General features: G+C 45.4%; 1 protein-coding gene across 1 annotated transcript; it reads right to left on the bottom strand.

The window, feature by feature from the left end:
- Positions 1–32,515: 32,515 nt before the first annotated feature.
- On the bottom strand, positions 32,516–48,095 carry LOC142767754 (uncharacterized). The gene is made up of 6 exons (XM_075869984.1): positions 47,758–48,095; positions 47,453–47,628; positions 46,936–46,995; positions 46,805–46,864; positions 46,638–46,742; positions 32,516–32,550 (listed from the first exon to the last, which is right to left on the bottom strand). Exons 1-6 carry the CDS (start codon positions 47,871–47,873, stop codon positions 32,516–32,518), a joined length of 552 nt encoding a protein of 183 aa, XP_075726099.1. The 5' UTR covers positions 47,874–48,095.
- Between the last annotated feature and the right edge of the window lie 23,994 nt (positions 48,096–72,089).

The following is a 72,089-nucleotide window of genomic DNA, read 5'->3' as shown; positions in this document are numbered from 1 at the left end:
GTACAATCATAGTGTTATTGAAAGAGCGAAAAAAAATCAGGGAACCCTTAAGCTTCGCCTTTATAAGAGTTGAACGCGATTGCGAAATCCGGCCCCTAGTGCCCCTTTTAACTGCCATGTGCATACTTATTAATTTGTTTTGTTACATACACACACACGCACGCAAATACGAGTGCACACAGTAGATTGTACCAGCGCGCACGCTCTAATGGTGCATGCAGGTTTTTGATCTGAAGCAAGAGTCGCGTGGCCTCCAAGATACACGCCGCGCGCTTGCCGTCTCGGAGGCCATAAGCAGCCTTACAATGTCTCACAGATGGCAGCACAATATCTAGCGTTTGCTGTTTGCTTCACCAACGCCTTTGGAAAGGCATGATATGTTTTCCACTAGATGGACAAAGTTGTCTATTTTTAGAGCTGTTTGAAAGTTCCTGTGTGTTTTTAGCGGTGATAGCAGCACTATCCCGGCCGTTTCGGACGTAGTTTCAGGCTTGACAAATGCGCCTACAGATCGCCTAATGCGCTCGTTTTCGTCGTGATACCTGTCGAACAAAATGCGTTAAAGGGGCCCTGAAACACTTTTTCAAGTAACATTGGAAGGAGTTCACTAGAAGAACTTATTGCCTGACGATGTCAACGGCGCAAAAGCTTCGAGAATCTGTCCAGTGCGAGTGAAGTTAGAGAGGTTTGTCGCATACTGCAATTGCATTCTCTCTTCTCACGTCCCTACGAAAGCGCTGGAAGCTAAGCAGAGAGGGGTGGCAGGGGCAAAGAAACTGCCATACCCACGCCTCGTTACCTTGAGAACGTTTAAGGACGATAGTCTTTCTTGGAGACCTTCGACGCAAAAATTTCGGTCTGTCTGTCTGTACATTTGTCTGTTTGTCCACTTTTAACAGCATCGGGTATTTGAAACGGCCGACCCCATCCGCAGCACCCACTTATGTTGCTCAAAGTTGAGCGTTCATGCTTGTGCAATGGTCAATTAAAAAGCAATTATTGCATATGTCAGCGGCACCATAACAATACGTATATATTCTGTATGTGCGCGCCTTACTAGAAAAGGCATAGATAAGTAATTTTAAGGACTGTAGCACTTATCATACTGCGCTGACTATGCAACGCTTGCACGGAAAGCCGAGTGTTTCCAATCCTTCGCTTCAACGAGGTGGCATTTACCCGTCGCCTTGCGTTCTACGCCTTATCACCTCTGATATGGGCGCGCACACCCGCCTCAAATGTACGTGCTTTGTTTTCTAAGACTACTGCCAGATGGCGCTTATGTCTCACGTGTGACGTGACTTGATGTGCTCGTTCATCTCCGCTGCACGCTAGAAGCACTCTAACGCAGCGCCTCCAGAATACTATTCACCGATTGTCTTGCACAGAACATCACATGAATATCTTGTTCACTCTGTCTACAAGCAAGACTATCGTCTTTGGACGACATTTGCATATTGCATGCAGATACGGGGCAAATTTTTTTCCTTTGAATGCACGGCTTTTTTCAGTGTGATCGCGCATGCACGCGCGGACAAGTAGCGGATTCTCGCGGCGATCTCTGTAACGAGCTTTTCGCTCACGGACGATTTTTCGCTCAATACCAACGGGGCCGACACTGACAGCAGAATTCCTGCTACACGAGCTCTCTAATACTGTTGCCATAGAAAAGGAGCCCCACCGCGGTGGTCTAGTGGCTAGGGTACTCGGCTGCTGACCCGCAGGTCGCGGGTTCAAATCCCGGCTGCGGCGGCTGCATTTCCGATGGAGGCGGAAATGTTGTAGCCCCGTGTACTCAGATTTGGGTGCACGTTAAAGAACCCCAGGTGGTCGAAATTTCCGGAGCCCTCCACTACGGTGTCTCTCATAATCATATGGTGGTTTTGGGACGTTAAACCCCACATATCAATCATCAATCACGTGGAACAAATGGCGAAGACATCCGGACACGCCCACTGTTGACCTCCGCCGAGAACAAGGAATCTTCATCGCGTCGCTGGTAAGTGCGAAATGCAGAGGCAGACGTCTTGAGGACTTTGTCTGACTTGTGTTTTTCTTTCTTCTTCTTTTTCGTTTTTTGCAGTGAGCTCTAGTTCATGTTAGTTAAGTGGATGGCTTGTTTGATGGCTTTTCAAGTATGCGCTTGTGAGCGGAAAAGCACTTTTTCGTACAAAGACTTCAGGAGTTCAGGAGCTCTATAAAAAAAAAGGGGGGGGGGGGGTGGGGAGAGTGGGCATATTTTCTTTCATATGCCAAACGTCTAATTCGGCCTTGTCGTACATGACCCTGGTATTCGGAAGCAAAGGGTTTCATGTAGAATACTTTGAATTGCATAATCGACTTCTGCTGCCGGGTATGCAGTTTGAATTAAACTTGTCTAGAGCAGTCTAAAGCCCAGCTCTGGAGGCTGAGTTGTTTAGTTTTTCGTTGTTGCTGAGATTATCGCAGAAGGTCCAAGCATGTCGTGTGACTACCTTTAGAACCATAAAACCGCTCGATTATACTTATTTGTTGTTACAGTGTAAAGAACCAGGGCAAGAAAATAGTGTTTCCAGAAGAATGGTTCGGAATTGTTTGCACAACCGCTATATAGGAAAGCATAGCCGAATGCATTTTTCACGTTCATTTTCTCGCATTTGAAACACTTATCAAAAGATTTAGTACATGGCGCTTGTGTGGGTTGATATAAACAGTGCGTGTGAATTCAAACCCTTATTTATTCTCGCATTTATATATTTGTCTGATTTATTCGGAAAGCTTAATTCGCAGTAGCTATGTGACCATACCACAGCATCAAGGATAAACTTAAGGCTTTTTCAATGACGATTTTTTTTCACACACTGCGTGATTGTTCATTTGCATGCAGATGATACAGTGGTGCCAGAGAGCGTTATTTCACAGCCATAATTGATGTGCCGGCAATTAGGAAGGAGGAATTTATTGTCAAGAGATTGCGATGTAAGTTCGGCTGAATGGGGCCGAGTGAATCCGGCCTCTGTTGCCACACCCGCTGTGCTTGCAAGGTTGCCGGCGCGTGAAGACCATGAAATTGTGCAGAAACGAGTTAGCGAGGAGGGCTTTCGCGCCATTATTGGTAATTGAAGCCGGTTAAAGCGCGCACTTTACATTGGGCCGTAGGAAATTACCGGGATAATTAATTCGTGTGTTCGGGAATGTGACCGCACGCGTCCAAATGCACTGCCGTAAGAGGTTTTGGATGGACGTAGGAAAACTGACCGAATTTTAGATGAATTGAAGCTGAGGAAATGGTCCACGCTAATGGAACACGAGAGGAAACTATTTGGAATGACGTCCGCTGGATGGTTTTGCATTCATTGAAACTTTCAGTCAATAAATAAATAAAGAAACGATGAATGCTCTGTGTTTGTTTGTTAAAAAAACGCGGTGATGGCTTAGCCCGACTAGGTTCCATTGTGCAATTGAAAGGTAAACAATTATTGAAGGCAACAAAACTGAGTGACACCTGTGCAACCCTTCACTAACAACGTAAACTTTTTTTCTATTCTTAACCATTACACCACCTTGCGGGCGCGCACAACTCATTTGCAACCTTGCACGGTGTGTGTGGTGTAAAATATGAATCTACTTCTCTCTAGTTTACTCTTATTCCCCTCAACCCACTTGCAGGGTAGCAAGCTGTATGTAGCCTAGTTAACATCTCTACCTTTCTTATGTTCTCTCTCTCTTGTCATTCTTGTTTAGGCCTGTTTACCCTCGTAGCCGAAGCATAGTTTGCCAACTATACGATATTGCTAGTCGAACGCTGGTCCTCACTACGAGCCCGCACTACCGTCGTTTCCCCTGTTTCTACAGACGTCGCTGAAGTATAACGTGAGGTGACCATTTGTAGCTCTCGGAACTCGTCACTGTCTTTCTTCTGCGTCCTTGTCCTGATGCTGAGCTTACAGTAGTTTTCGTTCTTCTCTCGTTTCAGCATCCTACTTTGCGCTCTGGTAACACGTATTTGTCTTAACATGTAAGCAAGCCGAGCGACGTTCGAAAGATGGTCACGTGCAGTTTCTCGGTTTCACCTATGGAACCACACAGATAGCTTCAAATCCAATCAACAAGCGTCCTCGCTCCATTGGAGTTTTTTAATGCGAGTTTAAACTATCCAGGTGGGACTCTGGCACTGCTATCGTTAAAGCTACCGTGGGAGTGGCATGTACACAAATTTGCCTAGCATTAGTGCTTGTGGGCTTTCATGGCACTTGTGGCTTTTTTTTTTCATTGTGGTGTTTCGGTTTTCTGTCCAATAACATTACAAACCATTGTGAACTTGGTGACCTGATTTCAATCGGTGAGAAAGAATAAAGGTTTATTTATGAAAAATAATGCGTTGGCGCTAAAACAGCGCATCAGCGCGCGGTCAAGCCCCTATTTCTAGGCAACAATGGCTATTGCCGATCTTTAAGCCCTCCTGACTACCCTCAATTGATGCCTCAGTTGAAGCAACGTCCCAGTGCTGAAATCCTTGTTTGCCGAAAGGCTACTTTCCAGAAAAAAAGATGGTGGCAGGTGCCCCTAAAGGTCACTCTATTCGCGCCTTTTGCTAAAAACCAGGTGCGCATTCCTGATGTGCAGAAATGAGCATGCACTGAAATAGGCAATGAAAGAGCCACCCATATAACACGTATATGTGAGCGTCGTTATCCGGTACTTGATGTTCTCTCGTTCGTGCACGTGTAGGCGATCGGCTTCTGATACGCAATAATGATCATTTTATCGAGGTCAGATGTCTTTCTACGTTGCCGCACTTTAATACCATATTTCGTTGCTTTGTTTCATCGCTTCACGCACAGCCGTCGTTCTTGCCTGTAGCAATATAACTGTTGCGCTGCTCAGCATATTTGTGACGGTTCAGCTCAACGCTTGCAAGAAGGAAAAACCTGGGAGGAAGCATTACCCAATTTAACAGGAAGAACTATAAAGAATGAATGAAGACAATAAATAACTATATAGAAAGATATAGAAAAGAAGAAAAAATAAAGAAAGAATATGAAAGGAATGGAGAGGGAAAAAGAAGAGAAAGAAAGGAAGAAGGTGAAACAGAGATAAAGATACCAAAGAGAAAAAAGAGTAAAAGAAATTGAAAAGAAAAAAAAGATGGAATAAGGCAAGCAATCCCAAACCTTCGCTTGCCCCTAATTTTATCATAAGGAAAAAAATTTAATTGTTAAACTTTAATAGATGATCACCACTCGAAAAACGGCTTTTATTACGCCGGCTTGAACGCGGTACTGTCACTCGATTGAAAATGCGCTGTGGTTATTAAAACAAATTGCGGCTATGATTACTCGAATTGCCGTCGATGATCGCTCGTAAACCATCTCCAGTCGAGGTGGAGTGTTAGGCAGATTTACACTGCGGAATATAAAGGACCCCACGTGGTAAAAATTTCCGGAGCCCTCTACTACGGCGTCTCTCATAATCAAATGGTGGTTTTGGGACGTTAAACCCCGCATATCAATTACACTGCAGAATACCAAGGTGTAGTATAGAAAAAACGTCTCAGGGTACGCTCTTGGCTTACTGCTTTTTCTTGCCTTCATCTCATTGGCTCGTACCCAAACTGAAATTTCAATCGTTAGTGCACATATGGTTGGCAAAATATATTCGGCAGAAAGAGTCGAACGGGACTCAATAAAGGTCAGAGCGTGTATGTTTTGCAAACAAGTGCTGGAATAACCATCAGTTCAAAGTGAAAATTGAAGATCGCAGAGATAGACTTGAGCGTCACCGATCTAACTTGGATGTCTGAGTTTCAAAAGCACATCTTTGCGTTCTTTTTGCTTTTAGTTCAGTAGGGGCACGGAGTGGTAAAATATAGAGCATAAGGGCTAGTCAACAGACTCCGACTTTTTTTTACCCCCCCCCCTCCCCCCAAACAAGCTCACGCATCTTTCCTACGCGTGACCAACCTCCTTTCACGCGCAGTGACGGCAACATGGCGATCGGTGACGTAACGCGCCACGCAGCCCGTCGATTCGTCTAAACCAGATCTAAACAAACAGTAGTGAAATCGACGTCACTGATCGCCGAGATGACGTCACTACGCCTGAAAGGAGGTTGGTCAGGAGTACGAAAGATGCGCGAGCTTGTTTGGAGGCATAGAAAAAAACTTAAAGCTTGTTGATTGGTCCTTAAAGAATCCATTTAAACACAATCCTTCAGATGCGTAAAATAGCAGCAAAAAGGGCTCAAAATACTGAAAAAGAAGCTTCGAACTACCTGAAGTTGATCCGCGTGACACGGATTCTCGATGAATAAAAATAGACGCGTGCAGACAGGGACAGACAAAAGGAAATCGGAGCTGCAAAAACGCCGACGATTGAGTTCTCATATCTTCTCTTGTGAGCGCGTCTGCTCGACAACTTGTTTTATCGTGATGCTGTGGTGGTACAACTGCCTCCTTTAGTTTTATGTGCTCATTATACAAAGAAAAACATGACCTAGAAACTGGCTATGATATTTCCAATTGTTGTCAAGACTGCTGTTCTACGATGCAGCGGGTGATTACGATAACCCAATAGACCACACTTATTACCATTTTGCCCATTTACTTCTTTTATAATCATTACTTTTATGCGCGTCCTTGATTCTGCTTCCCCTCATGTTATACAACTGAAATATATTTCATTATGAATTGGCCTGAGGCGTCTCGAAGAATCAAATGATTTCATTCGCTTTCTTCCCGTTTGATTGTATTGATGTTATCTCCGATAACTAGTGTAAATTTCCTTTGCTTGATGCTGCTTGCAAAGATTTGCATTGCCTCCTCTATCCGTCCCCCTTTCACCAAGCAACGACGTTATCGTGCGACGTTTCATTTTCTCGCCTCTTAATGAGAACGTGATGTCACAAACTTTGGCAACGTGTGACGTCACTTGACGTTGCTTCGTGATTACTTATTCATTACTTGTGCCTATGCCGAGGGTTCGTTTTTACGTTTCTAGAGACATTTATAATTTGGCCTCAACATGTACTTTTACAGCCACAGTGCATTGGGAACACTCTAAAGCAACTGCTTGCGTCCTCGCAGGTAGCTACTTGTTGTTTCACGTGCAACGAATGAATGGCGACAGTTATTAAACGAAAAATCCTCGTTTCTGTTATACTGCAGCGGCAGATGTATCGTCAACTTGAAAATACAGCACGAGTGTGCTCAACAATATTAACAACAACAATTCAAAAGCCACATTGCACGAAACGTTGTGGAGCTTGTAGTCAAAGTTTCTTAATTACGGGGCGTGTTTTTCAGCGCATTACTATGTCTTGACCAATCGTAACTCAGCGCTCACTGACTACCACCCAAATAATGAAGGCTCCGCTGACAAGAACTGAATACAAAATCGATTCTACCAACAGTGAGACTGAGAAGTCGTTCGGCCATTCGCACTGCCTGCACTCGCAGCGTAAGTAGGTTATTGATTTGCCGTGATCGACTGCGAGCGCGACACAAATGAGGCGCGATGCGAAAGGCGCAGATAGGAGAAACAACCCATTTGCGCCGTTGCGGGAGCAATGAGAGTCGTTGTCGACGTGCACCGATCTCTGAACTTGAAGATATTTTTTTCGAGCGAATAAAATAGGCCTTTTTACGATCGTCCTTTTGTCCGTGCTCAAACCGAGATGTTTAACGCGATACTGTCGTTGCGAACTTTTATTGCATAGAGTAATATAACTTAGGAGCGGAGTTTTGTGTTTTTTTAGATTCGCGGATAGTGGCGCGAAGTGGAATTATGATCATCATTAGGAAGTACGAGCTCCCTTCATCTTCTTCAACTTCTGCTTCACTTTCGAAACGGGTGCGCCTATCGGCTAGAGTGGAATACAAAAAAGTATCACGTGTGAGTTCATCACGGGATTAAAAGTCACGTAGCATAGCGCCAAAACTAGCCAGGAGACTGAAAAACACGTCAATAAAAATTACGTAGCAAACATAAATATTTATGTAACTGGAAAGATTTAACGTCTCTTGACTTCGGGCATCCTGAACCATCCCCTAACAATTCGTGTCGTGACTGAATCGATGCAGCATCGCACGATATATAGTCAGGTGACATGTTCCCCCCGTCAACTACGGAACAGCCAGTCACGTCATGAACATCATATGACCTATCGGACACTTGACCTGTTTAGCCACGTCCAGCCATACTTAGCACTACTATCAAAAACTTGGCATATCTAGCAAAAGCTTGACATTATTAGCAATATTTATTTGTCTCCAACACTAGCTCTGCATATGGCTCGAGCTTGGCATCTTAAAAAAACTAGGCTAGCATATCTTAGTGTTAATATTGGGTTCAACTTGATGAAATTGACCACGGAAGCAAGCAGAAATGCTACGACAATTTTCGCACAAATCTCGAAAGAGATATAGGGTATAAGGCAGACCAGAAGATTCAGAAGTGAGATGGCGATATAGATTAAATCCAACTGTGTGTAGAAAGAATGGGTGGAAATGGTTCGGCAACCACTCAGCTTCGTCATGGGAGGATCCTCCAAGAGAGCGCGCCCGAAGTAATTATTGATTCCCGAATCAGTCACCCCATCATCTGCGCGAGCAATAACTCAGACGGTGAAATAAAAGACGCAATCACATTGTCTAGGTCATCCAAGTTCTTTGACCTAGTCTTCGCAGCACGCGGCTGTTGAAGAAAAAAAAACTGCAGCAACATATGAACGTTCACTCTTTGTTCCAATGTGATCTACTCTGTATTGAATCTATAGATTCAATAGAGGGTAGCTCTATAAAAAGAGAGGCTCTACAGAGCCTCTGTTCTTGTCAAGACCTCTTAGTAGGGCTTGTTTGTCCAAAACAAAACTCTTGCCCTCAGTATCAAGAATAGTAAATCAAAGGTCTGTGTTTACAACGTGTAGCATTCTCTGCAGAAATATTTGCTCTTTTTTTTGCTGCAGAAAGATTTGCCGCACAATAACGACACACGCTCATTTTTTTTACTTTTACCCAACGTCCAGACCATCCTGATCCTTTCCAGGTCACTTCCTCGCCCTCTAACGCTAGGGCGTAGCTTCAATGCCCACAAAATAACAGCGAAGGGTGATTGACCTTGCTCTTGAAGTATGGCAGTCGCTATTTCGCACTCGTTCTCTTTCTAATTGTGCGTTCGGCTGGTGCGTCCTTCGAGTTTAAAGTGCCTGTTTTAAGTGTCGAGCTGTGACAGTTGTTGGTTTGCTCTAGTCCTGTGTTTGTTCTTTTCATGCATCCTTTCTGCTTGAGGTTTGTACTGAAATTTCGAGCTTTTGCTGTTTTTTTTTTAAGTGAGTGTACGATTAGTTGCCATAACATTCACTCATTTATTCTCCTTTGTGGTGAAGTAGTGCACAATAAACACTCAACTACATCAGTGTAAAGACAGGTTTCCCTTACGTGTTATACCAGTTCTGTTGAAAGCAAGGTTAGCTTTGTTTTTTTTTATTTCTTGAGCTTTCTCTCTGTGATCTCCGCGACTTTGTTTGGTGATCCAGTGTCGAACCATAACTTGAGGCTATGACCCTTTAACGCAGGACACTTCCTGTTTACTTTATGTTTTTATCACCTTGGCTTGTCAACAATTCTATCTGAAGCAGAGAATTATGACTTTAGACATATGGTATTACTGAGAAAACTGATACAAAGCACAGAATCACGACAACTCTGCGGCATAGGTTAGTAATATCTGGGGTTTTACGTCCCAAATCCGCAATATGACTATGACAGGTGCTGTAGTGGAAGGCTCTGGAAGTTTTGACCATCTAGTGTTCTTTAACGTGCGCTGAAATTACAAAGCACACTCAACCATTTCGGCTCCACTGAAACGCGATCACCGCGTTACGGATGGAAACCGCGAACTTTGGGTCAGCAGCAGAGCACCGCAGACACTGATCCACCATGGTGGGTCTTGAAACATGCGGCAACAGTACAGTAAGAGACGAATGTATATATGGCCAATACAAAGTTATTCTCATCACCGGTGGGGATAGAGTATAGAGATCGCGTGGATAAAGTGTGCTTAGGTAGGGGTGACGTTATCTGATAGGTAAATTCATAACCTAGTGTTTCGTTTCCTTTTTTGTGCGAAATACACAGTGTACTTGGCCATTTTTGCAGTGGAGCCTCAGCAAGTTCAAAAAGACCTCAAGCAAAAGTAGTGCCGTGAGTGACGTTAGTGTTTGGCCAATAAATTCATTCTGTATAAGCTCTGTAGAGTATGAGCGAGTGAGTATTTAGTTGAGGAAAAATTTTTAAAGTCAATTTCACCGCATTTTTATTGTGCTTATGAACTATTTAGACAATCCTACACAGAATATAAAAGAAATCACTGAATATTCCTACTTGAGAATGACCGAAGTTCACTTATGGTATTGGGATTGCAGGAAACGTCGTGAAGATGGCGGTGCAGTACACCTGAGCATTATACAGCTACTGGAGACGATGGGAAAATGGCGTGGAGGCTGGAAGCTGAAAGCAGACAGTGCCCAGATGCCTCCGCTGTTGGTGGCTCACTGAGTGGTTCCTGAGCAGCTGATGCATGCGCCCGCTTTCAGAACAGCGATGGTATGCAAACAAGGATGAACCGAAAGAAGTGAACAGACAAGACAGACAAGAAAAACAAGAAAAGAGTAGTGGTTTTCACCATAGGAATGCTTTCTGGAAAGATCTTTCTAGTTCGTTGACGTGAATATCTTAGAAGCGTGAAAATAAGGCCCGCAAGGTGCATTCTTTTTGAAAAAGTAAGCTCTTACTCTAATGCTTCGCCGCCTCCCCCCAAAAAAAGACTATAAAGTAAGAAGAGATTGAAACGAAAACCTGTGGAGGCGAAAAGAAAAGTTATGAGACAGCTCCAATGCATTTATTCACTTTATTTTTCGCGTAATCTAAATTTTCTTAGTAGAAGTATTTGCTACCACTGTCTATTATTTCACACGCCACGAAAGTAAAGTAGAACGAGAGTTCAGAAACCTTTATACTATAAAAACATGATGGCTTCTCTGTTGTCGCTAGGCAACAATATGAAAATGAACTAACTTGTACTCAGTGAAATTTAACCTGAGACATTCAGTTCACCGCAAATGGAACGTCGTACAATGTGATGTGTCTAATGTGCATTTTATACCCTAATAACAGCAAGAGAAAAGGTATCACATAAAACAATCATAGATTGTGTGAGCGGCGTACTTCTGGGAATTTCAAGTTTCGTAGACTTGCTCTTAATTCTTCCATCCTCTTATATAACTTGTGGATTCCCTTCCCGCCTTTGAAACAATTACCGCTTTTAACTTCTGGTTTATGATTCCGCAATACAATGTGGCAACGTTGGACGGACTGTGAAATGAAACGAAAAATTAAGTCTTATGATAAAATGTTCAAATATAAATTTACGCTAGCGAGTTATCCTTTCAAGCCAGCTTCGTCGCCTTGAACCATGCGCTAAGTGGCTCCGTTTTCAACTTCACTCAATGGCATGACATCACTCACCTCAGTCTGGGTGTTCTCAACTCGAGCTTTGATTCTGCGTTCTGACTTCTCTGCCCTCTATCAATGAAGCTCTCTCCTTCTCTCTTGATTTCGCGATACTTATAATCACGCAGTCGAATGACGCTTCTTCTTTAGAAGGCGTACAAAAGCGCGACGAGTAAAATGCAAATGAAGGCTCTGCTTTCCCACCTATTCTCTTCAACGAAGCAAAAATAAAGCTCGCGAGCACTGCTTTTCAACACATCTCTACCGTAATGAAAAAGTTCACTTTCGAAAAAGCAAAAAAAAGAATTGAAAAAACGGGGCTCTGGTTTCGAAACAACTTCTATGCGACCAAAAAAAAAAGTTAATGAGAAGAAAACTTAGAATCACACAAAACGTTAAGAGGGAAGCAAAGGCTGGGTGGCAAAGTTTATAAATTTATTCTTTCCTTAGCGTACTTGTTAGCACATCTCTTTCTTTCTTTCTACCTTTTATTGTTTTTTTATTCGTTTGTTTGTTTTTTCTTGGTGGCCCGTTCGTAGCATGTGACGCGCAGTGCCTTACACGTGTCCCGAAGAGAAATCAGCCTGTATGCGACTGGAGCACTGAAGTTTTGCGTGCGTGGCACTCTTTCTACAGAAAGGCGCAGCTGGCATCCTAGGCGGGAGAGTCAGGAATCGCAGATTTTTGCAAATTTCTTCTTTGTTCAGCTTTGGCGACAAAAGTGGCTTTGTGTACTTGTTAGTACACAAAGGGAATCTGGGCGTGAATGGTGGTTGATGGCAGCGGTGCCTTCGATTTAGCAAGACATCCTCAAAAACTGCATGTCTTCTTTTTTGCTAGAGTTCGGTGACCAGAAAAGCAAGAATTCACGAGAAAAACGTGATGAAGGATGCGCTTTGACTTCTTAGCACAGCGGGTGTAAGAAAGGATGCCAGTGTGTCACTCACTCGGCCGTCTGGGTGCATGAGAAAACTTATACATAAAAAAGAGAACTTTTTCCAGCTATACCGCAATAAAGCTTGATAACTTAGAGAGTACTGAAAATTAAAAAATTAACACAAATGTTTATTTGTTTATTTTATCCTAGCACTTTCGTCTGCTGGTCGAGCCTTCTTCAGAGGCTTTCCCTTCCGTCCTCCGAAGAAGGCTTGGGCTTGACCGCAGCGTGAACTGTGCGGATGAAATAAATGAATGTGTTGTTTCCTAAGTTGAAGTATATATATATATATATATATATATATATATATATATATATATATATATATACAATCACCTCAATATAGGTGATCCATATGTTAAGCACTGTGATGAATGCACTATAGGAGTCACACATCACAGCCTTGGTATTCTGTATCTATTTAGGCCCCCTCAGAAGGTTGTAGAGAAGCGCACCCCTTATTTCCGCTTTTTCTTCAATAATGCCGTTTTCGAAATGCCACATCTTCCAGATAATCTCTACACTCATGCATAAAATGGAATCATTTTTAATGTGACGAAGACCAGCTCTTAGCCTCGCGAATCTTGGAAGCCTCCCAGAAACTCTTAGGCTGTGATCTTGCTAGCTCTCGAATTAGGTTTAACACAGCCTCCCGTTTAATGCGCTTGCGTGATTATACATCATCGTTTCCCGTTCTTGCAGCAAGTGCATTCGCTGGTCTTGTAACGCGAGACAGATAAGGACGTGCTGACTGGATGAGAAGTTGCAGGAGAATTCGCCGAGTTTTAAAACGGCCCAACATCAACGTTGGAATATACGAACAAGAAAAAGTTGAGTTCATGTTTAATAGACGCCTTTATTGCTAGCAGACAAGCAACAAGTTCAGGTTTTGCAGAGAGCTCGTAGTGGTGTTTTCGGTCTTAAAAAAACTTGACCAAAAAACTGCAAGTGCTCACTTTGTTATTGTTACTAACAACATATACTCAACTTATCTTCGAACCCCACTGTTCACGCCTCGAAAAGCTCTACGCGGGTGCCCGTTGCTGAAAGCGGGGCCACGTGTGAACGGTCCTAACCTTGTCGAGACTGGAACTCATCAGCTGGAGCTCAGGGGCCTTGATAGTGGCAGAGGTTGCGAGGCCCGGAAGTATGCCGGAGTATCAATTTCTCATAGCAGGAGTTGACGATGGGTGGCCTGGAGGACGATGACCTATATTTAGTGACGTCCCACGCGTAGTAGCACTGGGGAGGGTTCATTGTCCGTCAGATCACAGGAGCACGAAGAAGCTCCATCTCTATTCGAGGGAACAAAGTTTCACTGCGGCATCCCCACCATCTGCCACTCTACCTTTGAGGGCCTTATGGCCCGAATGCTGAGATAACGACGAGGAACAAGAGGTGAGCTTCAGGGAGAAGGGTCGTGCTTTGCGCTGTTTCTTAGGTGTTTCGCGTTTTTTTTAAAACACGTAAAACACCTCAAGAACATTTGTGGCTTAGTTGCAAGGAATAAAGACTGTCCAGTCTATTCAGGAAAAGCAAGCGTCAGCAGCCTGTGAGCCGCCAGCGCACCCCTGAGTAGCTTTATGTGGCCCCCGCTAAAATACAAGAATGTCCCCCCCCCCCCTTTCCTTTTCAGTTCCTTTCTGAAGGGTGACATAGTAGTATAATGCTCCAGTTTCGCTTTTTTCAGAATCTGTGTTTGTAAATAGCGACCATATGGCATAACCATGTGGCACCAACATGCTTTTTTCTTGCGATTAGATCATTTTCAATTCGCACAACTCTTTGTTTTTTTCCTGCAGAGAGAAGGAACTGTCGCCTCCTCCATTCAACTGGCGATCCAGCCTCCAGCTGTGTGGGCTGTTTGCAAACTTCTCCCACCCCCAAAAAAATGTGGCCGACGCTTGAGTCAAAGGCAGCTAGCCTTTGATGAAAGTAACATTGGAGGACATTTCATGTAACCTTTCATGTAAAAGCCTTGATGCAATCAATTAGACATACTTTCAGGTTTTATATAATGTTTCTACCTTACGGTAATTGCCACTCGCTGCGCTAACTGACATTCTCACGCAGGATACACATAATGCCGCTGCTCTAGATAAGTTAAAGGAATATCAGACGCGTTGTTTGAGGCTCGCTTGTTTTCTTCCCTAGAACCAGGAGCAAGTGATCTTTTGGTACACTTTTCTTTCTTCACATTCACGTTTTAAATCAGCGGTTATAACGCCCCTGATCCTATTCAGTTCAAAGATTAAGATTTCTGTTAAATTCATGCCAAACTACTGTAGGTTTAGAATAAAAGAAGGCCCCATAGCTGCATTGTCTCACTGCAAAAGTCGTCGAAAGACGATAGTCTTCCGTGTGGACAGAGTGAATGAAACAATTCTTTTTTGATTTACGCGAGGAAATTGGTGAATGAGATTCTGGAGGTGACGATGATTATGATGCTTGTGGGCGTCCCATTTGTATCGAGGGACTGGAGCAAAAAAAAATGAAACGAATTATCTCAAAATTACTACACATCATAAAGTTACATAAGGTCCATGAACTATATAACTGTTCACTGCCCCCCTGACCACCCCAAAAACCGCACCTCCCCAAAGGGCATCGTGAGGAAATGTGAATGCACACATGTCAGGATCTTCGACTCGTCGATTGAGTTTCACGGTGGCTTGCGGAGCATGGAGTTCCACATCGGTGACTCGCTTTAAGTGCATGCGTTCGGCATTACGCGCTCTTCACCTCGCAGCAGTGTCTTCTTCTCCAACCGATGACGACGTTGAAGCAACTGGAGTGACGCCAGCACCAGGGAGAGGCTATATGCTCGAGTTGCATTGTGTTACACTTCACCCCAGTGGTATCGTTGCAGCGAGAGAATTCGCTGACTTCCATACAATCAAGAAACCAAAGCGAGAGCTATGTGCATGATATGTGTAGGTCCGAGTGCGAAGAAGAGAAGCGCCCGAGCTCTGTCTCCGCCGAGCGAGGTGAAAACTTCGGGTTTAGCTTGTTTTTGCGTAGTTTTAGCGTTTTTTTTTTGCTAGCTGCGACCGCTTGTGTTCCGATGTTTTATGCGGATAAAATTATTCCTGTGAAGCACTGGTAACTCGAGTACAGCTGTGCCAAGCGACGATGCAGTCTACATGCCTGAAATAATTTTATATTCTAGTCAAAAAGTTCTGTTTTCCGACCGATGACGATATAAAAAGAGCGCCTGCTCCGCAGCGATCACGCGAGAAAAATGGAGTACCGCCAAGAGACCATAGATTTGTTGTGTTCACTTTATCAAAGGCAATGTAAAGCTCGGCACAGCATAATGACACAGAGACGATACTCCGACGTTAGACTATAGTCGAAGGCCCCCGGTTACCGTGAACACATCTGTCGCTGTCATCTTCCACCCATGGCAGATAAGTGTACTGGCGCCTAAACAAGGTAGCAAAACGTGAAAGATAAAACTGATAATTCATCCCGAAGGCGTTCATTTTATAGTTTGAGCGATATCACTGAAGTGTACTGCTGGAAACAACACGAGAATCAAAGTAGCCACGCTTAACGTGAATCACCGCACAGCGTACGACGCGGTGTGCAGGTTTCATTGTCGTAGTATTTAATTTTTCTCGAAATCAACGTTGGCGAGTGGGCTCTCATCTGTGCCGAAAAATTACTCATCGCATGTCTTTCTACCGCTAATTTAAATGGCCGCAGTGAAGCTTATCTATCTTTTGGGTATTAACGTGGACTGTAGGTTTAGGTAGGGTCAGCTTGAAAGTGTGATTCATAAATAGCTCATTCACGAATAAACCATAATAGTTCGCTTCACCCTGCAGCCACAGTTGACGTCGTCACATCAGTAGATTTTATGATTTCTCAGTCGCACAAATACTTCAGATTACGAGTGATTCTCATCGCCGCTGATCTCTTTAGAATGTGCGGTGTGACACAGGTGCAGAAATATGCGCTTTATCCTAGGTTCCTAGGTAATGTGCTAGACAAAATCACAAATATGTTCGGGGTTCAACAGGAGGCAGGTTTGCAGTTCTGGTCGACAAGCTGAATTGAAAAAAAAAATTGGCAGCATATCCACGGAGTGAATGATGAAGAGTGGGGTGAAGCATTCGTCCGTCCATTCGTTCTTGCTTCCGTCCGTCCAGGCGTCCGTCTATGTGACCGTCCATGCGTTCATCCGCCCGTCCGTGCGTGCGTCTGTTCGTGCGTCCGTCCCTGCGTTCGTCCATGCATCCGCCCCTGCGTCCGTTCATGCGTCCACCCATGCATCTGTCTGTGTGTCCGTTCGTCCATCTATTCAACACTCCAAGTACCACCATCTCGCATCTTTTCATCATATATTCCCTATATAGAAGCACCGCTATCCAGCGGACATTTTAAGGACTAAACGAGAGGTGGCACGCGCACACTTTCTTACGGCTTGCGCTTCGGGTCTACTTCCCGCCTTTAACTACCTCGAGTTCATGGTATATACTAGTTCACTGTATTCATGACACTGCGGCCCAACGCTCGCTAAACCTTCCTAAAACCAAACAGGTTACGCCCAGCGAGTATAACGTAGCAACCTTTTCTTGTCAGATAGTGTTCAATGTACATGCCAATGGCTGCTAATGGTGATCGCAGCGTGCGCGTTAACTAAAAGCAGAATGCTCCTGTCTCTCATTCCCCATTAGCAACCATTGGCATGTACATTGAGCACTTTTTATTGTTCAACAACGCACGGAAGAAATCTCTCACCGGCATCACCTTGTAGGTCAAAATGTTATACTTGTTACATACTACAACGGCTACGAGGAATGAACGGGTGCCGCTATAAGGAGCTTTGCCCCTAAATCAAGACCGCTGATTTGATTTGAGCATGTGCGGCGTTACCCACGTTACGGCTCAATGCTCTCCCATTGCAGAGTACTTAGTACTCTGAATCGTTAACTACTTTTTCTAACCTCACCCACGGGACGGCTTTATGCTCTCCCATAGTAGAGTACAGGGTACTCTAAATTGATACCCTTTTTTTCTAAACAAATAGACCAAACCTTACGTTTCTGCATTGCCTACCGGAACCTCAACACCGTCACCGAACGGGATGTTTATCCTCTTCCAAGAATTGATGACACTCTGAATAGGCAGCGAAATGCCAGGTATTTTTCCTCATTGGATCTTAAAAGTGGATATTGGCAGATAGAAGTTGACGAAAGAGATCACGAAGAAGAACATAAACTTTATTTGTTGAATCCAGATGATTCGAGTCCGGCGTTGTTTAGTGGGCCTGGGCACCCACCGCGGATGCGGTTCCGAGACCTTGTCTCGAAGCGGCTTCCTCGGCACGCTGGACAGCCCAGAGTTGTGGTGTCAGGTTCGAGCTGAGCAGTGCGCCCTTCCAACACAAGCGGAGGCTGGTGGTGCAAGAGTGAGATGAATTGGCGCTGTTCGAATTTTTTATTAGGCTCTGACACTCCCACAGCATGGGACTAAGGGTGGCAACCTCGCCAGATGATGTGCATCTGTTTGTATTGTATATGTCTGAATACATGGCGTGCATTAGTCTATGGTTTCTGTATGAATCTGTTTGTAATTGTCTGAAGTGCACCGCTTGCGTTCTATTTAGCCTTTCGTGAGGAGATGGGTATATGCTTCTTTGTAACTGGTAGTGTGTGGTGATGTCGTGAAACCTGGTCATATGATCCTCCCATGCCCAGATGTCTGCAGTTCCCCGCAGGGGCTCGTCGTCCTCCGGCGATGCTCGGTGAGTGAGGCCTCGAGCAACGCGGTGAGCCGCTTTGTTGGGGGTGCTCAGTCCGGTATGTGCCGGGATCCTAACAGGTGCCTTGGGTTATCGAAGTCGACCTCTCCTGCATGTATGGGATGTCGTTGGAGTATGTGAAACGCCTCTCGCGACATACGTCCGTTGGCAAAATTGCGGATTGCTGTTTGTGAATCACTAATCACGTATGTGGCATTGGTCTGTGTGAGGGCCAGTGCTATAGCCGCTTCCTCTGCCGCTTCAGCATGTGCCGTGTTCACAGTGAGGCTTGTGATGTATTTGCCACGATGGCCGGCAACTACCGCCACGAAACTCTTCTTATTGGTATAACGCACGGCATCAGTGAAAACCGCTTCAGTGTCATTGAAGTAGCTTTGAGTAATGCGTTGTACCCTGGCTTTACGCCGTCCCGTATGGTGTTGGGGGGCATGTTGCGAGGATATGAGAGTACGTATACTTGCTCGCGTACCGATCCTGGAATTTCGACTTTGATGCCGTGCTGCGTATGGTACGTGATGCCAAGTTTTTCGAGTAGGTGTCGGCCTGGACGGGTCTTGGGTAGGCGCTCGAGCTGAGAAACATGTTGCGCCTCCACCAGTTCCTCAAGGGTGTTGTGCAACCCTAGCTCTAAAAGTTTGCTGGTGCTAACTTCGGGCGCCAGTCCAAACGCGAACTTGTACGTCTTGCGTATCAGGGCGTTAAGCTTGTCTTTTTCCGCAACTGTCCATTTGTGAAACGGTGCTATGTACATTAGTTGTGAAATAACAAAGGCTTGTATGAGTCGTATGCCCGCATGTTTGTTCGTGATGCGTCGGATGAGTTGCATTGAGCTGGTGGCCTTTGCCATTATCTTGCGCAGTGCTTCATCATTGCCGCCGTTCTGCTCAATCATCATCCCCAGTACCCGGATCTTCTTTACCATTGGGATTCGTGAGCCGTTTGATGATGTTAGTTCGATTTCTTGTTTTTTTGAAGGTACGTAGTCTTTGGGCGGGCGTCCCCTTTTCACCGGTCTATATAGCGGTAATTCGGATTTTTCGGCCGAGCAGGTGAGTCCCGTGCCTACGAAGTAATGTTCCACGCATTCTATGGCCGCCGGCAAGTGATCCTCGATCTCTCCGTCACTGCCAGTTGTCGTCCAGATCGTAATATCATCCGCGTATAGCACGTGTGGTGCAGTCCATCAATTTGATGTAATCGCTCGGGTAACCCCAGCAGGACGAGGTTGAAGAGCATCGGCGAGACCCCCAAGCCCTGCAGTGTACCCGAGCTTCCAATGTTGATTTGATTTGATTCTAGTTGTCCCACTCGCATGCGTGCGGTTCTTACCGTAAAGAAGTCTCGGACGTAGTTGTACACTCGCATTCCGAGGTTCATTCTGTCAATTTGTCGCAATATGGCGTCGTGACGAACGTTATCGAAGGCCTTCTTCAGGTGCAGGCCAAGGATGGCTCTCGTTGAGCACCCAGGATTTTCTATGATTCGATGTTTTAGTTGCAGAAAAGCATCCTGTGTGGAGAGATGTCTTCTGAACCCAATCAATGTGTGTGGTCATAGGTTGTTGTGCTTGAGGTAATCTGTTAGCTTATTGAGGAACGCATGCTCCGTCAGTTTAGCTACACAAGATGTTAGGGAGATAGGGCACAGGTTCTGCAGCTGTAATTTCTCGCCGGGTTTCGGTATAAGTATGATCTGCGCTTCTTTCAATGGCTGGGGTAACTTTCCACGCACCCAACACTCGTTAATATAATCTGAGTTTCTCTAGCGATCTGTAATCGAGGTTGCGCAGTGCCCTGTTCAATATTCAATCTAGGCCTGGGGCTGACTTGGTATTGAGCTTGACGAGGGCCGCCTCGATTTCAGAAATTGAGAATTCTGCGTCTAGAATGGCGTTGCCTTCTCCCCTGTAGTCCGGATGTACTTGCGGAGACGTTTGGGATATGTAATGGAGTTCTGCTTCCCGTAGAAAATCTTGCTCCGTCCCACCGTAAGCGTGTATGATTTTGCATATGCCTTGCCTCTGTGAGGTCTTTGTGTTCGCGGGATCAATGAGGTACTGCAGTATCTGCCATGTGCGACTCGTAGTGAGCTGACCATCATCTGCGCGCATTTCTCTTCCCATTGCTGTTGTTGCAGGTCAAGTGCGTGCTTTTCTATTTGTTTGTTGAGCTGTGCTATTCGTTTTCGCAGTCTCCTATTATGCCGTTGTCTTTTCCAACGGCGATGCAGTTGGATCTCGGCTTGCCATATGTGCAGTAACCGGGTGTCTATTCTATCAAGCCCAGCTGCTGACGACATCATTAGCGTCGCCCTCTCGATGTCGCGCCGAAGTTGTCCGGTCCTTTGCTCAATGTCTTTGATGTCGTCAATCTGTTGCTTGTGTCGATTTTTCCGTAGTACTTCCCAATTCGTGATCTTCATTTGGCGACCGGCATTGTGTTCCTGTGGGCCGCCTTCTGCTTCTATAGAGATAATGTAGTGGTCACTGCCCAAGTCTTGCATGGTGTTTCTCCAAGTCGCCTTTCGTGATTTGCACGTAAAGGTAAGGTCTAGCGTGGTCTCAGTGCTGACGCTGTTGCCCTGCCTAGTTGGTGCCGTTGGTTCAGTGACCAGCTCAAGGCCGGCGAGTTGCGCTGTTTCCCACAAATGCCTGCCTTTCGGCTGATCGTGTTTGTAACCCCACGCCGTATGCACCGCGTTGAAGTCGCCTCCAATGAAGAGTTGTTGCCCCTGGGCGATATCGAGTGCTCGTTTGAAGAGGACGTGAAAGCGGAGTTTGCGGCATCTCGGACTGCTATAGACGTTGAGTACGAAGATGCTGTCGGGCGTCTTACGTGGTGGAATTAGCTCTACGAGGAAATTTTCAATATCCTTGACTTGGGTGTCGCGTTCGATAACCGTGAGTTCTCGCTTGACCAGTGTGGTGACGTTTGGATTTTCCTCCTTGCCTGTTATAGACTGGTACCCTGAAAGTTTGGCGGGGCCGTTTGTTTCCAGATGTATGATGATGTCTGGGTGTTCAGGGATCGTTTTCAGGTATTGTTGTAGGTGCGCCATTTTGTTTTTGTAACTTCTGCAGTTCCACTGCCATATTGTAAGTTTTTGTTTCGAAGGGTGTCTTGCCATGGCTATGTGGTACTACATGTGTGGCGCCGCTTCGCTATGCGACCTCACCAGCGCGCTGTTGGCAGCTTCTAATATCGACAATCTGAGATAAATGCTCTCCAAGCTCTGTTGAATCGTACGCATGATAGTCGCGGTGATAGTTTTCTCGAGATTGCTCACGTGAGCCTCAAGTGCTTTCACTCGGGTGTCGCCTGTTGCTGCGCGCGTACGCTTGGAACGTACTGACTTTTTAAGAAAGATAGCCGGCCCGCGTTTAGTATCAGGGCCTTCGATCTCAACGTCCTCTACGAGTTCTTCTTGTGTTTCGTGCATTGCCTGTTGATCAGTCTCGCTGTGAGCGGCAGACTGGAGCTTTTGTATGAGTTCGTTCTTTGCGTGAATCTGTGCCTGCATGCATTCCATTTGCTTTTGCATAGTTTGTATCGTCTGTGTTAACTGAGCTATCTCCGCCTCAATCTTAGTGTGTGTTTGCCGCCAGCCTCCGCGTTTGTTGCACGTTTTCCTTTGACCGCATCTGCAAAGCTCACGAGTCAGTTGCCTTCGCGTCCCTCGTTGAGGTCCGTCTAGGTGTTCGGCTGCGAGCTCGGCGTTGCTGCTGCTTTCGGGGTCCCGGTGTGCGGCTACAAGATCGGAAGTGGCTTTGACTGCGTGTCCAGGATCTTGAGCGGGCCTTGCTTGTGGAATAGTTGGTGGCAGTGGCCTCTGCCTCCTCGTTGGCCTTGCGTCGTTCCCATTGTCTCTTCGTGACGATGTAGGGCGGTTTGTACCTTGCACGGCAGTTGCGGTCCGCCGTCATGTGTGTGCCCCCGCACAGCTTGCAATGGGGGGACCACTGATGATTGGCGCCTGGGTTAGGGGCGTCACAACCACAACACTATTTGTCCTTGGGCTTTGGGCACATGTCCATGCGGTGACCAAGTCTCCCGCAGAAGTGACACATGTCGATTTGCTTGCGATACAAGGTGCAGCGAAGGAGAGCGCCGCCGTACCTGACATAAGTGGGCACTCGCGGTCCTTCAAACGCCACTATTGCGGTCGTGGTGTTACTGAGCCGTTGGGCTGCCAGGGCGTAAGGGATACGTGCGTGAACGATGCTGGTATGAATGAACATGGCGTCTTCTTCCAACGGGATGCCCTTGATAATTCCCTTCACCGTGTTGTCGGGGGCCGTCTCGTACGCACTAACCTCGTGGTGGCGATCGCCGATGGTGATGTCTTGAAGCTGTCTGCACTTATCGGCGTGAGAGGCATAGGGTGTGCTCACGACGATGATGTTTTGATGGTTGTTGGAACACACCGTGTCCTCCCCTGCTTCATGAGGCGGTACGTCGGCCGCGCGGTAAATCACCGATGCGAGGCGCACGATTTCACTGGTGACCACGTCGAGGCCTCCTCGTGTTCGTATCACGATCTTGAAATCGCTCTGTGGGAGTAGTGACATTTTGCTCTTTCTAATGACTTGCTGCTTGATGTTACGCGGTTGTCGACGCGAATGCTGTCGGTTGCAGCCCGCTCCCTTGCCGGTGCAGGAGGGGGCTCCGTTCTAGGTGTTGCTCTGCGCGTTTGCACGGTTAACTTCGGTCTTAGATCTGATGGTGCACCAATCCGTGCCCTCCAAAAACTTTTCGGGGGAGATATCCTCCCCGTTCACTTGGACTTCCATCGTTGATGGGCGAAGAAAGCGCCCGCGTCAAAGGAGACGCTCAGCGCGTCTCGTCGGGTGGCCGGCTTTCGTGAGCGTCGGGCCAAAGAGGCGCTGGTTGAAAACCTCTCCAATCCGACAAAAAGTCCTTTCCAACCTTCAATTTTGGTGTCAGTGGAATCCTGGTCACTTTCCGCAAGCGTTGTTGTAAAATTCATGGGCTGAATGAGCGAAAACCACTGGCAAATAGTTCTTGGAAGACGGAGCCAACGTGATGCGCGTCCGCTCTCTTCGGCGACCAGCGCGCCCTCCCAGATCACTAAGAAACAACGTTTGTAACAATAGACGGTTTTTACAAGTTCGATGTACTCCCTTTTGGCCTTTGTTCAGCATCCACCACATTCCAACGGATGATGAAAACAGTGCTTCGTGGTCTGAAATGGCAGTTGTGCCTGGTTTATTTCGACGATGTTGTAGTCTTCTCTGCTACCTTCGAGCAACATTTGGAAAGGCTCAGAGCCGTGCTCACTGCGATAAAGTCAGCGGACTTGACGATAAAACCGCAAAAATGTCATTTCGGCTTCCGTGAGCTCTATTTTCTTGGACATGTCATCAGTGCAGAAGGTGTCCTTCAGACCCTGCAAAAACTGAGGCCCTATCAAAATTTCCGAAGCTAGCAGCCAGCAAAAAGGCTGTATGCGATTTTTTATGTCTCTGAGCCTATTATCGATGGTTTTTAAAAAAAATTTCACGAATTGCTGAACCACTGGCGTGGCGGACAAAAGAGGAAATGCCTTTCGTATGGCTTGCCCAACAAGATGATGCCTTCAATGAACTACGAAAGTGTCTTCAAAGCCATGCTGTTCTGGCGCATTTTGACGAGGAAGCAGAAACCGATATCCACATGGATGTAAGCAATTTAGGTCTTGAGGCCGTGCTCATCCAATAGCGAAACGGACAAGAACGAATCATTGCGTATGCCAGTCGCACTCTTTCGAAAGCTGAGGTGAACTACTCAGCGACCGAGAAAGAATGCCTTGCCGTGGTATGGGTGTCTTGAACTTGGCCTTGCAGAGTTTGTTGGCCATGGGATGATCCTTGCCGCACAGCTGTTATCGTGGCTGACAGTGGTGGTCCTCGCTCGGTTCAGGCGTTCCACAGCCCGCACATAGCTTGTTGTTTGGCCTCCAACACACGTCGCTCCTGTACCCAAGTCTGAGCACTGTTTGCAAAAGTCAACTTGTTTTCTGTATAGTGAACAGCGTGTGAGCACTCCTCTGTACATGACGTGCGTCGGGACTCTGCTGCCGTCAAAAAGGACTATAACTGTTGATGTGTTGCCAAGACGTTTGGCTGCTATCGCCGTAGGATTTCGGGCAGTAATAATTGCTGCGGTGATGTCCCGTTGGGTTTCGTTGAAGGGAACTCCTTTGATTACACCTTTGTCAGTGAGTTTCGGGGCCGTATTGTATACTCCCACCTCATACAACTTGTCGTTGGCTTTGATGTGCTTGATACCTTGGTATTTCCCTGCATGGTCTTGGTTTGGGGTGCTGACGACCCAGATGTTGTGGAAATTATTCGGACAAATCGTGTCCGTCTCTCTTTCTTCATATGGGATCTCGGCTGATTCGTACACAGCTTCGTCTAGCTCCATTAAGCTGAGCTTGGGTAGCTGCAGTCCTCCTCTTGGCCTTATAACTATCTTGTAGTCGCCTGTCGGCAGTCTTGTCATTTAGCTGGCTCTGGTTACCCGAGATATCAGGTTTGCACCGCGCGTTCGAGGCGTTCGGGTAGGGCTAGGGCTACCACGGCGTTGCTGGCTACCTTTCTTAGCACGTTTTCTGTTTCGAACTTCTGTCCAGCCGTTGCCTGTGTCATCTTCCCGTTGGGTGACATCTTCGCCTTCCCGTTGGGTGGCGTCTTCATTCTGCCACTATACTTCCATTATTGATGATTACGGCCTGAATGGCACGAACACCGAGGCCTGGCAATCGTGAGGCCGCCCCAGTCGACGCGGAGCGCCGGTTCTAGGAATAGTAGACGTTTCTTGGTGGGGGCTGCTTTTTGGTAGTAATATCTCAAAAATTATCACCCACCTTAGAATATGGTCTCTTCGGATTCTCGGTGACGAGAAGAATCAGATGGTATATAAATCCGGGCGGTGCCTGGCTGTATTCGCTGCAAAATCCGTGGTATGGTCTATCAGCAAGTTTCGACCATATTTATATGATAGGCCTTTTCGAGCTATAAGCTACCATCATTCACTATGCTGGCTGGCTAATCTCAAGGACCCACGTAGACGGCTTGCACGATGGCGCTTGCGATTACAGGAGTATGATATCACGCTTGTGTATAAGTCAGGTTGCAAGCACAGTGATGCGGACTGCTTATCACGTGCTCCGATTCAACCTGCTGATTCTGCTTCCACCGAGGACAGTGTAGATTTTGTTTTCTTCGGAGCCGTGACACCGTCAAAAATGGCACATCATCAGGGATCCGACCCTAGCTACTCCTCTTGATCAAGTACCTGCAAGGACAGTCTGTCGGTTTTCCACGACCTTTTTTCCACGGCTTGTCAGCAGTAGTCCTACGAAACAACATCCTGTATAAAGGGAACTTTGACAACAATACAGCGACATTCCTGCTTGTCGTTCCTTCCCTTCTGCGACCAGAGATTTTAGAGGCTTGCCACGACGATCCATCAGCTGGACATTTAGGAGTAAGTAGAACATTAGCACACATCCGCACTAAATACTACTGACCAAAGTTGCTTAGCTCTGTACGACACTATGTAAGAATCTGCTGGGACTGCCAAAGACGTAAAACCCACCGTTAAAACCAGCAGGTCTTCTTCAACCAATAGAACAACCGGAGTCCCCATTCACACAAGTGGGAATGGACTTACTGGGCCCATTTCCTACGTCGTCATCGTGAAAACGGTGGATAACAGTTGCGACCGAATATTTAACCTGATATGCCGTGACAGCGACTTTTCTCAAAAGACCAGCCGTTGAAGTATCCAAATTTCTCGTCTCCAACATCGTGCTGCGGCACGGAGCTTCAAGAGTGTTGATCACGGACCGAGGAACTGCATCTACGGCTTACCTGATTAAATGTAATATGAAATTGACGCACACCAGCCATAGGAAAACGACGGCATATCATCCTCAAGCGAATGGTCTGACCGAATGACTGAACAGAACGCTGGCTGATATGTATAGAAGGGGCGTCGAGTACGCACCAGGAGACAGAGTATGGGTGTGGATACGTGGCCTGTCGAAAAACTGCTTCGCCGCTATTTCGGTTCGTACAGAGTGCTTCACCACGTCGGCTCGCTCAACTACGAAGTTACGCCAGAGAGACACGATATTTCATCACGACGACGGCATCGCACGGAAACTGTGCATGTGGTCAGGATGAAACCGTATCACGACAGGCAATGAAACGCCGAGGACACAACGTTGTTTGACGTTAACTGCATCCACGACGAGGTGCTGTGAATGACCGCCATGCGACCAGTTCGACATAAGCATCGGGACGATGCCCTCTAGATAGGGGGCAATGACACAATGTGACTTCAAGTTACGTACACTAGCTGATTGATACTTGTGCCCTTCCAATGAATTGCGACGCATGAGCCTTCGGGGCCCAGCTGCGCGCGGCCTGTGTATAGAAAATCCCGGGGACCCTTCATTTCACTGAGCAACTGCATCAACAACCAAAAAGAAATGTTGCATTATGCCGAGGCCTGTGTTTAGTAAAAGTGGTAGACGATTTAGAGTACTTGGTACTCCGCTATGGGAGAGCATGAAGCGTCTCGTTCACGAACATGCAAGGCAATTGTTTAAGAGAAATTTATTTCTGAAAAAATCATACATACACAGAAGGCAATTCGTTTAAGAGACTTTTATTTCCGGATATATCTTACACAGCCTATGTGTACACAGAGAGAGAGAGAGAGAGATTGACTTTATTTAAACATTTCCTGAGGAGGCTGAGAAAGGGCCATTCGACCCTTAATTCAACCTGGAGGCTACACCTAGGATGGCGCTGGCAGCCGAAGGCTTGTAGAGATGTCCCGGGCCCTCTGGACCGCCTGTAGTTGCAGCTTGTATTGATTGCTCTTGAGGGCTTCCTGCCAAGCCTCTTGGGTATTCAGTTGTGCTGCGCTATGGGTAGGGCACAGCCAGAGCGCGTGTTCGAAATTGCAATAGGGATGGTTGCAAAGGGAGCATGTGGGTGGTGTGTCGGGGTCGACTCTGTGTAAGGTGGATGGTGTTATGTACGTACGTGTTTGCAATCTTCTGAGAGTTAGAGCTTGTGCTTTGTTAAGTTTTGGGTGCGGTGCTGGGAAGGCACGTCTTTGTCCCCGGTAATGTGAAGTGATCTCGTGGTATGTGAGTGCTTTGTCCTGGCTGCAGAGATTCTCGTACCACTCACTCATCGAGGGGTCGTTGTCCGCGGCGCGGCGTGTGAGCTCACGCGCCAGGCGGTTGACCTCTTCGTTGGGATTGCAGCGGTCGAGTCCCGGTAACTGTCCCATGTGGGCTGGGAACCAGGATACGTAGATTTGAGCTTTCTCTTCCTTAAGAAGGGTTTATTTGCTCTCGTACTCTCTTATTACGTTGACGGTGAGTTTTCCAGTGCTTCTAGCTACTAGGCCAGCCGCGAACGTTCGTGCCGCCGTCTTAGAGTCTGTGTATATTGTGGAGTAGGCTTGGCAGCTTTGCAAGGCTAGCGCCATCGCCATTTCCTCTGCTTCGTGGACATGGCTTGTTTGGACGGTTGCCGCGTTTATGAGGTTTCCGTCTATATCAACGACCGCTATGGCAAACGCCTCCCTGCCATAGTAGCGGGTGGCATCTACGAATAGCGCGTGCGTGTTGTGCTTTTTTGCCTTGTTTATGAGTGCCCTCGCTCTGTCTTTCCTTCGCCCTTTGTTGAACGTAAGGTGAACGTTGCGGGGGATTGGCTTAACCCTAATGTGTTTCCTCACGTCATTACCGAGTTGTGTTTTTTTCTCTGGTTGAAAAATTGGGCAAATGCCTGTGTCTCGTAGGATGAGATGGCCTGCCTGCGTCAACGACAGGCGTGTGATCTGTGCCACTCTCTGAGCCTCAAAAATTTCTTCGGCTGTGTTGTGCAGACCAAGTTGCTCGAGTTTCTCGTTGCTTGTGCTATTGGGCAAGCCGAGTGCCGTTTTCCCTTGCGAAGCATGGAGTCGACCTTTTTGATTTCAGCCTTCGTAAGTTTCAGAAACGGGAACGCGTATGCTACGTGACTTACGAGAAATGCGTGATACGCCTTCATGATGTTGTCTTCTAGGAGGCCTGCTCTCTTGTTGGCGATTCTAGCAATGCCTCTTGAAAAATTGTTCGTGCTTTTTTCAAGGCGCTTGAGTGCTTCTTCGTTGTGGCCCTCCTTGGCGCTTAACGTTAGCCCTAGTACTTTGACCGTATATACTTGCGGTATTGTTTGGTTGTTCTCAGCTTTGTGCACTACTTGCTGCTCCTCTTCGCCCGAATTTCGTCGAGGGTGAGAGAGCGTTAGAGTACATTTAGTGGGGGACAGTGCAAGTCCAGTTGGCTTAAGAAATTCTTCAGTTGTAGTCAGTGCTTGTTGAAGAATTCCTTCCAAGGCGCCATATGAGTGGCCACATGGGACCCATATGGTAATATCATCCGCGTATATGGCATGGTGCACGAATGGGATTTGAGCGAGCTTCTCCGACAACCTGTGCATCGCCACATTAAAGATCAATGGCGAGAGCACTGACCCTTGTGGGGTGCCAATATTTCCGAGTTGTTCGGGTTCGCCGCATTGCTCTCCTATGCGTATGGTGGCGGTTCGGTTCGCCAGAAAGCCTTTAATGTAGTTGTAGAGTTTCTCGCCTAAATTCATGTGCGATATTTCACCCAGTATGTGTTCATGTTTTACGGTGTCAAAGGCCTTGGCGAGGTCCAGGGCTAATATGGCTTTGGGCGTGTGAAGGAGGCCGTAACATATGTGTTCTCTTAACATCAACATGGCGTCCTGTGTGGACAGTGCCCTGCGGAAGCCAATAATGTTGTGTCGAAAGAGCCCATTGCTCTCAATGTGGTCCGTGATACGGTTGAGTACTGCATGCTCAGCTACTTTCCTACGCAAGATGTGAGTGATATGAGCCATAAGTTATCGATGCTCAGCGGTATTCTAGGTTTCGAGATGAGCGAAACCTTGGCACTACGCCATTCTTTGGGCACGGTACCCGTTTCCCATGCCTCATTTATCTTCTTAGTAATGATTACAATTGCTTTATCGTCTAGATTCCGTAGCAGTTTATTGTCGATTCCATCTGGCCCTGGCGCCGATCTGCCATTGAGTTGTTGTAGAACGTACCATATTTCAGCTTCGCTGAATGGTTCGTCTAGCTTTTCCTGCGGTCGACCTCCAGATGAAGGATTTTTGTTTTCCCAAGCTACTGATTTGCTTTCCAGTGGGAGATATTTTTGGCCTAGCGTTTTGAGGAGAGCTTGGGGTCCACCACTATCCTGGGCATGCTTGTGCACCAATCGTTCAATTTGCAGCTCGGTGCCACCTCTGGTGGGTTTGTCGCTGTCCGCCATAAGGTGTTTGAGCAGCCCCCATTTGCTTCCCTTCCTCATTTTGCCATCTGCTTCGTCACATGTGTTGTTCCACTGCTGGGCGCAAAGTGTTTTGGCGTGAGATTCGATTTCGCGGCCAAGGTGCGCGATTTTTGTCGGTTGAGCTTGTTTTTACGCCACGCTTCTTTTAGGTCATGCTTTTTCTGCAGCAAACTGGCCAGGTGAGAGTCCATTGCCTGGATGGATTCATCAGTCTCGACTTCTTTGGTGGCCTCATTCGCTGCCATTTTTAATTCATTTAAGAGGGCTTCATATGAGAGTTCTGTATTGCCCTTCTGCTCCCTTGTTTTACGGAACTGGTCCCAGTCTGTGATTTTGAATTTTCTTGGCGCTTTCGCCTCGTTCTCAACGGTAATTTCCAGGATGCAGTGGTCGCTACCTAGGTCTTCGGCGAGGTTATCCCAGGTAGCTCTGACGTTCTTGGTGAAGGTTAAGTCCGGCATTGTGTCCCGCTGTACCGAATTACCTTTTATTGAAGGGAGGGCAAGGTTATTTATTAGCTGCAGGTCCAGCGCATTCGCGCTTTCTGCTAACTTGGTGCCTTCGCCTTCGCTTTTTAAGTATCCCCATTCGGTACTCCTGGCGTTAAAATCACCCGCTACTATGAGCGGATTGTCACCCGCCATTTTTACCGCCGAGGTAAGTAGTCCGTTGAAATCTCTTTTTTTATCTGATGAAGGACTGTAAACATTGAGCACAAAGATGCTTCTTTTAACGGCCCTGTGTGGTAAGATTTCCACCAGGACCGTTTCGAGGCCTTTTTTGTATGCGGGGGCGTCCCTTTCGGTGGACATTACGTCCTTCCGGATGAAGGTAGCCACTCCTCGCGTCTTGTTCTTCTCGGGGTGCAGGGTCGGCCTGGCTATCCTGTACCCCTGTATGCCAATGCTTTTAGCAGTTTTGCGTTCTCCACATTCCTGCAGCAATATTATATGCAGCTTTTTTTACAGGCTAGCAATGGTTGTGTTAGTGCTGCTTTGCGTTTCTGAAGTGAGTTACAGTTCCACTGCCAGATCTTAAACTCGTTACGGTCAGCAGCCATTTTGGCTTGGTAGCTTGTGTGCGTCGCGGCTCGTTCATTCCGCGAGATTGTGTGCTTTGACTGGTCGGACTTTAGCTCTAGAAGTTATGCTCGGCACGCTTGCCGTAACCGCTGGTTTATCCGCGCTTAGCTTCTTAGGAGCACCTGCCACAGGTGGGTTGGCTGCCATCTTCTCCAGGCTCACGAGCCTCTGGTCAACTTTGTCAGTGTAAGTCTTAAAGGTTTCCGTAAACTTGGCAAGCGTGTTCGCCAACGTATCAATTTTGTCGTTGAGCTTAGTTGTCGCGGACTCGACATTTCTCAGTGGGGCTTTTTTTTTCTATCGAGACCATCTAAATCTCCTCCGTCGTGTCGCTGTCGCTGTCTACGGCTTTGCGTTTGTGTGTGTTGTGGATCGTTTGTTGTGAGCGTGTTGTCGGTGGTGCCGGTGAGCTCGACAGATTAATTCCGTGGCAGCTCTCTATTCTAGCTATTGAGGCCCGGAGCTCTTCAATTTCCTTCTTGAGGGCCCTGTTTTCTTGTTCAAGCGCTACAATACGAGAATCGGGAGCATGCTCTGGCTGTGTCTTACCTTTGGGCTGGCTACTTGTGCTTCGTGATTCACTTGCAACCCTGCTGTCCCAGGAGCCATTGTTCGGCTGCTGCTGCTGCGTGGCTACTATGTGTACACAGAAAACTGGACAACGGTGAACAATGCGTATGTGTGTACAATGCAAGCTGTTATATACAGCGAAAGAACTTATAGCGTATGCAGTGACTTACAATGCAAAATTGTACAACAAAGACAGGATATTCATGACATCGAGGTGATTAAACTTAAATAAACAGTAAGACTACGTGAACAAACTAAGGGGGGGGGGTCATTCACAGTGTAGGGTGATGTTTTGTAATCACCTGTGGGGACAGTTTGCTCTCGCGCTCAAGAAAAATATTTCACACAAAGGACGTGTTTCTAAGGAAGAAAAGGAAAATACACACTCTAATGTCACAGTGGTACAAGCTCTAGCCCACCTCCTCAATAGGGGAGGAAAGGCGATTCAAGCATCTCAGCAAGTGTCATATGTATTTTGAATGCGACACTTTAGGTGGCGAAACTTGATGTCTTTCAATGGAGCCTCCGTGTCAACACAGGTGTTAATGTCCATGAAGCAGTTTTTCTGGAGGCCAAAGAAAACACCACGTTTTAAGAAATTCACTTCGGATTTATTTGCATAAGTTGTTCTTTCACATCTTTTATTTTAACTAAGTTTATGGTGTGCCGGGAAGTGTTCTATCACGTCATATCTCGCAGGATCTGGGGTGACAGAGCGGGCTTGCGCATCCGTCGGCCTGTCCGCCTTTAGTTTTCTTCTTCACTTTCTCCATCTTAATGCTGTGCAGTGCACACAGCGGCTGACGCTTGAGTTAAATTTTTGTTTCGATTTGTGAGTAAAGCTTGAGTATGAGATATCTGTACGACTGCTTGTTCTTACAGTTTACCCACCCATTATAGCACGAGTGTCATATACAAAAAAAATCACACCATATCAACTGAGTGAATAATGATGAGTGGGGTGAAGCGTCTATCAGTCCGTCCGCGCTTCCGTCCATCCATTCGTTCTCGCTTCCGTCCGTCTCGGCACCCGTCCCTGCGTCCGTCCTTGCATTACGTTCATTCGTCCATCCGTCCGTCCGTGCATCCATTCGTCCGTATGTTCCTGCAGTGGCCCATGCGTGCGACCGTCAATTCATCTATTCGTCTGTCCATGCATGCGAACGTACGTCCTTCCGGGCATTCGTCCCTACGCAAGTTTCGGCCATAATTATACGGTAGGCCTTTTCGAGCTATTAGCTACCATCATTCGCTATGATGGCTGGCTAATCTCAAGGACCCATGTGGATGGCTTGCGCGATGGAGCCTGCGATTAGAGGAGTATGATATCACGCTTGTGTATAAGTCAGGTCGCAAGCTCAGTGAGGCGGACTGCTTGTCACGTGCTCCGATTTAACCTGCTGCTTCTGATTCCACCAAGCAAATATGCGTCGTCCATCCGTCCATGCGTGGTCCACCCGTCCTTGCATCCGCCCATGCGTCCGTCCATGCATCTATCCGCCCATACGTCCATGCGTCCGTCCACACCTGCGTCTGCTTGTTTGTATGTATGTATGTATGTATGTATGTATGTATGTATGTATGTATGTATGTATGTATGTATGTATGTATGTATGTATGTATGTATGTATGTATGTATGTATGTATGTATGTATGTATGTATGTATGTATGTATGTATGTATGTATGTATGTATGTATGTATGTATGTATGTATGTATGTATGTCCATCCGTCCGTCCGTCCGTCTATGTATTGGACACTAAGTACCACCATCTTGCATCTTTTCACCATGTATTGATCATATAGAAATACCGCCATCCAGTGGACATTCCAAGGGCTAAAGGAGAGGTGGCTACGACGACGACTACTACTAGTACGTACATGGCGGACGCGCAACCCATTGCTCAAGGAGCTTCGCCCCTAAAACTGTGCGAACGTGCATACTCACTTGCCTTTCTGTTTGACGACGCATATTTCATTATGAAAAGTTGAAAATCGAACCCTCCCCCTTTTCACCTCGTTAGACCCTATGTTTCGTGTTTCGTGCAAATTGAAAGATCGATCGCCTTGGCGGTCGCTGTCATCAGGGTAACCCTTTGTATGACTGGCTTTGTACCATTGCCAATATACTGAGAATGAGAATATGAAACACGCATCACTGTATAGCATGAGTTCTTGCTTTTCTTCAGTCAGGCGCTTTCTTGTCTGGGAAATGTGTGCACCTAATGGCTGATTTCCGACCCTACGGATTTTCTGAACTATATCGTGGTAATTTACGGCACGACTGAACATGCGTGTTCACTTTCCTGTATGACAAAAGAGCACTGTCACAGAGATAAAATGTCTGACTGCCCATTATACGTTTGTGTAGGAGGACCAGAATGCGAAAGCTGTGTCGTGTTTTTTTTTAATTGAATACAAATATGCGTAGTCGTTACTAATGGGAGGCGCGAAGCACTCCTCTTGCATAACAGTTACCGATATATTTTACTCTTTATCTTTAAAAATACATTATTTCAAATAAAATTTTATAAGTTTGCACAAATGAGGTATGCCAAAATACGCGTTTTTATTTTTTTCGATAAGTGAACTAGCTGATAGACTAAGAAAAACCTGTGCGAATTGGCTTGATCCCAGAGCCTTTATTCAAGAGTGCTGTAATTGTCATCCACACAAGTACATCCTTCTATGTTTTTTTTTGTAAATTTTGACCTTCACTCAAGCTAGGTTATTTTTTATAATTTGTTGATTAATTGTTTCATTATCTCGTCCATATTACTTATTACGCTTACTATCAAGCTATTTGAGGAACCGTTTAGTGGTCAATGCATACAACACAATATAGGTTTTGATTATTTGTGAGATTAGTTGAAAAGGGTGAACACTAGATAATCTTTTTTGCCAATACGCCTGGATAATTCAAACGAAGGAATTGGTGACATTATAATGGCCAAAGAAGGTGTTTCAAAAACGGCAGCTTGATGAAAAAATTAACCAACAAAAGGTCAAACTTTCTATGTAGGTATGAAATGTGTTTAATTATAGCCTGACAACTTTCAATTTCGCATTACAAAGACAAATTTTCAGTACGCTGAAGCTTATTTTCATACTATCGCTGTCAAATAAAACACAAACAGCGTCAAGCATTCGGAATTCTATAGTGCGTGCCCTCCAGCTATATACATGGACAGGCATGCATTTGTGCAGCGCTGCCAATTTGTGTGATCAGGTTGTCGATGGTAATGATTGTAACACTTTGGCACTGCAACTGTTTGAGGCTGCTCTCGTTTTACGTAACGCCGATAATGCGTGTATAATTATCATTGTAAACAATATTTGTCACTCTGGGACATTTGAGCAACCAGAAGCGTTTTTGAAGATAAAACTCAGCAAAACTTTCAACTGCACACGTGAAAACGCAACCAGGTTGACAACTTTGGTAGTTTATTATATTATCAGTTGACCTCTAAACATTTCAAGCCAGACTGAAAGAAGTCAATTGAGTATAGTTCTTTTCAAGACAAGTACGTTGTCGGAACGTTCGCTCCACCGTTATCTCCCGTCAAACATCTAGCCTATGCTTACCCCTGACCTCACGCCTTGTTTAGTATTTCAGCCAGCCAGCTATGCTAATGGTCGATCAGTTGGTTGGTGTCGGAGCGTAGGCTCCTGCGACAGTCCCGTTAAGGCAAGTTTTCCTTATTTCAGGACTCCACCATCCTCTTATCTTTTGTGATGCATGTAACCAAGTAAGAAAGAATTTCAAGCCCACCTTACTCATTCGGCTAACACGAATCAGACACAAAAACTACCTCCTCCATTTTGTTCTCAATCGGTGTTTGTACCATCACCCATTTGCCACCAGGAAATTTATGCACCCAGCACAGTCTCGCACTGCTCCCAGTATCGCAGGCATTCCTGTAGCTTGTGCGGCTCACCTAACTTTGCACTGCCTCTGGGATGAGCCCACAATTCACTAAACGAAGGTGTTATCTATTTACGTCATCATGAGAGTTGTGTACGGCTATATTGATGTCACACCAAGGCATTACAACGGGATGACCGTTTCGCATCACTCATGTTGAAGCAACAACCGATGGCCAAGATTGGCGTTTTATTGTGATGTCAATTAGATGAACACTCTTGGCGGATTTTGCCGCCGTCCCCACCGCTACCGTTATTCAGCGTATGTGCATACGTATCTATATATATATATATATATATAAACTCAACAATGCGCCGACGCGCGCTCATCTCCCACGCATAATTGCTCCACAAAGGTGGAGGGAGGGGGTAGATGCTTGCGCGCGGGCTCATCTTTCGGTGGGGAAAATGGTGTGCCTTCGGCTTTCACCGGAGCAATTGCGTTAGTTGCCGGGCCCAAAAACTTCACTTCGCTCCAATGTACAGGCCCCATTTGCAAAAAAGGTGCGCTTTTCATACACGGTTAAAACTGAGCTACTTGTTAGTTTGCACTCATCTGTACTTGTGCTAACGCTTTGTGCGTTGTTTTTGTTTAAACAGCACGTTAATTGCCAAGCGGTAAACGTTGTTAGCTTGCTCTCATCCTGTGTATTTTGTTTTCGTGCGTCATTTGTGAGTGAGCACCGTACTGCACGTTTCAATCTGCTTACAGCTCTCAGCGTTACATTCAAAGTTGTTGCTATTGCATTCATTGCTTCAGCCTTGCCACGGTACTGTCACTTTTTAGGAGCAATCTACGACTTTTACAAAACTTTTCTGACATATGGAATACCACGCTGCATGCACTATTAAGGATGGTGGATACACCAACTTTGGTATACGTGTGCAAATCAGAGAAAACTTGTCTCGTTGTTGTTTTTTGCCAAGGTATTCACTGCAAACCCTCGTTAGCCAAGATATGCACGACAAAATAATACGCAACGTCCTCGTTCTGTCACACTGACTCGAGCTCTCGTCAACAAGCTGGACGACGCCGCCGTCACACTCCCTTCTCGATAGCGCTGCTACGATCCCGGAAGAGGACACTGCGATCAGGCGGACACATTTATCCGGTGAGTGTGGTACTGCTGAAACATCGCGCTTCGTTGATGTGCACAATGAATACGTCTGCTTGCAAGAACTTCCGCATAGAGAAGCTAGCTGTTTGTCCATAAGCTTCTTACCATAGTTACGGTTTAGGAATTACCCGGTTATTCAGAAGTGGCGTTTGGAAGGGGGGGGGGGGGTGAGTTTTCTCAATATTTATTTTTGCCCTCCGTTTGGCCGCTCTCCCAAGAGCAAGTGCAGTCAAAACACAACGTTTACATTCGAAGCCTCCCTGCTTCCTTCAAGAAACTCACGTGTCGTGAATGCCCCTCCCTCCTCGCAAAACTTTTTTTATCTAAGACGTGGACTTTGCGTAGCTGATAACGATAACTCTTGAGTGATTGTACAACTACCATGATTAAATAACTATTACTCACGAATCTCACTAGCGTTTATTTCATGGTTTTGAAGTCATGGTCATATCATGTGCCTTGCATTATGCTCTGCATTGTGAGAGGTCGCTATCAGCGTTGTCACTCTGGTAAGTTCGTAATCATCCGCGAATTGTCGCAGCGTCACTATTTATAGGTTTAGACTTTGCGTGAACACGGAATTACTGCTGTGTGGCCTAACGGGTTGGTTTACGCTGCTCCTATTAGTATTTTCTATAGAAAGTTTTGTAGCTGTTTGAAATGCGTAGGGGCTGTGATCATGGCTACGTTCAACATCTTGTTCGCCCCGATCCTACTCAAATGCTTGATGTACATGAACTGCCTCGTTATGCTAAGGACAGTACAAAAAAACTTGGCTAGCTCCTCTCAACCATAAGTGAACGTTATTTACAACAACAATTCGAGGTACGCGCATCGAGAGGACGTTCCACGCAATAGCTTCAGGTTTAAAAAGCTTAAGTGTCTCAGGAAGAAAAAAGTCACAGCATATCCACGAAGTGAACGATGATTGGTGGGGCGAAGCATTCGTCAGTCCGTCCATGCTTCCGTCCGTCTATTCCTTCTTGCTTCCGTTTGGTCATGCGTCCGTCCGTTCGTCCGTCCGTCCGTCCATGTGTCCGTTCATCCGTGTGATCGTCGATGCGTCCATCTGTTCACTCGTCCATCCGTCTGTCCGTTAATTCATCTGTCTGTCCGTCTGTGCGCATGTCCATGTGGCCGTCCCTCTGGCTGTCCATGCGTCCACCCCTCTGTCTGTCCATGGATCCGTCAGTCCGTCCTTCAATCTGTATGTCCATCCGTCCGTCTCTCTTTCTAGTGAACACTCTAAGTACCACCATGTCGCATCTATACATTCGGTATTCATGATATACAAGTGCCGTCATCCAGAGGACATTCTAAGGACCGCTCTTTCGGGTATGTGCCACCGGTGGTTACGCACTACAACGAGGGACGCACAAGCCACGCCATAAAAAGCTTCGCCCCTAAAAGTGGCTGGTGTTTTTGTTTGTGGGGGTGTCTTGGTTTCCTCTTCGTCCTCTCTGCACCATACCTATTTTCCAAGTAATGAAACAAGTAACAATCCAGCAATCCTGACAGAATTCTAACGAGTCCCCGTAAAAGTTATTATTTTAAAGCAATACAGAGAAGGAATAAAAATCGCTGCCGTTATCACTCGCGGATACTTCAAAATTTAGAAAGGTCACCGCCTACTGAAATGATCTCAAGTATTTACAGAGTGACACAGAAAAAAAGGATGGATATCATGTCCGAAGTTTCGGATTATGTCCGCTGCATCTCTGAGTAAAAGTGCTTTTCATATAAATCCTCGTTTCTTCGTGTAATATCGAACGGGTTGCTATATCGCTTCCTGTTTTTCCATCGCTGCCTAACTAGTAAGTGATATTGATTTATACGAGACAGAAAGACAAAAAAAACTAATGAGGTTCTCAGCGACTAAGCATGAAGGACCCGCTTGGGCCCTCGGCTTGCCGTTGTCTGCTCATATGTCGGAATCTCCTAATCAGAAGGCCATGCCCGTTTACTCTTAAACCATACAGAACAATCACATTGTATTTGACTTCGGTAGATCTCTGTGTGTGCGTGCGTGCTGAAGTTGCCATCGCATTCAAATTTTGGAAGAAAAGCATTAGTTACCTCGAATAGTTGTGCGAAATAATAGTTCCCACTAATCAGGGAGATCATTTCAGGTAAAACATTGTGTTGGAAAAGATTTCTTACAATGGTTTCATTCAAAACGCGAAATTTTCACTATATTAGAAACGCAGAAATTATCGACACTTCATGCTGGTCGAGTACGGTTGCTTCAGCGCACATCAAAATAAAAGAAGCCTCCAGATTGTGTCATGCTAACTACGCATGTCTTGTTCGTGCCCCTAGTAACGAGATGAAGTGGCCGCAAAAAGAGACAGACATGGAATGGTGAAACAGATGTGGTCTTTTTTTGTGGTCACATTTTTTGTTCCTGGCAGCACGAAAAAGCCATGGGTTTGTACCAACTAGCCCCCATACGACTTTGATGCTAACTATAAGGAATTTTAAAATTACGAATGTTAGATATCCACTATCTTTCAAGAGGAGGATATACAAGAACAGCAGCAGCTTACCGACCCTTACCTATGGAGCAGAACCTGCAGTATTACAAAGACTGCTCAACGTAAGTTGAGGACGACACCATGGGCAACGGAAAGAAAACCCACAGGTGTAACCCAAAGGGACAAGGAGAGAGCAGAGTGTATTAGGCAACAAACGAGTGTTAAAGACATTACAGCCGTAATCAAAAAGAAGAAATGGTAATGGGCAGGACACGTAGTGCGATAGCAAGGTAAATGCTGGCCATTAATAATAACAGACTCGATTCTAAAAGATGGCTAGCAGGTGAAGACGAGACGAAAAGTAAGCTGGGCAAATGAGATTAGGAATTTCGCGGGTATAAAGTAGCAGCAGCAAGCGCATGACTGAGTTGAATGGCGAAACATGGGAGAGGCTTTTGTCCTGCAGTGGGCGTAGTCAGGCTGATGATAATGAGTATGGTAATGAATTCTGGTAAGAATCCCAACTTTGGCTATTTTTACAAAGTTAGAATTTCGTAGGCAGAGCCAGTACCTGCTTCGCGGCGTTTTCTTCTTTTCTTCTGTTGTATTCCTGTCACTGCTACATCAGAAAAACTGATGCACTATATAAATTTGAAATTTTATTAGCGATACAGTAGACGAAAGCTTGAAGTCTGTTCATTTCTAACAGCAATTTAGTGAATAAACGCATGACAAAATTAGAATTGTGCTTTGCCGGTGCTTTTTAGTTTCCCCTGTTTATTTCTCCTAATAGATAAACGAGTTTTTGATGTCTGTATATTGGAGGCAGGACACAAAAATGTATTGAAATCGAGGACATTTTCTGGCCTGGAAAATAACTGGTCCAACCGAAAGAGAAAGAGAGAGATATAATTATTTTAATGAAGAGCTGGAGAAGTTTGTCTGGTTTTTCACCTGCTATGCTACTATAGGTGCGCGGTGATGACTATAATATATATAGTCATAAACACATAACACATACATTCACATGCATGAATAACAGTCACATAACACATGCAGTCACACTATTTAAAACGTTTTGTTCAGGGCTGTGACCCATAAGCATGTCAATAACTCTTTTGTCGCGCGTAAAGCTTTGGAGCTGTTCTGCCATGGAACTAGAATATCTGTTCATTCCAAGTCTGTGTGCTGTTGTGGTTTTAATGCCATCTTCAGAGACTGCTTCTCTGAGGCATGTATTGTGATCTCACAGAGAACGTGACTGATGTCTTCTACGATGTTACATTGTACACACAGTGATGAGTCTGACAGTTCATTTTTGTTCCTGAAATCAAAAAATTTCCAGAGAAACTCAGTCTAAAAGTATGTCCTGCTTCTTATTATCTTGAAAAGACAATGGTCAAAGTTTGGAAGCTATAGATTGATGCAGTAGAGTGTCCTTTGGAGTTTATTGGTTGGCGCTGCTGCTTTAAGATATGTGACTGTAACTGGTCCACACACCACGAAAATCGCTTTCGCTAAACAAATTGAAACAAAACAGCACAAGTACAAACTAGGATATTAAACTTTGAAATCACAGGAATCAAAATTTGTGCGCATATGTTTCTGCCCATCGGGTTTCAAGTGCTTTAATACTGCTCTTTCACACTGCAAGTCAAAAATTTGGAAGCCACTCAGTAACCAACAGCTGTCTTGGTGCACAATCATGTATCTTTCAGGGAAGAGACTTTGCAAATATGGATGCGTCCTGTCCTTACTCACTTTTGTTTTGTATGAGACCACTAATTCTGGTAATGTTCTCAGATGCTATGACATTATATTACATTTTCAATCATGCATCCCTCTTTGGCGTACCACATTGCATAGGTGAACTCGCAGTTGCAACTTAATGTTGGTGTCACATATCTGAGCGTTATTAAAGTTGCATTTGAATTGAAGATTGTTAAGAATTGTTCTCAAGGATGCTTCAAATTGGTATAGATATGACTTGTTGAAATTTCAACTTTTCATCTCGCAAATAAACCAAAAATTTCAAATCACGAAAAGATAGTGAATTACCACTCCCGAACGTTAACAGGAACTTATTAGAATCGTCTTTCAACAATGAATTCTTTAATTCATCCCCGAGTAGTTTTTCCGTTACTGCCTTCTAGGAACATATTGATGGAGAAGGGAGCCAGTTTTGTAGAGTAATTAGGGAATTTTCGCAATCACTGCACGTCCGTCAACTATGCGTTCTACTGTTGATACATTAGACTGAATTATCTTTGCAGCATGCACAAACACATGACAATATCAATTCGTCACGTGACAGATCTTATATTGCAAGAGGACATCGTGCGCGTCTTTGAAAGAAATAAAATGAACGATTATCAGTAAACGTACTGCAGTAAAGAAATATTCAATCGCGTTCACCCCAGCCAAGTTTTGCTGTAATATTCAAGGAGACGCACCATAAGAAAGAGCCAATTTGCTAACAAAAGATTAGACTTCACGATGATGAATTCTGATAATTTTCGTTGTGTTGTATAAAAATGTGAATTAGAAGCCTCACTTGGACAAACATAAATACGAATATTTTATTTAAACAATGCGAAATTGACTACTTTAGCTTTCGAACGTCTGACTCTGCTGCGAAGCTCTTTAGGCTAGAGTACAATAATTCACTTGTTAGCAATTTCAGAGAGTTCTTTTGAGTAAGAAAGTCTCGATTACGTTTAAGCACTGTGATCTTTACTCAAAACTATATCAGTAAACATCAGACGTGACAACACAAGCAAATTATTATTACTTCATGTGTATAGATTAAGTTATAAAAAGAATTCAAAATAACCAACCTGTTCAGCAATGTGATGAATAAGTTTATAAATATGCCCCATCTCGCGAGCGCTGAAGTGCAATATTAAGCAGATGCGCACTCTTTTATTTGAAGGAGTAATATCGCTTCTAAGTTCACAGATGGTCATCGTTATAATCAAAGCTGGCGTAGAAATCACCGGTAAAGTTCATGAAGCTGCAGCCACTTCCTAACTTAGGTGATCCGAACACTGAGACGGGCGATTGTGAGAGTGGGCTTGCGGTCAAGTGTCGCGTCATCCGAGAGGCCATGTTGGAAGGGGGGGGGGTCGACGTTGTGTTGAGCGATACCACACGATCTCCAAGAATATTTGGTAAGGAAAGTAGTAGGTGCGCACTACTCACAGTACAAGCACGCTTTTTAGGTGGTGCGAGAAACAGTTCCCTCTCTTGACTGACAATGTACGCTGCAAAGTTGACCATTCAAATAATAGTAGGCTGTCTCTCTGATATTTACCTCTCCTTGAGCTTTTCAAGCGAAGCGCCCATGGCATCAGGTATGTATTTCTTTATAATTTGTTTAGAGGACAGCATCTACGCGAAACATTTATAATCACCAATTGTTAAAGTTATAGCATAAGCTTAATGTTAACGAGATACACAGATTGAGTTTGCATAATGTACTGGAATGAGCATGGCGGCTTTTGTAGATGGCATGTTCAAGACAAATATTCAAGACAATGGAAATTTGGAATATACATCATAGAGAAATAAAGGTTAAGAGTGGACACTCCCGTAGACCCCAGCGGCCCAATCGACCCTAGCACACCTAGTGGTTGGTGAGAGCAAGTGGCGTGCGCTTCCTGTTTCGGTTTCAGTGGCGCAAATTTCGAATTACTTTGCATAACCGACGTTTGGCTATGACGAAAGTTCATGATTTCAGACCACTATTCATCGCCCAAATGGATAGTTTTTGTAGGTCGTTTTGATTTAGCGATTCCCTGTTTTGTTTTGTTCAGTGGTTCGTGCGAATCGGTCGTGATGTAATTTTTATTTCGATTAAGTTATAATAAAAAGAGATGCAGGTAATGATAATTCACTACGGTTTTATTCATCGCACTTGTGTTTTTCTTTTGGAACGAGTGATCAATGTATATATCAGTCAAAGAGACAGAGTATCCGTAATGTTTTATTCAAAGGCAAGGTAGAGTCTGAGAATATAAAAAGCACAATATGACAAAGGTAGACAACAAATGCATCTCGCCTTACAAATAAATTGTAACAAATACAGAGAGAACACAGACAACGCACACATCGCTAGAGTTGGCAGAAGCCGAGAAGCTGGTGAAGTATGACACACCGGGCCAGTGGGTAAGTAAGGATCTATGGCAAAAACACAGCGCACAATGCTGATGAAGAAGGAAGAAGTGACATATACACAGCAATGAAGTCGCGAATCACGCCTGGGGTTAACCGAAATAATGCATATAAAAAAAGAGCACACAGAAACCACACGACACAATATAGCAGAAAGGCAAAGGTGCAGTGTGCTGGCTGTGCTTAAGAACAGCTAGTCCAAAATGAAAAAAAGCAGACTTGATGCCTGCTTGTCCTCAGAAAGGTAGGGCTTTGCAGCTTGCTCACTACGTGAAAGACAAACTTTATGCTACAACACTGGCAGGTTTTGTGGCTTTTGTTATGCGTCGCCTTCATCAAAAACTTAAGATCCCAAGTGATTTGCGTCTGGGTGTTGCTGTGACGCTTGCGAGCTAAAATAGATTGTAGTCATCACTTATCCAGAATTGTGGACCTTAATTGGTGCTACGAGAGCGGTATTACAGGGCTAATAAATAGCAGAAGGAAACCATTTTGGCTCATTATTTTTCACAAAGGCTCTACATCGTACGTTATCACTCAAAAGCTATATAAAAATAAAATGGCAGCGTCCGCAGCCCCATCAAACGCTACAAGTGTGAGTATTCTTTTGAAAATTTTGATGGGCGAGATGAGGAGGTTGATGAGAAGCTAAAATACGAAAAGCGTGATAACGTGAACCGTGCCCACTTCATACTGTGTTCCTTACGCGCTCGAAGACATTTCAACAAGCGGTTTTGTTATCGATATATTACTTGAGCTGGAGAGATAAAGCATACACAGTGACCAAGCGAGCCACAGTAAAGTGTACAGTTCGCCCGCATTTGCTACAAAAATACAGACAGGATACCCAACATTCTTTTTAAGGTTATGCAAATCACTTCGAGCGAATACACAGTGTCCCTACTCCTCATAGCGGGTAACCTAAACAATGTATGCAACGAAGGAGTGGCTAGTCCAGTTGAGCTGAATATAAGCATATAAGACCATAATGAAGTCTGCTGTAACGAAGTAATAACATAACAAAGCTATTGCAGGATTCGGCTCAACTCGAATACTTTAGTGTAAACCCGCCGCTAATTGCTAAGCTTTGAACTTGTCAAGCTGTATGCCTGAGATTGAAGACTGGAACCTAACCCTATCTAAGTTTCGGTTCACAAAACGCACATGCCAACATACACGAACCCGGCAAAACATTTTCAGAAACTTCGCGCGACACCCAGCAGAGCAGAAATGAAAATCGCCAACACTTGACAGATGGTGATACAAAACATCGCACACTTTCAGGTGATGTGCAGTGGCCACAATTATGGCAAGAAAGTGAGATTCAAGTTGTTGTACGTACGCAAAAGCTGCTTCTGATGGCACAGTGAGATTCCCAAAAAGTTTGCTGGGGACGTGGTATGCTTTGAGCATTGTGAAATACTGGTGGGTACCCTTAAGCGTCTCACTGTCGTCTTTCAGTAACTGTGGGCAACTGCAACCGTCACATGCATTCCGAAGGAAGTGTTTGATGAGAAAACCAGCTACATAATGTGCAGCGGAGTCATCGATAATATGGGAGTGAACGTTTGTCGCAAGTTCAGAGAGATCGTCTAGAGCGGGAAAGTCGTCAGGCTGTGGCTGTGCACACTCCTCATTATCCACAAGAGACGCACTGGTGAGGGAGAATGGCGAGAGCTGCTCCTGGAGGAGGTCACATTCATCATCCTCGACATTTCCGTATTCTGACAGCTTGAAGAGTTTTCTTATGCAGATGTGCTTCAGGCCACAAATAAATTGTGCTACATGGGGTTGGTGTTGCAACCCTGTTTTTGCCTAATGTGGCCAAATATGTTCTCCAGAGGATCCTGTTGAAGCCTGCGTGTTAACAGGTATTCAAAATTGTAATTTTTGGAGAGGTCATCCCATAGTTGACAAATTGCCTGAATTGTAATTTGCCAACCTACGATGGTTTGTGGTTGACGTCTTCCAACAAACTGCCATGATGCAATCCAGGGAAGCTGGCCTCGGAGGAAGTCAATCAGCTCTGAATCATTTTTCATGATTGCATGCCGCAGCTTTTGCGAAGTTCTTTTTTTACTCGAGCTGTTCAAGGCATCGAAAATCCTGTCCATACGATCACAAAATTGAGCTGTAGTGATGGCCGAGGCAGGCAGCACCTTCGCATACACCAATGCCGTGATAGCAATCGAAACTGATGCACTGAGGACCTGAGTTGCTCTGCTGACCTTCATATTAGAAAAAGGTTTCTGATGAACGTGCCGTTCAGTCAACTTTGGAGCCAATCGCAACCGCAACTCATGTGAGGATTGGTAAAGGCTTACAATGTGCGACCAGTTAACGATGTCATCCCCAATGTATAATTTGTGTGCTTGGACATTATTGCGCGTTGTTTTAATTAAATGCGGAACATCAAATATAATATACCCGCTCACCATTAACTTCAAAAAAAGGCTTTGCTACAGTCACTCTTAGTTGGTTAGCGAGACTTACATTTGAAGTGCCCTGGTCACAAATGACTGCTTTCACTGCAATATTATTGCTCCTAAGCTCCAAAATGAGTGACACCAGCAAGTTATGCATAACAGATGATGGTGTTGATGTGTGCCCTATAGTAAAAGCAACCGGTTGAACCCACTTTCTCGAAACGCCAACAAGAAGAAAAACCAGTGCTCGATCAGCGATGGTTGAAGTGCGATGAGTGCCATCATCTGTAAAACCCCGGACAACGTCTCTTGCAGCATCATAGTACAAATTCTTTTTGAGTGCTATTTCGTCGAAAACTAAAGCGCACACTCGGTCCCGTTCATTCCAAGCTTGAGTATTTGTTGCAATGGAAGAATGGATTCCTGGAATTATGCCTGGAGTCATCTTTACATAAGCTAGCCACCTCCTTAATGAACGCCGGGAGGGCAAAGAAAAATATGGAGCCAGAAATCGGTATTCTCGCGGACCTCAGAAGTTTAAGTGAAGAGCGAATTTCTTGAACCACACGGGAAACCGCTTGCCCTTGCGTTTGGGCCTCAAGCGAACATGTGCAGAAAGAAGTTTAAAAACCTCCTCGGTGACGTGCGGTCGGATAACTTCAAGGGCCTTTGAAGTCGATGACGGTGCTTGGTGAGGCTGTCTCCGCAGTCTTTTGATAGTTTTCCGCTGTGCTGCTACTTTGGCTTGCAGATGTTTAATGGTTTGCTTGTACTTCATTGATGGAGACATTGTTGCTGGCACACACGAACGCACTGCAATAAACAAAAAAATGCATGTAAAAGCGAAGAACAACTAATCCCATACGAGCACTTTCCTCGCTCTTTCAGACCCAATGTGCACAACTTTCTGTGGTGCAAAGTTTTCGATTCCACTACCTAAAAACAAACCATTCACAATGTTGACAATGCACAAAAAAATAAAAATCACTGAGAGCCCACCCTTACATTTTGTAAGTGCACACGTAGTGTCCTTTTGAGGATAGTTTCCTCAGAATGTCCTAAACATAAAATAGCACATTAAAAACAGCTGCAATAAAAACATAGTCACCATTTTCTCTAGGGCACTCAGGCGTGGAGCTGTTGGAGGAGACGTCTTCTGGAGGGTTTTGTGAAGCTTGTTCAGATGCCTCGGACAGTGCTGTCGGAACAATCTTGCGAGCGGCCTGCGGAAGTCTCTATATCAATCCACACTGGTGTTGAAGTGAACACACAACTTACCGGTCACACAAGTTCCTTCTGTGACAGCTGAATGACTGGTTAAGGTTTTCTCCGGCAAGACGAAGTCAGCGGAAATTCTTTCACCAGCTACAAGGGAGCTGCCACCTGTAGAGGTTTGGTCAACAGTCAATTTCGGTAAAAAAAAGAAATCGCGACACTGAACGCACCCTGTTCATCGGGGCACCTCAATGTGTGGGAGCCGCTTTTTGAAGCCTCTACCGCAGGTCCTGAAGAAATGAAATTACGACAATGTATCAGTAAGAGGCTTAAAATAACACAAACTGAAGCTCATCCGCACCTTGCAGTGCAGCTTCTGCAGCCATGTCACAGTCACTACTTGAAGCGACGCTCAGAGAACCTGCATATATGTGCAGTTGGTACAAGTTACAAAACTTGTAGCATGGGGAAACTTGAACAGCTCTTTCAAACGCATAAATTGGTCGAACGTGGAATAAAAGAGAAGGCACCTACTAGGAAACAAGTAATTTGTGATTTTTGGAATTATCAACAGTGGCAGCTTTCACTGATGAAAGGTATACGTACATGTCTACTCAGGCTTGAAGATAACGTGAAATAGCCCTTTAAAGTCTTTTAAAACAAGTTGCGCAGGTCAAGAGCATCAAAAAACGACAGAAATGTAAAGCTGCTGTTAGGAAGGTAATAGCCCACAATTCACAAAATTTAAGACTTTCCAAGTGTTACTTCTATAGTGAGGCTTCTCCATCGGCTACAAAGATCTTCACGGTTAACTGCCGCCACTGATTCAATACAAGTGGCTGCTATTGCACATATTTGAGTTTCAGTCAATCACTTACATGGTGCAGCTGGTTGCACACTGGGAACAGCCATTCTTGTAAGCCTTGTGTGCCCAGGGTCCATGAAACTTTGAGCAGTAAAATGGTCGCTACAAACCCTGTACGTTGCGTACAATAGGCTGGCCGGCTTACTAAGGAGATCATCGCGTCCAGCATACTGCATCCATGCTTTCATCCTGCATTGGCAATGAACTATCAGCTGAAAGGGGAAGTGCTTGAATAGTGATTTTTTATTGTTACCCTCACTGAGCAAGTACGAACAGTAAGCCTAAAGACATGCAAACCATACAAAAGCTTTAACACACCTGCCGTCCCGTGGTATGCGGAAGAAACTCGTCCCAGGCTTCTTGTGGGTTCTGCCATTGTTGAAGCACCACGATACACAGCAGTAGCTGCCGTAGCTTGGACCGCCGGACGGCATGGCGTCAGCGCGGTCTGAAAATGTTAGTAAGTGGATGCTTCGCTGTCAAATTACGAAAAAGATATGTGCACGTCATAAGTGTACCAACAAACCCCTTTGAATGATTTGCTAATCGATGCACAATACAAAACCAGTGATACATCTCTGACCCATAAAACTCTGACTTGCAAAGATATACGTCAAGACCACGCACAAAGATCTTCAGAAGTTTCCAGGCCGCTATCCCTTGTAATGCAATGGTATCGCGGCCTGGGAACTTTAGAACACCTTCGTACGTACGCAGTATCAACAGTACCTTGGGAAGAAAAATCGTAGTTGAAATTTATGCGGTAAAATTATATTGGAAACGTCAAAAAAATTTGTGAGCAGCTTGCACTAGTGGCACAAGGCTAGCGAAAAAACGAAGATGATGGCCACTTGGCTAGTCCAGATTTGCCTCCGGCACACCAAGAATTATTCGTGTTCCGAGCCTTCGGGAAACGCGTCGTGAAGCATGCGAGGCCCAGCGAATGCTTCTCAATATTTTGCACCGAGCCTATGACCTAGCTGCCCAGCTACGCTCAGCGCACAGACGCTCGCGTCCATGGCAGACGCAGCACGCGTCGCCTCGGCTTGACGCCGTGCCGCCTTTGCTATACTGCATACGTTGCACAATGTTCCCGTCTAGCCGCCGCATAGAGCCACAAACTTTCTTTTTAGCGAACCTCCCAGTCCTTACAAGCTTCAGAAAAAGGTTACAACTGCGTGAATGAGACGCCACGTAAGAAACAAACTCGCATACTCGAAGCGCACCGTGTGTGTGTGCATCTTTCTATGTTTGTTGCATGGTGTCTTATTCGCGCAAGTGTAACCGTTTTCTGAAAAAAATGACCCAACAAGACCAACAACATGTCATTCAACAAGCTTCGCTTGAAAACGTGCCTCACCTGTTATCTCACGCACGAAAACGCCGACGCAGCCGACGTTGACGAAAGCGACGAAAGCTTCTCGCTGTCAGTCTGCATGGGCTTGTCGCTGGGTAGATGGTGTTTATGACAGTACGGCTGAAGAAAAATAATCGCGTAAGGTGTGTTGAATAAATTGTTTTTATGTATAAAGAACATACCAAATTTGGGCGTATAATTATTATTTTGTAAAAACAATTTTGTTGCATTGATTATAACTGTTTTTTTTTGCGCTTGCGCCCTCTGACGTTTGGTGAGAGCACTAGTTCGTTACGTAGTCGTGACGCACTTCCTGAGGCCAGGTTTCGCGGAGTGTCCGCTCTTGTCTTCTTCTTTCTCTATGTATACATGATGAAGCTAAATGACCCAGGAGCAACATAAAAATAATAAAGGCTCTACAATATGCTTCTATGCACACAGAGAAAAAAAATCGAAACCGAGGGGCTGCCAATATGGTTAATTGGGCGACTTGGTTGTCACACAGTCCCGTTAATTAGGGAGGCGATCGCCGGGCTAATTCCAAGGGCCGAAGTATCGGCCCCGCGAACCGCACCACGAAAGCGTGGACAATTTAGAAGTGGTTCTTTTTGGCGCGCCAGCGGACGCCGGCTGTGGCCCAAAGAACAAGTCAGAGCCGAGAGATGATAAACAACACAAAAAGTATATTCTCAAAAATGGCAGATCGAAAAGAATACACAAGAATGCATCTCCACAATGGTTCAGTACAATATGTCACCAATCAAACAACGTATTACACAGTACAATCAGCCACACTCGAAACAACGAACACAGACAACAATACGCACTACAATGCAGTCGCATGCATTGAACAACCAAGGCACTTAAAGACTAAAGAGATAGGAAACCTATTTAGTCCAAAGTTCTTGGAACAAAAGTCTGGATGATACTCTTCTGAGAATCACTCACTCAATGTCCAGCGTTGTTGTCGTTCCGCTGCCCTCGAAGTTTCTCTTCCAGGAAACCTCGCCGAATTTTTTCTTCCAGGAAACCTCGTGTCTTCAATGGGCCTCTCTCCAAGCTTCAAACTTCTTCGCCGGAAACACGTCGGCTTCCCACACGCAGCTGTTGCCCCGCGTCTTCGCTCAATAGCGGTAAACACACACTCTTGCCTGTCGCTCGAGTCGTCACCCCTCAGGTGGAAATCATCATCTTCTCCTGCTTTGTCCATACGGACAAAACCTTCGCTTACTCCACGGCTGAATCCCTACGCGCTCTGGCGCTAACTTCCGTCTTCTCCTGATCTCTCATTTCCACTGCTCGGTTAAATACCTTCCACGCGACATTCCAGAAAGTTCTCATCATTTCGTCGACGCGATGCGCAGCGGAGGCTGGGGGAAGGCGCGAGACTGTACGAGGGCCGTCCCTGACAGAAGACTCAACCCGCCATAACACACCCCTTTCCTTCTAGAAATTTTGAGTGCTTATTCGGCCGCCGTTGTGGGGTGAGGAGGTTTGTCGGCGAAGCCACGCTTCCGAGGGGAGAGAGTCGCGCGCCCGGGGAGCCTTGGATGTTTGTTTTCTCTTTTTTGTGCTTTTATTGTTGACCTCACGGCGTCACTGCGGCGTTTCTTCGCGAGAATTCGGCGGCGCGCCCTTTTTGAGCACTCGTTCTGTGACACTGCCCCCCCACTTTAAGAATATTATCTCATAATATTCAAAACCACACAAACGAGCGCTAACAGTCCCCACACACTCTGAAAGACTGTAACACAAACCATCGCTCATGACACTTCACATTCACAACAGATCACTAAAGACAATTGTACATTGTAATTCAATCTCACAAAACATGAAATATAACCACAGGTACATGAGTACAATACTCCATCACATATTTCAAATAATACAAATGTACAAAGTTCTCATTACCACAATTCTACGATACTATATACATCAAGTCACAGCACAAACACTACGACACTTGTTGCACAGGATAACAAGAGCATTAACACAGCATATAGCACTCAGCCCTGCCAAACACATTCCGATTTGACCTCAGCACCTATCCTGTGCATTTCGATCGGCGCTTGCGCCCTTTCTTGCGGTGCTCTCTCGATCTCTTCTTATTGTTTTTGCTCGTTTTATTCCGGCGAGCCCCTTCCAACGACGGTATCTGAGGCAGCGTCTCAGCTATCGTTGTCACTTCCGACACTGCTAACGGGTCATCACGCTCAACCAATCCTGCCCGGTTATTCAGCCGCTTGTTCACGTCCCGACATGTGGCCTGGCTGGCCGACTCCGTCACCTTTACACTGTCACTCGGTTGAGGTCGTGGCGACGTAAGTCCAACTGCCCGGCCCGTGAACTCATTCAACACGATCATCTTCTCATTCGCAGTCTCTTGCGCCGCGGCTTCAACTTGGGCTCTAGTGAGATCCGTCACGGGATGCTCCTCCACTGTATCTCGCGGTTGCTGGGTTGGCGAGGTCTCTATCTTGGGGTCTTCTCCCAAACATTCCGCATCAATCGGTCCTCGCGCCCTGTCGATGTTTCCGATTACAAGGTCGTAAAGGGGGGTCGTCATACATAGAGCGGTAACCTTCCCGCTGAAGTACAGGGTTTCCACCTCGATCTCTGCTTCAGGAAGCATCCGAACCGTACGGTCAATTAAGCAAACCGGTTTCGTTTTGCCTGTTAACTCACTTTCCCGTACCAAATTTCTCTGCACGATAACAGTGGAGCTGCCAGTATCTCTTAACACCGTTATCTTTTTGTCCGCAACTTTTCCAGGCAGCGTTGGCATTCCCTTCATAGCACCTCTTTGCTGTTTTGTCACCACAGCACCCACAATCGGAATTTTTTCCCCGTTTTTCAATTCTACGAATCCGTCGGTGACGGCATTATCATCGGATTTCGGTGCTGCTAGCACACAGGATACCTGGTGAGTTTGACTCGCTCCGTTACGACATGCGTCTGCTTTGTGCCCAGTCTGACCACACTTAAAACATTTTACTACCGTAGGACTCGTAAAGTTAGTACGACAGTTGCTCGCGCGATGACCCACTCGCTTACAGAGAAAACATCGCGGAACACTCTCCGGTGCACGCTTCTTTTGTTCGGGTGCCGAATTTTTTGAATCTTCGGGACACTCCTTCTTGATCTTAGCCAAATTAGTTCCACCTTGCGCTTTCAAGAATTATTCAGCCAATTCAAGCATTCCTTCAAGTGACTCAGCCTTCCTCTCTTTCAAGTACAGCGACAGGCTTGGGTGGCAACTAGTAAGAAATTGTTCTCTGATTAGGAGCTCTCTAAGCTCATCGTACTCCTGCGCTGTCCCTGAAAGTTCAATCCATCTGTCGAAATAATGGCTAAGTCGGGCGGCGTACTGCGTAGCCGTCTCACCATCAGCTGGCCTTCCTGTCCGAAATCTGTCCCAGAATTTTCCACAGTAAATCTAAATCGCTTCAGCAAAGCATTTTTCACCTTTGCATAGTTGGCTGCATCGGTAGGCGTCAGCCTATCGTACACACTGAGCGCTTCACTACTCAAGCAAGTACTCAAAGCAGTTGCCCATTGATGTTCCGGCCAATTTTGCCTCCTTGCGATCGTCTCAAATCTGTGAAGGTACGCGTCAAGGTCGTCCTTCCTTTCATCAAACGATATGAGCAGCTTGCTTGGGTTCAAGCGGAAACCATGATCTTCCAGTTCGCTGCTTTCGACTCTAGCTTGGACGGGAGATTCGCTTCGCTGTTGCAAACGGAGCCGCTCGAGTTCAATTTCGTGCTGCCACTGCCGTTCCCTTTTAGCCATCTCCGCTTCTCTTTCTTCTCTCGCTCTTTCGGCTGCCAACTTCTCTCTCTCCAGCTCCAACTTCGATTGCTGCTCTCTTTCTTCTTTCAGCTGACGCTCCTTTGCCTCTCTTTCTTCTTTCGCCCCTTCAGCTGCCAGCTTTTCTCTCTCCAACTCAGCTGCTTTTTCTTCCTTGGCCCTCTCAGCTGCCAACCTCTCTCGTTCCAACTCAGCTGCTTTTTCTTCCTTGGCTCTCTCAGCTGCCAACCTCTCTCTCTCCAACTCAGCTGCTTTTTCTTTCTTGGCTGTCTCAGCTGCCAACCTCTCTTTCTCCACCGCCTCTTTCTCTCTGGCTTAACCATTTCCATAGTTCGGCGCCAGAAAGACCCATCTTCTCACCAAGAGCAACTAACTTTTCGAGATCCATGGTGTCTCGCAAATAAAGTCTTGCCGCGTGTAAAAAGTATCTGCCTAAATCTGTCTATCGGAACACTCCCCTGCACTCGTTAACGAGAACACAGAGCAACACACAAAACCGTTCCGATAGCACTATCAACAACCCGAGGCTCTTTCTCACTATTTTGCACACACTATGCACCAAAAGGTCCTGTCGCGGACGCCAGATTAATTGTCACACAGTCCCGTTAATTAGGGAGGCGGTCGCCGGGCTAATTCCAAGGGCCGAAGTATCAGCCCCCCGAACCGCACCACGAAAGCATGGACAATTTAGAAGTGGTCCTTTTTGGCGCGCCAGCGGACGCCGGCTGTGGCCCAAAGAACAAGTCAGAGCCGAGAGTTGATAAACAACACAAAAAGTATATTCTCAAAAATGGCAGATTGAAAACAACACACAAGAATGCACCTCCACAATAGTTGAGTACAATATGTCACCAATCAAACAACGTACTACACAGTACAATCAGCCACACTCGAAACAACGGACAGAGACAACAATACGCACAACAATGCAGTCGCATGCATTGAACAACCAAGACACTTAAAGACTAAAGAGATAGGAAACCTATTTAGTCCAAAGTTCTTGGAACAAAAGTCTGGATGATACTCTTTCGAGAATCACTCACTCAAAGTCCAGCGTTGTTGTCGTTTTGCTGCCGTCGAAGTTTCTCTTCCAGGAAACCTCGCCGAAGTTTCTCTTCCAGGAAATCTCGCTTCTTCAATTGGCCTCCCTCCAAGCTTCAAACTTCTTCGCCGGAAACACGTCGGCTTCACACACGCAGCTGTTGCCCCGCGTCTTCGCTCAATAGTGGTAAACACACACTCTTGCCTGTCGCTCGAGTCGTCACCCTTCAGGTGGAAATCATCATCTTCTCCTGCTTTGTCTCTACGGACAAAACCTTCGCCAACTCCACGGCGGAATCCCTACGCGCTCTGGCGCTAACTTCCGTCTTCTCCTGATCTCTCATCTCCGCTGCTCGGTTAAATACCTTCCGCGCGACATTCCAGAAAGTTCTCGTCATTTCGTCGGCTGGATGCACAGCGGAGACTTGGGGAAGGCGCGAGACTGCACGAGGGCCGTCCTCGACAGATGACTCAACCCGGCATAACAAGCCCCTTTTCTTCTAGAAATTTCGAGTGCTTGCTCGGCCGCCAATGTGGGGTGAGGAGGTTCGTCGGCGAAGCCACGCTTCCGAGGGGAGAGAGTCGCGCGCCCGGGGAGCCTTGGATGTTTGTTTTCGCTTTTTTTGTTCTTTTATCGTTGACCTCGCGGCGTCACTCCGGCGTTTCTTGGCGAGAGTTCGGCGGCGCGCCCTTTTTGAGCGCTCGTTCTGTGACACTTGGTGATACATGATTGTTTTGAAATGAGAGCGCGCTACTTAGACGCGGACAGAAAGACAGGGACAAGCGCTAGCTACCAACTGAAAATTAATTCGGAAAACTACGAATTATATACTTACAGATGAAACAGTGTCATGGCACAAACGATAAAACCAAATCTCAAACCAAAATAACAGAACCGATAAAACATGTATGTACGTCAACCCCACCCTACCAATGCTTACTGTGCCTTCGAGTGATTACTTAACTCCTATGGCATCCGCTACTGTCTAAAATGCTAGCTCCTTATCGGACTGAGCTATTGGTGGTTTGCTGACGCAAGTCAGGTGTTCACGCGCTATATATGCTGCCTCAATTATATGCCTTGTCCGCTCACTGTCAAGCGCATGCAGCCCTTGAAGTTCCATTGGTCGTACGCATTTTGATCTGCACCGTATTCTAACAATACATGCACTCTTGATTGGGGGCTTGTTCTGTGTCAGTTGTGTTGTATACAAGGAGGATTAAAAAAATGCTGAAGTTGAAGCTCCCGCAATCCCTTGCAGCAGAAGTTATGCCTACTTTTGCCACTGCCAAGATGTCGAAAACATGCTCTTTTCTTATAGTGCCCACATAGAGATCAAGTGGCTTTGATATGTTAGTGCAAACTCTACGCTAGTTTACTATTGAAAGACAGTTGTTCCCGACAAGATAACAAACAGAAACGGGTATGGTTGACTGAATTTCCCAAGTACTTTGCTTCTAATTGAAGGATCACCAAGGAAAACTAGTAACACTCTAACGCACTTGGAGCACGATGTGACCCGAAAAAGATTCCACATTACACTCATTGGGCGTGCGAGGGAAACACTCCGTTTTTAATCATTGAACGGTGATATTTTATCATGCCCCTAGTAAGATGGCCGCCACAGCCATCATCTTGCCTGAGGCACAGCTTCCCTCCTACGCGATCATCTGCACTCCAGCATTTTTTCTTTAAATCCTCCTTGGTTGTATATCGAAGTCACAATTTTAAGCCAGCTACCTGGCTACTTCACGCTGCCACATTTTACTGTTGCCTGGATACAAATGCATGGTCGTTGTAAAATATACTGTAGCGCTGCAATGTACCTCTGAATAGGGCCGATTTCTGCCTTGGAGGAAGATGTTAGGAGGAAGCATTGCGTCACGCTACCGCAAGAAAGAAGGCAAAAGAAGGAAGGAGTATTGTACAGTGCCACTGGAAGAAAGAAACAAAGAAAGAAAGAGAAAGAAAAAAAAGAAAGAAAGAAAAAAAAAGAAATCAAACAAAAAGAAGGACGCAGCATTGGACAGCTCCCGTGGGCCTTATCAAGTCTGAGGCTCACGGGACGCCTTCATGCTCTCCCATAAAAAGTGCCAGGTACTCAAAATCGCTAAAATTTTTTCTAAACATTTTTTTTCTAAACTGTTCAACACTTTTTCTACACACAAACACACACACACACACACACACAATCACGCAAACACCTTAGATCTGCTACCTTACACTAGCTGAGAATGTGAAGAGTTAGAATAACAGCGCACTTCGATCATCAGTGCCATGGACTTAAAAATAGGCTCGTTGCGAAGAAGTCGTTATGTCGATTCTTCAGAAGAGAAAGAAAAGATGTAGAAAGTCAGTCGAACAATTCACAGCATATCCGCGGAGTCAAAGATCATATTAGAGTGGAGTGATGCGGCAGTCAGTCCGACCGTGCTTCCATCCGTCCATCCTGCGTTCGTCCATCCATCCGTCCATCTCTTCATGCGTCTGTTCGTCGTCCGTCCGGGCGTTCGTCGATGCGTTCTTTCGTGCATCCGTCCGTCCGTACGACCATCCATCCGTCCTAACATGCTTCCGTTCGTCCATGCGTTCGTCCATCCATCCGCCCATCCGTTCAATCGTCTGTTCGTCGTCTGTCCGTGCATCTTTTCATGCCTCCATCCGTCCGAGAGACCGTCCGTGCCATCGTCTGTCCGTCTGTCCGCGCGTCAGCTTCTTGGTGAATTAGTCCGTGCGTCCGTCCTTCCATCTGTCCATCGGTGCGTGCGCCCATGTGTCCATCCGTCTATGTGTCCATTCGTAAGTCCTTCCTAACATCAGTCTGTCTCTCCATTCATTCGTACGCCTGCTTGTCTGTTCGTCCATCCGTCCGTTCATCTACAGAACACTTGAAGTACTGCCATTTCGCATCTTTTCTTCATATATTCATCATAATGTCACGCCATTCTTGGGGCGTAGAAAAGGTTTATTGAGGTCTGAGCAACAAGACTCTTACCAAGTGCGTTGGTTGGGCTTGCTTGTCAAAGCGGGGACAAGGAACTCGCTCGCTGGATTTCGTGCCAACCGGTTGTGCCTTCGCAATCTCTGATGACTGTGCAACTCCGGTCGACTGGGTTGGTCCTACGCCACCTCTTGACTCCGGTCCCCTACGACGACGGCAGCGTAGCTCTTGCTGACTGGATTAGCCCTACGCCATGTCCTGTTGCCAACAGGAGCTCTCGCCAGTGGTGCCCCGTTCTCGGGCTCCTGCGACCGTGTTCATCTTTCTTATCTTCTCTTTACTTACGTCGCTCCCTGTCTCTCCGCCTCTCTCTCTCTCTCTCTTTATACATTTTAGTCCCATCCTTTTAATCCCTCCTTTACCCCCATACCTCGTGAGCTACTGTGGAGGTGTCGCACCAGATGCAGACAGTTACGGAGTTCACTTTTGTCTGCATTTCCCTTTTATAACCGCATAAGAGCGGGAACACATGTGCACTTTTCTCTTTAGTTCTTTAGTGGTGTGAGGATTCGCCTTGGCATACGAACCACTACTAGAAGTAGGTGGCAATATTCCTCCTCCACACAAGAAGAGCATCGTCCGAATGCTGCAAAGTAATTGCAACAAAACAAAACAAAACAGCCTAAATAATAAAAAAAGACAATACTATTGAAATGTTACGCGCGAACAGTTCAGCAATGATGAGGCAATGGCAGTAGAACAAATAAAAAGCACATTAAAAGTGTTACTTTAAGAGTGCGCAAAATTAGGCTTCATGTGCACCACGTGAACTATCAGGAGAAGAAAAGCCCCTTGGTGACCAAATTATATTCAAGTACCGCCATCCAGCGGAGATTCTAAGGACTAAACGAAAGGTGGCTACCTACTACTACGACTACTACCATAGAGAAACACACTTACATAAAGAGCGGACACTGCGGTAGCGACCTGTGGCCAAGCTACTGCGCTGCTTTCAGCGCCACGAGTGGCTGGTCTGACCTGATAATGTCTTTTGCCTAATTATATTAATGAAACTTTCTCTTTCGATTTATATGTGAGGTTTAACGTCCCAAAACCACCATATGACTCTGAGAGATGCTGTAGTGGAGGGCTCCGGAAATTTCGACCACCTGGGGTTATTTAACCTGCACCCAAATCTGAGCACACGGGCCTACAATACCTCTACCTCCATCGGACATGCAGCTGCCACAACCGGGACTCGATCCCGCGACCTGCGGGTCAGCAGCCGAGTACCTTAGCTATGAGAACATGAGACTTTCTCTTTCCGATGCTGTGATTTGAACCCGTACCCTGATGCTCTGAACGCGTGTGTCTTTACCACTGGGCTACACACTCATGCTTCCACGAAATGAATACATTCACAGCCCATCTAAACCACATGACTGTATTATTTGTGTGAAAGAAATGAACAAAGCAACACTTTTAGTAATACCTTACTGATTTTTGTAGTAAAGCATTAAACATCGTCGGCGGAGCACGTTGTGGAGCGGTTTTGGGAAATTGCAGAAATCAATAAAGTTTCTTCTTTGCAAAAATTTGATGCCAATTTTAGGTTTTCATTCACCTCTTGAGGCGGCTATTATATGTCGTGACAGAGGAGTAGTAGCCAGCATGGGCGTGCCCTCTAGTAGCTGGTCAGAGCTTTTATATATATATATATATATATATATATATATATATATATATATATATATATATATATATATATATATATATATATATATATATATATATATATATATATATATATGGAATATGGCACAACGGGAGCGTTGTCAACAAGGATAAATATATTTATTTCCCAACAGTTTCGGGAGGGGACCTCCCTTCATCAGAGTTCATCAGGGGATGAAGGGAGGTCCCCTCCCGAAACTGTTGGGAAATAAATATATTTATCCTTGTTGACAACGCTCCCGTTGTGCCATATTCCATACCTTCACGAAGACTAACTGGCCCATTGAATTATTACTCCCACTATATATATATATATATATATATATATATATATATATATATATATATATATATATATATATATATATATATATATTCGCTGGGCTGCGAAAAGGCTTGAGTGGCCACTCTTCAATAGTAGGTTTCTGAATGCTACTACTACATACATCGCGCATGCACGACCCACGACTTAAGGAGCTTCGCCCCTAAAAAGCCACCCACGTCTTTGCACGCAGTAAATAGAGTGAATGCGTCGCAGAGTGGTGGAGATATCACGTGAATGTTGCATAATAGGATATTGTCAAAAAATTCTTAATTGCTATTTGGTTTTTATTATTTTCATTTATTGACTGAAGGAGAAGAGTTGCCTTCAACGAGTGGTGGGACACGGACATTGGGGTGTGCCTCACCACTGGTTGAAGGTACTGCTGCTTTCATCGCATCCACTTGAGTTGAGCAACGCGTCAAGTCAAGCGAAAGCCAAGTAAATACGACCTTGACTGAATTCCGAACGCGCACATCGCCGCTTAAAGACACATCGCCCCCATTCGAGGGAATGAAGTAAGGGCGAAAAGTACGCACCCCCCCCCCCCTCCCTACGCAAGCTCCGCCTGGTGAACGCCCTGTGGTGCCTTATCTTTAGAAGGCTTTTAGAGTGACCATTTTGCGGGTGTCTTCCTAGGCCGGCACGAGACGCGAGCATGCGCAGTGGAGCTGCAAATGGCGCCACCTACGCAGAAGCGCGACATCGTGCGACGAAAAAATGCTCCGCAATTCAAAGCTACCGGTACTATTACAAAGGCATAAGCCACCTAGTAGCTACGAACTCAAACGATAAAACATACCAAGTACAAAGAAATAGCGATTACGAATACAAAACAAAAACAAGGCAACAGGGTTGTTCGGACGTGTAATCTAGCTTGCTGTAGTAATCACGTCTGCCTCACTATTTCGCCATTAGGGGCTTCGTCCTTTGGCAAACTACACTAGAACAGTGCAACAAAACAACTTCTAAGTAATGATGTTGGCTTCAACTACGTTTAGATGTAGTACCGCTTGCTTTCTTCGTGGCGTGGATATATAATATGTTCAGTGTCTTACCCAAAAGATGCAAGGAAATTAAACATCAGGCCACCCGATTAGGCATGTCAACAGCATTGGTTCTTTTTCATAGTGTGTTAGTCCTCCGCATACAGCACAGTGCTTGTTGTTCCCACGTGTGCTCATGAAATATTCATGAGCTTTGGTGTTCCTTCGAGGAAGTTCCTTCGGTAACTCTCTTTGCACCTCTTTCTAACCCTTTCAGTGGTCGCTTGAAAGAAGGCGAACCCTAGCTATAGGGCTTTGTTTCGCGAGAATAATAGCAACATAGAGTGCTCTGACAACCAGAAAATTATCTTCCGGATGTTGAAGCGCAGATCCGTTCTAAGTTCAGACAGTACTGCTTGTTTGTTTTTACCTAGATGGATATTAAAAGCAGTTCAGCACGAGTCTAAAGAGCACAGATATTATGAAGGACATGGGTATTAAAGCATTTCTACTAGCTATAAACATTCATTTTATTTCCCGCATGCTGATGGAAAATGAAATTACCTTGGTTGTGATACTGCCTTGCACAAGCTTTCTCATTTCGAAGCTGCTATCACTCCACACGAAATGAAAAACATAGTACTGGGGACACAGTGGGAAGGACTCACTGGGTGCCAGGCCAGCATTATATCACTGAGCAATGCCATTGTTTGGACACGTTCGCAAACTTGACTTAGGCAGGCAGGCTTGATGTCGGGAAAGGATTGGCGTTCACATGAGTAATAAAGCGTTTTAGAACAGCAAAAGAGCAACCAGGTGTCGCACAATACGAATAGCGTAGCGAGTAGGTCGTTTAATGCTTAAACCCCTTAAGAAAGTTTGTTTTTTTTTGTTCAACTATTGAGTGTGGTGCACAGCTACTTCCGGCATAATTCCGCATTGTCGTCACCCACTGCATGAACTATTGGCACAACATTTCTCGCAATAGTAGTAACGGATACCACCCTTATCAGAAAAAGCACGAAAAATAGCATGCCGAATGCCGGTGAACTACTCAGAAATTATTATTAGTGCCGTAAGGGGTACCAAGCAAGTCAGTCAGTCAGTTAGTTAGTCGGTTGGTCGCTCGGTCGGTCGGTCGAGCAACTTCATTTGGTCCTGAGAAGACGAGAATGCCCCCGTCAGGGGGTACCGTCTGGGGGCACCACCAACGATGGCGCTTGGAGGTTTAGGCTCTCGGCGACTTCGCCGGCTCTTTGGACAGGCCTATGCTCCTGCTCCCTTACGGAGCTCGTGATGAAGTAAAGCCAGTCCTCCTCATTGATTGAAGAACCTCAGCGCCCACGCAAGTCGTGACACTGCCACAGCATGTGTTGAAGGGTCCTGCTCGGTTGACCACAGCACGGACAACGTGGATCTCTTTCGTCTATAAATTCTGACCAAAGAAACAGAGATGGATGTGTGTTTGTAACATTCGCAGTGTGATTGTCTGTGGTTCGATTAGGTGTGGTTGTGGATGCGGAAACTTCTGACACCCCAGCTTATAGTACTTGCGAATCTCCTAAAAACTGAGAAAAAGGTCCCTTTGCCTCTGCCCTCCCTCGACCTCCGAATGCCCACTTCCAGCGCAGTGAGTGAGACCTCGTGCCTAGGAGTGTGCAAGTTCGTTAGCGCTTGGGATGGTTTCGTGAGCATCACTGCCCACGTGGCCAGGGAACCAAATTATATGCTTTTTGCCGGCCCAAGATGCAGCAGAGAGAGCGCGAGCGCGGCTTCTTTACACACCAGTCTTTTCATCAATGCTCTAGTGGCGGCTCGCGAGTCCGTCTAAATAGTAGAACTGTTCGTAGTAGCCACGGCGATGGTCACTGCCACCTGTTCGGCTTTGGCGGCATCTGAAGTTTTGAGCATAAGTGATGTCAGCAGCTCTCCCCGTAATGACTTAGCTGCTGGAACGAAATGATTGGAAGCTGCGTACTGTGCTGCGTCAACGAAGGCGACGTTATCCTCAATCGTAGCCGCTGTTCGAACACGGGCTCTGTCTCTTGCTTTGCGCCGGCCGTAGTTGTATTAGAGGTGCATGTTTCTAGGTACCTGACATACAGTATACATTTACCTGACATTGATAGGGAGCGCGCACTCCCTCTGTCTGGCGGTGGGAGACCGTATACCAATATGTGCTAGCAACTGTCTGCCAGCCTCCGCCGAAGCCCGTCTTGCAACTTAGATTACCTGTTATGCCTCTACAATTTCTCCGAAGGTGTTGTGGACAGTCTGAGCCAATAAAATTTCTGTACTGGTGCTCTTTGGGAGACCCAGTACCTTTTTTATGCTCTTGCGAATTATTGATTCTAATCTGGCTTCATCCCTCCTGCTCCACGTCTGGTCCAGGGCGATGTAGTTGATGTGGCTCATTAGGAAGGCGTGACAGTCTACGAAGGTTCTCCTCGAATAATGCCCCTCGTTTGTTGCCCAAGGAGTGTTTAGAAAAGGCTCTCAAAGGCCACTCTTCTAGCGTTCGCTGTGACTGTGTGGTACCTTACACGCAGGCCGGGCGTTTCTTATTCGGTTTGATCACTGATTCTCTTCATTTCCCTGCAGTGTATTTGTGGCCCGCGTTGGGGATATATTTACTCATACGCATTGGCCATCAGAACAGACTTGTATTCCGGGAACGTGTTACATCAGTGGGTACTACCGCGAAACTCTTGTTGACAGCCTGTCCATACACAAATGCATTTCTGTGGGAATCTAACAGGCGGGTTGTGGACTCGTGATGATGATCCTTATTCTTACGTTCATATGTGTTCCACTGAAAAAAATGCTTTAAAGTGTTTTGTGGTTGATCGGTTTTTAGGCTGCAATAGATTTGGGTTTGTGTTAAGTATTAGTAAAATTGAAGAAGTGCCTAAAACTGGGCATGTCAAAAGAAATTAGGATTCCCTTTTTTGTCATTTTTTTCTTTCAATCAAAAAGAACTGGGATCACGGTCTATAAATTGTTGTCCTTATGAGATGTTATCGTTATTCACATGGCATGAAACACTTCACGGGCTAACTTCAAAACTGTGGTGCAACGCCAGGAGCTAACACAGTTAGCGCAACGCTGTAGTTGAACCGAAACACTCGGATAACACCGGAAGCGAAAGAGTCTATGGCAATAAAGGTATAGACCCCGGTGCTACATAAAAAGAGAAGCTACACGACACCATATCTGTGGCAGCTAGAGATCATCGGTCGTGGTATTACCTGCCAAATTCTATGTTCCTGTCAAGGTTGTGCCAAATTCTGTTGTTGTTCTCCATTCAAAGAACGACGTTTTGGCAACACTGCCGTAGTTCGGTGCTGTAGAAAATGCGAGGTAATTTTGTGCTTTAGTGAAAAAGTGGCTTATTATGGCCCTGAACCACAACCCCTTTTGTATTTCCGGAGAGAAAAGCAAAGAAAACCGACACTGGACAAGATATGCCTTACTGGGCTTATGAAGAAATTAGTAAGTGCGATTGTGGCGTTGCTTTTTAAGGCATCTTAAGGCTGATGCTACGGCAACGTCGGTAGCTTTTCTGGCGATCAGCCGAATTTGAAGGTTGCTTGTCTGCCGTTTGCTTTGCCAAGCCACTGGTTGTTATTTTCTATAGTGATATTACTCTATTTCGCTGGAACAAACAGAAACCGCTGGAGTTTAGAATTATCTATTTCTTCTTCGTTAGTGCATGAGGCAATTGAGGTTGCTTTCATACTTTTTTCCCACTCTTTTAATGCACACCCAGTTCGGGAACACTTCCTAAGGACCACCCGTGCTTTACTTACCGCCCTATTGTTCCTAGAAAGCAAAAAGTACCTAGTCTAATTTTTCTTAGGCCGACCAAGCTTCGTTTTAGGATCATAATCACAAGTGAAATATTGGCAGCGTCGTCACCGTTTTTACTCCCTTTAAAGCTGCACACTGCTACATGTTCTTCAGATACTTCAATACAAGATCCAGATTCAGTCTTGATACTGGGCCATCTCTGTTGCCGATAAATACTCGAACCTCTTTATATGCGAAGCATTTCTTAGCGAACTTCGGTGAGTTTGAGAGTATCTATCTATCTATCTATCTATCTATCTATCTATCTATCTATCTATCTATCTATCTATCTATCTATCTATCTATCTATCTATCTATCCTCTTACCTTTGGTCGTTCTCGTGGCCCCCTTAACTTTGCGTGAACCAAAATTAGGATGGGAGGGTAAGATAAGTTGACGTATATGACGCGCTGGTCAAGACATGAATAATGTCACAATCACGTCGCATTCGTCGTCAAACATTTTCCACCAGACAGTGGCATATACCCACGAGTGGGTATGTGCCGCTGGCATGCGGGTATGTACCGCAGGTGACTGACACTCAGCATGTACTCAGGAACGACTACAACGCACATGGTCATTTTTAAAGCACGAGCGTTAAGGAATACCCAACATTGGTAGCGTCGACCCAACCAATGCAAAGAATAAATGTCAGGGTCACAGCTAGGATCGAACTCAGGCATTCTGCGTGGCAATGAAGCATTTTACGTACCACAGAGCTACACCAGGTCTCGGAACTACTATTCAAATAGACGCTCATCTTAGTGAAACGTCAATAGGGAGCTTTAGAATAACGTTTGCAGGGGCTGTGAGCATTGCGGGCATAGCGGTCGCCATGTTTTTTTTTATTTTTGTTTAGAAAATACTGCGGTCACTGAAGACAGAGCAGGTGGGGAACATTACAATAAACAAATATGCAAACATTGAGAAAAAAATTAAAGGAATAATCAAATTTGCAAGAATACAAAATGGATGATACAATGAATTTAAGAAAAAATATAACAGACCATATAAAAATAAATAATAAATAAATAATGGCGAAAATGGAGTGATGTCTTAAAGCACACAAAAAAAGAATATACACATACGTACAGACAAATTTATACACATGGAAACGAGTCAACTATTACAAGTACTGAGCACCAACAATCCGAAAAAGTGATATTGCATGAATACAGAGTATAAACATTATATTAAGCACTAGCAGTACAGAGAAGATGCGCTTATGTCACGGTTGAAATGCTCCGAGCAACGCTTTCTCGAAGTCATCAGATGAAATGACATCAGGTGGTAAGCTATTCCACTGAATAATTGTTCGGGGAAAGAAAGAATTTTTAAAGGTGTTAGTCCGCGTGGTGTATGGGAGCAGGTTATGCATATGACGATGCCTAGATGCGCGAGGAGAGAATGGTTGTATGTATTTATGGGCAGGAATATTCAGCTTACCATTATAAATGGAATGCAAGAATTTCAGGCGTGCGATTCTGCGGCGATCTTCAAGCACAGGAATATCGTTGTCTTTCATTATTTTGTCGGAGAATCAGATGATTTAAACTTAGAAAAAATAAAACGTACAGCGCGTCTTTGAACCATTTCAAGTTTTTGAATGTCTTTTTTGTAGAAAGGGTCCCAAACCACTGATGCATATTCAAGTTTAGGCAAAATATACGCTTTGTACGCGAGCATTTTTAATTTCGGATGGGCTTTTTTCAGTTTGTGCCTCAGAAAACCAAGCTTACGAGAAGCTGATGCGGAGACATTTGTTATATGTGCGGACCAAGAAAGTGTGTTTGTAATGGTTACTCCTAGGTATTTGTATTCATTTACTTCACGTACTGGTGTTCCTTGGACGTTGTAGGCAAACGTGAATGGCTGTTTGTTTCTTGTCACACGTAGGAGTACCGTTTTGTCAGAGTTTAATGTCATTGACGACCGAGTACACCACTCACTAACTTGTGTTAATGCAAAACTTAGATCAACCTGATCTTGTTGGCATGTCACTTCTTTATATACTACGCAGTCGTCAGCGAACAATCGGATACTAATGTTAGACTCAACCATGTCAGCTATATCATTTATGTATATAAGAAAAAGAATCGGCCCTAAAACACTTCCCTGTGGGACACCTGATAATACCGGTAACGTGTTAGAAATATGTCCCCCCACATCAACGTACTGAGCGCGGTTTGAAAGATAAGCCTCTATCCAACTTATGATGAAAGATGGAACATTCAGGTTTCGGAGCTTTATGAGAAGTTTGCCATGGGGAACGCGGTCAAATGCCTTGCTAAAGTCTAAAAAAATTAAATCAACCTGGCCTGAAAAATCAAGTATTTGTGCGATATCATGAACTGTTGCAACTAGCTGCGTGCACGTTGATAATTTTTTCCGAAAGCCATGCTGGGCTGGAGACAACAGGTTATTATTTTCAAGAAAATCGGTAATAAAGTGAGCAATAATGTGTTCAAGTACCTTGCAGCATGTAGACGTTAGGGAAATTGGGCGGTAGTTTTCCTTCAGCAGGCGATCACCTTTCTTATGCACAGCTACAACCCTGGCGAGACGCCAGTCATCTGGTAACGTTGCCGTTTTGAGTGATTCAGAGAAAACAGTGGTTAAAATATGCGATATTGGTTCAGCGTATCGACGCAAGAAAGAATTTGGTATGCCGTCAGGGCCCACCAGAGGATTTTTCTTTTACGCCAAGTAACAGTGACAACACACCCTCAAAGCTGATAAAATCCGAATCAGGCAAGGATGGAACAAGTTCGAGAGTTGTAGTATCTTTTGAAGAAAACACGGAATGAAGATAATCATTCATAATGTTGGAAATTTCTGTTAAGTCAGTAACTACTAAGTCATTCTCCCTTAATTTTTCTAAAGTTGGAGCCTTATTTCCCAAGTATTGCCAAAATTTTTCCGGATTATTCTTCAAGAAACTCGGTAAGGTCGATGAAAAATATTTATCTCGGGATGCTGTTAGTGCGCAAGAAAGTTCAGCTTGAATTTGTTGAATACCATCGGGATTTCTGTTTGATTTCTTTTTGGCACGCTTTAGTTTTCGCTTAATGTGTACAATGTCGCGGGTTACCCAGGGATTAGCCCTCCTTGTTTTAACGTGGCGGTCAGGAACAAAAGATTCTAAACAGTGCAGTACAGCATGCTTAAAGGATAGCCACAAAGAAATGACATCACTGCGGGGTTCCTGGTCTACAAGCTGCCATAATACATCAAGAATAGACTGATCATCAGCCTTCGCCATATCTTTTACGGTTTTTGTAACTGTTTTGGGGTGTTGCGTACTATCAGCAAGTTTACAAGTCACCAGTAATAGCTTGTGGTCTGATATACCCTCTTCAATGGCTACGTCGTACGACGGAATATCTCTGTTAAGAAATACAAGATCTAATATCGAACCATGATTACCAATTACGCGCGTGTTTTCAAGTACCACTTGTTGCAAGTCGCAAGAAAGCATAATGTCATACAGAGGGCTATCAATTACATTGGCAGTCACCTTTTGCGACCACTTAATGGAGGGCAAGTTGAAATCCCCAGCCATTAAAATATGAGGACACTTTAACGACGACATGTGATCGCGTAGCAGTGATAAGAATTCGGGAGGAGAAGACGGGGGCCGATAGACAGCACATAGAACAAACACGTGGCCCCAGCAGTTTACTTTTAGAAAAAGGCTTTCGTGGTCATCTATTTGCGCAAGTGCGCTGGCGGCAAAACTGTTTTTAATATTATCGCCACGCCTCCACCCCTACTTGTGCGATCGCGTCAAAAGATCTGATACGACGGAGGAATTACATCCACATCACTGATATCACTATGTAACCATGTTTCAGACACCATCGTTATATGCGGATCATATCTGAAAATAAGTTGTTCAAGCTGTTCAGTCTTATTCGCTAAACTTCGAGCATTGAAACTAAGCAGTCTAAGTTCCTTTGAACGAGTGTGCGTGTGAGGTCATTGATTATCGCGTGGCCTACGAGCTTCTCGGAAAAGGACATGCTGGTTTCTAGTCTCGTCCCATACGTAAAGGCTACCATCAATGCTTAGCTTCTCGTTAGCAAGGAAAACACGTTTTCCTCGAGATTTTTCATCCTGGGCGGTTTCCCAGAGAAGGCGCCTTTTACGCAGGGTGTATTGACTGTAGTCGTTCTGCAAATAAATTTTAGTGCCTTTGAGCATTTTAGCTTTCCGCATGACTGCTTCTTTTTCTAGGAAGTCCTGGAAGTAAACGATTACAGGCCTTTTGCCAGATTTTTGCCCAAAACGGTGAATTCTGGCAACAGAACGGATGGTTTCCCTTAGCTTCTGTGAGAAGAGCTCGTCGACCACTTCACGTCGCAGCGATTTTGCATTTTCGCCTTCCTGTTCACTAATTGCATGAATAATGATGTTGCAACGCCGACTGCGATCCTCAAGATCCGCCAGCTTAGTGTTTTGTTGTTGAATTACTTCTTTTAAGCTTTGAACTTCAGTCTGAAGTGATTCAATTTCTGAAGTTTTTTCACGAATTTTTATTAACCGTTCATTAACTTCTACCCATTTTGCATTTAGGGATGACACGGTTTTTTCTGTTGTTAAAAGACGTTCTCGAATGTCGGCTAGTTCAGACAAGATTGTGGCCTGGCCAGATTGAAGTGACGCGAACATTTCATCGACAGACGGACCGGGGTTAAGTTCAATGTCACCACAAACAAGCAGTTCACAGACACGAATACAGTCGTACGCTATTAACAAGCATGTCCGTGGGCACGGCACAACTAACACAATCAGGTCATCACTTTTAAATGATGAGTAACTAACCTGTGTTGCAAACAGGAAACGGTTCATGAGTGACATGATGCCTCCGGTCTCGCCGTGCCCACTGGTGAAAAAACGTTGGGGCAAGTCTTTTAAAGCCGGGTTGAGTGACGTCGTGCCATGCATCTGCTCACGTGATGACACCACTTGCGCAGTGAAGCCAAGAATCGGCTGCCAGTCAGACGATGACGAAATACAGGGCCAGAGGACGGGATCAGATTTGGCATCATCCATGTAGTAGCTTCGACACTTGCTTGCAGGGCATGATCCAACGGCATGATCCAATGAGATCTAGAACAGCGTTTGCTCCCCCTAGGGAAAAGTCTCGGGACTTTCGCCCCGACCACATACCCAAATGCACGGAAGCTACTCACAGCACTTTGCGGGCGTCGCGGGCCACTATCACCACACGCTATTTTGGATTTTCTGCGTGCAGGCCGCGAACGCGTATGGCGACTGGCGTTACGACGCGAGCGCAGTTCCAGTGACCGCACCACAAGGGCTCGAGGTGCGCTATTCTAAACCTTCTTGAGAGTGGCTGCAGTGCTGCCAACCCAATTTTATAAGCATTACATATGTACACCTTTGATACAACCATCACGTCGGGTTACCGTCAATTGTGGTTAGTTGCCATGCGCTGAAGTTCATTTATATAGCAGTGTCTAGGGCCAGCATCATCGCGAGCATCAGCGCTTCATATCAGCATCTGGTGTTGCTAATACGAATGTTCCAGTCGGCATTGTTGCGCAAGTGCGAACGACATGTTTTATAAATATCTTCAACTCTTACACACATGTCTGTGCATGCAACACTTGTACGTATATTTCGCGTCGTTTCATGACGTGTTGCTCAATAAAAAAATTGCAGTACGGTCACTTTACGTCGATTCTCTGGTGCGTGGGATCTGCCGAATTTTTTTCTACCGTAACACATAGCTTGTACAAATCATCATGATTGACAGCAAGGCTCAAATTTGTAAGTTTCAAGGTTGCATTCCGATCCAGTCTGTGGTAATCTACGGCATACACAAAAAAATAAGGAAGCTTGTAGTAGGTCGCGCAAGATTACAAACAGTAAAGTTGGACGATGCAGACGTATATAAGTTTGTGCCTGTAGGCTGCTAGGCTTTATCTATAGTCAATTCCAGGTCATTTCTTGGTTGCTTGTAGAATATTTCCAGACTTTAGCTAGGTTGTGATAGGTTCTTTCCAGGTTGCTCTACATTTATAATTAAGGACTTCAGCTGTATCATGCTGGGTTATTTGTAGATTATTTCAAAGTCGTTACTAGCTTCAGCCAAGCTTTGTCTAGGGTAACGTTTGGTAGAGCCTATAGGCCAGGTTGTTCTTAGATTCTTTTTTAAAAACAAACGAGATCACAGTTGCGCAGGTTTTTCATCAACATACCCGTCCTTGCCGCATTTTTGAAGCTATCTTTTATTATAATATAATAATTTTCACTAGGCCCATAAACATTGCGTGTCATCGTGCCCTTTTCTGTGCTGTTGCGATTTCATCTGCCATTATAAATTACATGTCTCGAGAAGTTTATTCATTGCACACATTTGTCGATATTTGGTGCGATTGCTTTGTTAATGTGATGTTTTTTTTGTCAATGAGATTATGTTATTTAGGTCACTTATTCCTCGAAGTTGACACGTTTTTTTAAGTATTATAATGAACATTCCCAACACATTCTTTGGCATCATGATCTGTTCTTATAATGCTGTCTCTAACAAACAAGGCAATCACTGAACTCACGTTATCTGCTAATATTCATTGCGTCAGCCTAAAACACAAACGGACAAACAGAAACACACCATTTCATCTTTTCGACCTATGACATGATTATTAGAAAGAAGCAACCAGGCCAAGAACAAGTTCTTCTGGCGCCTTCGTGGTCATTCTTGGACAAGACAAATTTCTCGCTGAAGTGAGTGCAGCCATGTCGAAGATTATTTTCAAGATAAAAAAATTACTTGATCTTCCGCTAAAAGCAACCAGCTATAAATGCGAAACAGCGGACGCTAACGTTTACACTGGCGGCGGAGTTGCGCAGGAGAGAAACTAGGGGAGACGCTAAGCGCGCAGATATAAAAAAGTGTTTCCTACTGGAACACGCAAATCACTGCTAATGGGCAGTGAGTGACAAAAAACTCCCATTGTACACAGAGATCTGCAGCCACATTTTTCTTTTGTCAGCGCGCCCAGAGCGAATTTTTATTGTTCAACAACGCACAGGAGAAATCTCCCTCCGGCACTACCTGGAGGTCAAGATTCAGTGCCTATACATGTGTGTTTGCTAGTGCGTGGTTGCGCAGTGCGAGCAGCTAGTTTTTCCAATCGAGAAACTCGCCAACAGGTGCTGCCTGCGTTGGCGTGGCGTGGCGTAAGAGAGGGAAAGCATAGGAGAGGAGTGGGAGGGGACGCGCATGCGTCCCCTCCCACTCCTCTCCTATGCTTTCCCACTCCTCTCCTATGCTCCCACTCCTCTCCTATGCTCTCCTATGCATGATCCGTTGGCGTCCACTCCCACAGGAGTGGGAGTGGACGCCAACGGATCATGCTTGGTCATAAGATGCTTCGCATTCACACTCTAAAAAGTTTTCTAGACGAACTGCGTAGTTACCTCGAAAAAGGCTTTTGTCTCCTCCAAAATATGAATTGTGCGCACACGATTGCACTCGTCGCGTCGATTAGAGTACGTACCTTTCCTCTAACTGGAGCAAAGCACCTGTTTTCTTTTTCAGTGTGTGCAACTGAGAGAATGTTCGCGCCATGTGCTTACGACTAATCGGTGCCTACACAAGCCTAATTCTTTTTTAGATGGCGCTGTAGCGTGGTGTGGTGTAAAGTTTATTGTACGCACATGCTGACTGAGTGGTCGTGAGTTCGAATATCGTGGGTTTGGTGCAAGTTTCCTAAACTTTATTCTTGAATGTGATGCTTGCTCATCGATTGTACATTTAAACAAATGTATGTATGCACTTCAAGAGGATTTTGTTTAAATTTGCGCAAAATAACTGTTGCTCTTTGAGGAGCAACCATTAGAGCGCGCCTACTCATTCAAAGTTACTGCCGAAATAGTGCGAAGGGTGCGGCAGGTTAGTTAATCCTCTAAAGGAGAAAACTCGATACCTCTCTTTCTCCTTTACTTCTTAGAGTGTAATATCGTCCACCACGTTGAATCTGTGTACGGTGCTCGGCTCCTGGATCAATCGCAGCATTGATCCCGACTGCGGCGGTTACATTTCGGTAGAAATGAATTGGTAGAGACCCGTTTACAGCTGTACGCACACCTTTGTGAACTCTGCAATAACCCAGCCAAGACACTGCTCCACATTTCCTTGAGGGTTTCGCGTTGAGCACAACTACATACATTTTTTTTCATCAAGGCTAGCCTATGGTGTTTATAATGAAGAATCGCAAGAAGACCATGAGAATAAGCGACATTAAAGCGAAATGGAGCACAGCACTGGCTTTTTAACCAGGAACGTTAGAATGGTGGCAGTCATAGCGTTGTTTCACTGGCGAGGTTAAGTTGGCAGACTTTGGCGACAATTTCTCGGCGTGAGCGACTCCTTTTGTGCGCAGTGTATCTTACGATAGAACACTTAAATCAGTCTTTCACACTAAACCTCAAAAAATAGCAGAAATTCTCTTGCGGACCGTTCGCTCATCTTCTATAGCAAATCTGTTGACAGGATTCTTCCGGTTACACCGCACTGGGATCCTTTTGTCACAGGAACACGTAGCCACTTCCAGTTCAACTGTAAAGAGCAAGCTCAA

This window comes from Rhipicephalus microplus, chromosome 7 (assembly GCF_043290135.1).
Source record: "Rhipicephalus microplus isolate Deutch F79 chromosome 7, USDA_Rmic, whole genome shotgun sequence".
Lineage (NCBI taxonomy): Eukaryota > Metazoa > Arthropoda > Arachnida > Ixodida > Ixodidae > Rhipicephalus > Rhipicephalus microplus.
Note: the sequence above shows the minus strand (reverse complement) of the source record. Positions and strands in the feature narration are given on the sequence as shown.

What these genes read in the sequence shown, in the direction of transcription:
- LOC142767754 (XM_075869984.1), bottom strand. Translation starts at nt 47,873, where the DNA reads ATGCCGTCCGGCGGTCCAAGCTACGGCAGCTACTGCTGTGTATCGTGG. An exon ending in CGCATACCACGGGACGGCAG is followed by an intron (nt 47,629 to 47,757) that starts GTGTGTTAAAGC and finishes TTGCCAATGCAG; the next exon opens with GATGAAAGCATGGATGCAGT. An exon ending in GAGGTGCCCCGATGAACAGG is followed by an intron (nt 46,743 to 46,804) that starts GTGCGTTCAGTG and finishes AAACCTCTACAG; the next exon opens with GTGGCAGCTCCCTTGTAGCT.